The 72,089-nt window shown below is 32.2% G+C and overlaps 2 protein-coding genes and 1 pseudogene across 2 annotated transcripts; all 3 read left to right on the top strand.

Annotated features, from left to right (window-relative positions):
- Positions 1-1,922: 1,922 nt before the first annotated feature.
- On the top strand, positions 1,923-2,560 carry LOC128035904 (protein TIC 214-like; annotated as a pseudogene).
- Positions 2,561-16,394: 13,834 nt separating this feature from the next.
- Positions 16,395-21,280, top strand: LOC105782744 (probable alkaline/neutral invertase D). Its single transcript, XM_012607694.2, has 5 exons — positions 16,395-16,563; positions 17,155-17,585; positions 17,957-18,388; positions 19,674-20,232; positions 20,701-21,280. Exons 2-5 carry the CDS (start codon positions 17,199-17,201, stop codon positions 20,994-20,996), a joined length of 1,674 nt encoding a protein of 557 aa, XP_012463148.1. The 5' UTR covers positions 16,395-16,563; positions 17,155-17,198; the 3' UTR covers positions 20,997-21,280.
- Positions 21,281-49,445: 28,165 nt separating this feature from the next.
- On the top strand, positions 49,446-62,372 carry LOC105782293 (DEAD-box ATP-dependent RNA helicase FANCM). The gene is made up of 23 exons (XM_012606958.2): positions 49,446-49,664; positions 49,764-50,040; positions 51,394-51,537; positions 52,589-52,671; positions 52,784-52,898; positions 53,054-53,145; positions 53,270-53,324; positions 53,403-53,524; positions 53,605-53,718; positions 54,334-54,527; positions 55,060-55,190; positions 56,630-56,690; positions 56,782-56,852; positions 57,419-57,468; positions 57,546-57,711; positions 58,407-58,534; positions 58,625-58,960; positions 59,044-59,110; positions 59,456-60,037; positions 60,108-60,587; positions 60,729-60,780; positions 61,031-61,177; positions 61,633-62,372. Exons 1-23 carry the CDS (start codon positions 49,605-49,607, stop codon positions 62,219-62,221), a joined length of 4,116 nt encoding a protein of 1,371 aa, XP_012462412.2. The 5' UTR covers positions 49,446-49,604; the 3' UTR covers positions 62,222-62,372.
- The last annotated feature ends 9,717 nt before the right edge of the window (positions 62,373-72,089 follow it).

Genomic DNA, 72,089 nt, shown 5'->3' with positions numbered 1-72,089 from the left:
TGGAGGGGAAGGCTAACTTATTGTCGAGTTTATCCTTACTCAGAAGATTCCCCTTCACCTCCTCGAACAAGAGATGATCTCTCCCACAAATTAGAGTTTCCCTGAAAGTTTTATAAGAAGATGGAAAAAAGCATAACTACAACATAGCTTGATCCTCGTCACTAATCTCTGCTTTGAGATTCTTTAAGTCATTAAGAAGGGTAACAAACTCACTAATATGAGTTCTGATGGACTCACCTTCGACCATTCTGAACATGTAGAGATGTTTTAATACTAACTTGTTAGCCAGAGATTTCGTCATATATAAGACTTCTAGTTTCTTCCATAATGCAGACGTTGTTTTCTCCATCAAAACCTCATGTAACACATTATTCGTGAGGCATAATTGAATAGTGGATAGAGTCTTTTCATCAAGCTCTTCCCGTTCTGACTAATCCATATCTGCAGGCTTCTTCCCTGTAACGACCTTTTTCAGACTATCCTAAATTAGTATTGTCATCATCTGAACTTGCCACAAACTGAAATTTACAATTCCGTCAAACTTCTCAATATCTAACCTTGACATTGCCATCTCTGAACGGGTTGATTGTGAAAATCAAACTAGCTCTTATACCAATTTCTAGGAGATAAACCCAATTAAACAACGAACAAAGTGAAAAAAAAATAAGAATCGAAAAGATCAGCATACAAATTTTATGTGGAAAAACTCCTTAAAAGAGGCTAAAAACCACAAGCAAAAGGAGATTTCAGTATACTAAATGAGAGTACAAAATATGGAGAGAATTAAAGGAAAACCTGAAGCCTCATAAGAAAAAACCCTTCGAAACAGAGAACAAAATTCTCTCAATATAAATATTTTTGTTGTGTAAAACTTAGAGTAACTAAGGCATATTTAGAGGCTGAAATTCGTAGCATATATGACTACAATAGCTCTAGATTAATTAGAGTTTAAGCAGGAAACTAAAAATAGAGTTTAACTAGGAGAAGAAAAGGCAAAAAAAATTTTGGTCAAAATAAGAGGCATTCTCCCACAAATATTATGTTATATTTTTTTTAGTAAGTTGTTTATTCTTCTTCTTCTTCTTCTTCCACAAATATTATTATTATTATTATTATTATATTATTATTATTATTATTATTATTATTGTTATTAAGTGTGTTTATTAATTTAATTTAAATATATTTCATATTTAATTAATTTAATGTAAATATCTTTCATACTTATCCTAAATTATTATAATTGATGCACATTGTTTTGCCTTTTCTTTAATTTAATATTATAATTTACTTTCTAATATAATTCAAAATTTTATAGTATTTTCAAATTTTTTATTTATAAAAAATCATTTATTTTAAATATTACTTACATTAAACATGTTACATACAATATATTATTTATTTTAATTTATAAAAAATAAATGTGTTGATTCACCTATGTAATCTAGTTAATTGTTTAAATACTTTTATTTACTAAATTGATGTCGAGTTCTAATTAAAACTCAGTTAGACACTTAAATAATAACATTTTCTTTGAATAATAAAATACTTGTCATTAATAGGAACCATGAATAAGAGATAAATAAACATGACATATAATACAAACAATAAATAAAACAATATAAATTGATTCACAAATATCATTGTCTACAACAAAAAAAAAATCAAATAGAATAAAAAGACAAACTAACAGTAATCACAACACAATAAGGATTAAGTAACAAACCAGAGATGCAATGCCTTGATCAACCGTCGATAATTTCACTCTAACTGCCATCATTAAATTGACCTAAGAATAAATTTTAATCAACAAAAAATTTACAGCCAAAAGCCCCAAGAAACTTAGGTTCTAGTCTATCTTTTTCTATTTCTATATATGTATATGGGAAGTTCAAAATCATCATATAATAATCCAGAAATAGAAAAGAAAAAAAGGGAGGTTAATGATGATTTTAAAATATTTTATACCAGGGAATCTAATATCCTTATACATGACGATGATCAATTCGGTCGTTATGGTCGGACTCCATTATGGATTTCTGACCACACTATCCATAGGTCCCTCTTATATCTTCCTTCTACGAGCTCGAGTTATGGAAGAAGGAGAAGAAGGAACCGAGAAGAGAGTATCAGCAACAACTGGGTTTATTGCAGGCCAGCTCATGATGTTCATACCAATCTACTATGTACATTTGCATTTAGCATTGGGTAAATCTCATACAATAACTGTCCTAGCTCTACCTATCTTTTGTTTCATTTCTTCTGGAACAATCACAAAGACTTTTTTGATCATAGACGTCCTACCAGAAATTCAATGCGTAATCTTAGCATTCAATGTGTATTCCTGAATAATCACATTATTCAATTATTCAACCAATTAACTTTACCAAGTTCAATGTTAGCCAGATTAGTCAACATCTATATGTTTCGATGCAACAACAATATGTTATTTGTAACAAGTAGTTTTGTTGTTTGATTAAGTGGTCATATTTTATTGATGAAATGGGTTGGGTTGGTATTAGTCTGGATACAACAAAATAATTTAATTAGGTCTAATGTACTTATTCGATTTAATAAGTATCTTGTATCATAATTTAGAAATTCTATGGCTCAAATCTTTAGTATTCTGTTATTTATTACCTGTGTTTACTATTTAGGCAAAATATCGTCACCCATTCTAACTAAGAAACTAAAAGGAATTTCCAAAACGGAAGAAGTGGGGGAAAGTGAGGAAGAAAGAAACATAGAAATAGAAACTCTTTCCGAATGGGGAGGGGCTAACCAGAAACAGGGGACCAAGAAAATACTTCTTCTCTTTTTTTCGGAGGAAGAGGTGGATCCGAGCAAAATCGACGAAACAAAAAAGCTACGAGTAACTGGAAAGAATAAAAATAAAGGGCGAACTCCACTTTCGTTTTAAAGAGACATACTCTAAAAATAGACCGGTTTATGAAACTTCTTATCTGGATGGGAATCAAGAAAGTTCAAAGTTAGAAATATTTTAAAAAAAAGATAAATATTTATTATAGATTGAAAAATCTCTTGTGACACTTCTTTTTTATTCTAAACGATGGAATCAACCTTTGCGCTATATAAAAAATGATCGGGCTGAAAATGTTATAAAAAATGAAATGTCACAATGTTTTTTTTTTTATAAACATGAGTGGTGCACAAAAAGCCAAGACACAAATGGTCTACTCTCCTCATCATCATCTTAGAGTCCAATTTTGTTAACATCATTACGGTGCTTTAACTTTACAAGATCCTCTAGGAACAATTCCCAATAGATTTGAAAGTGTCTTTGCCTTGGAAAATCTTATGAATAAGCCAAAATAAGACTAGAAACATAGAAACTAAAAACTAAAATCAAAACTAAAATCACATATGCTTTAAAAGAAATAGAGTGGACAAGAACCACCACTATTTCTAAAGAAAACAGAGTGAACTAAAAATTAAGACCACAACTACTTTCAGAAAGAGTATAGTAGACTATTATTTGTTTACAAGCTTTCATACAGCAGTGCTTAACGGAATTAAGTCTCTACAAAAATCATCATCAAAACGATTAAAATGGAGATTAGAAAGAAAAAAATAGGTGAGCGAAAATGGAGATAATAACTTTTTAATGATAATATAAGATATTTTCACTCAAAAAAAATTGGAGTTTCCAAAAAAGTTCTTCACCTTATGGCAAATTAAGTTCCATTTTCTTGTATTTCATTGAACTATACATTATGAAGTATTTGGTTTACTTGAAACTTATGTAATAATTTATTTATTATATAATTATCTCATGAGTTTAAAATAATAAAGTATTTTGCACTTTTTTAATTTAAGGTGAATGATAGCTTTCCTCTTGAATTTTATTATTTCAAAAATATATTTGATGTCTCAAGTTTGAGACCAAAACTAAAAGCTATGAGCAAGGCTTTAAGAGAATATATGTTACCTTTTCAGTTTATGATTTTAGTAGAATATGGTTGATAGAAATTTGATTGCGTTAAAATTAAAAAAAAGGTTATATTATCAAATTTAGTTTACTCAATTAAGTGAGACTAGAAATGCATGGTCATACTCAAATAAGTTGATATGAGATATCATACTTATTTGTTTATTGTAGTCTACTCGAGATATCAAGAAACATGATATTGGATTATACAAGTGTGACTGTTCCATGACTTGTATCCAATCTAGTTATAAATGACAAAAGGATGTAAAACATGAAAGGTTTATCACAAAAAGGTAATGTCGAATTACGACGTCTTGTAACTTAGGTAGTAATGATGCATTGCTAAATGCCACTCATTGCTTATATTATTAGAAATGTTCTAGTATTACTCCTAACGTTACAAGAACTTATAAGGTCACACCCTATGGTTAAAATGAACAAAATCGAAACACAGTTGGTATTGTGTTTAGCTGTCACATGAATGAAATAGTTAAATATTAAAAAAATTAAATGTACAAGCTTGTTGTACACAAATAGAGAACATAGTTAAAATTAATATATGAATTTGATTCATATAAAATTTTAACAGAATATAGTTTACCAAATTAATATAATAAATTATTATAATTATGATTTCGATCAAACATTGAAACATGGAAGTTATAATTCTTTTTTGGAGAGAATATAACGTTTTCAATACTTTCCATATGTTATAATTCTTTTTGGTAAGAATATAAAGTGTTTAATGCTTTCCATATGTTCTCTATAAGATTGATTTCGTTTTCAATATTTGCATACCAAAATCCCGAATTAGGGTGAGTGTGTTTTAAAAAGAAATTGAGAAAAAAGGTCTAGCAGTCATTTTGGGAGATTATTTTCTAAAATAGTTCCAAAAGAGTTTTGTCGTTTGTTTTAATACCGAGTGGACTACGTAGAGGCCGAAACGTTTTCGTTGTGGCGTGGAACCAATATCGAATCAACAACATTCATTCATTATTTTTAGTTAAGAAGATATATCTTCAACTTTATTTCAACCCGTTTCGTTCCTCGTACATGGATCCATGGTTGTGGATCGCCAGAATAATTTTTACGCTGCGCCATGGAGCATACCGGCGGTTCTAACATGCTATGCATGAAAATAAGTAATTTGATTTTTTGTGATTTGATAGTCTTTTCCAATAATTAGTGGGTTGAAAGTTAATACGGATGGAGCTCTTAAAAGGACATTTGGAATCACAATGCCAAGGAAAGCCATTAGAAAGCATCTTGGCAGATGGATATTGTCACACTCAGTCTTCATTAAAGACTCTAATTTAAAGGAACATAAGGAGTTAATTGAATAAAATAGTGAGTTGGCAAACTTTACCAAAAATTTCTAAAAGTTTGTGACTGCTGGGCAATTAGTTAAGTTTTAATTCTAGTTTGGTTAAAATGGAATCGACTGTTTCCATAGTGGGAGACACAATAATTATTGATGGATGGCTGATTAAGATTTGGAGACCGTGCAAGAAGAATTATATATTTGGGTGAGAATGGATATTCCTATAAAAGGAATTATTTTCAATTTTGTTTATAATTTCTTTCTCATCTACATTGTCTTTTTCGGGTGTTCCGAATATGAAGAAGTTAAGGATAGCGTTGTATGGGGCAGAGATCATGGGATTTGAAGTCTAAGAGTAGAGAATTTGATGAATTGGTAAGCCTTCTTACCTTTTATGTACTCTTAGATTAGAGGATGAGAGAGGGTAAGGATTTCCTAATAAGTTTATATATATTAGGTTATGGGTTTTAAGGTTTGAACACCTTCGATTTAACCATTATATGGTTGTCATGCTTAGCTGCTAAGACAATGAAGGCTCTGGCAATTGGAAAAGCTAAGTTGGCGAGAATGTAGGAGTTCAGGTGAGTTTTTGTACTCTGCCTCTAGGTGATTGTTGATATTGTATTGTTTGAATGGTCTGTGTTAGTGTTTGTTCTGAGTTGTCAGAACCTGCTATTGTGTTAGTGTTTGTTCTAAGTTTTCAGAACCTGCTGTTGTGTATGAAATGATGAACAAGCATGTTAAGTATGCATAATATCGTGTGAGTATGTATGCTGGTTGTTTGATTACATAAAAGATGAAAATATGTTTGTTGAGAAAATGATATGTTTTGTGTCTGTGAAATGGGTATGGTGTACTTTATGTTATTATTCTGAATGTACGGTTGTATGTTATGCGTGAGCATGAATATTGGAGTACGAAGGAAATGTATTGGCGGATTGGTTGGAGTAAGAAATGGGCGTTATGGAGGAATGGGCGGATAGATTGGGAAATAGAATTTCTGTTAGCTCTTTCGTAATTCTGTTTGGCATATGTTGTAACTGAGATAGATGGGGGTCTAGCCTTACAGGTGAACACTTCGGTGTTCGCATTAACAAGGAGGATTTAAAGAAGGAAGGATAGACAACAACGGGAATGATGTGTAAGACCATAGTTGGGTCATGGCATCAATTGGAGGCTCTAAGCCTATAAAAGTGTAAGATCATAGCTGGGCTATGGTAACATATGAAGTCCTTCATGACAATAAACATGGCACCATATAGTGTAAGACCATAGCTGGGCCATGGCACCGGTTGGAGGCTCTAAGCTTATAAGAGTGTAAGATCATAGTTGGGTTATGGTAACATATGAAATTTGTCAAGACAATAAACATGGCACCATATAGTGTAAGACCGTAGTTGGGCTATGGCAACATATAAAGTCCACTAGGATAGTAAACATGGCACCATATAGAGTAAGACCATTGTTGGGCAATGGCAACATACAAAGTCCGCCAGGACAGTAAACATGGCACCACGTAGTGTAAGACCATAGTTGGGTTATGTTAACATATAAAGTCCACCAAGACAGTGAGCCAAAAAGCCTGCTAAGGCATAAAAATGGGGAAGTCACTGACAGACTCGCACGATGAACAATCATATATGATGATTATGGCGTGATGAAAACACGACAAGCGTGCTAAAAAGAAGGTCTGCCAAATTACGAAGATATGAAAAAATGGTAAAAATGTCTTAAACGCGAGTATGCATGAAAGGAAGGATTATTTCCCTCAAATTATCGGTAAACAAGTATTCTTCACTAAAAGTTAGTCAGTATCGACGTATAAACCACCATTGGGTGAAAGGTAATGAAATAGTCCTTCAGGATTAAATTCGAAGTGTATTAACAAGAGAGACTGCAAGAAAAAATGGAATCCTGCCAAGGACTCTCTCGAAAAGAAATTCGCTAAGGATTTATCTTAGGAAAGAAAGTTCATGGGGGAATTTTCCCAAAGAAACGAGCGTCAGTTGGGACTACATAGCGTGAAAAAATCCTCTAGGATTATCAAAGGAGAAAGTTCGCCAATGGCAATTTAGTAAGAGACAGTTCGTCGAGTACTAACCACTAATTGAAGTATCTCTGTAGAGTGGGTTGAAATGGGAAAGTCCTATGGGTCTATCTTGCAAGCATGAGTTTACTAAGGAAGAAGGGTGTATACAAATCAGCCAAGTCTCATATTCAAAACTGCAAAAGATGATGTTAGATTGGGTCTTCCATGAGGGAGGGTCTATTCCGGTGATTAAGTCAAAGAAGTTAATTGCCGGGGGTAAAATGTTAATCATACGCATAGTTTTATTGTGGAATGAACGGATCAAGGTAGGGATTCGTCGATAGGGCAAAGATGATTACAAGTCCATTAGTAGCAAAAGTAGAACTGAACCATATGCACGCATATATGGTTATCTTAAAGAGGTCAAATACCAGGAAAGTTAAAATGGGAATTCGAGATGAAGCAGGACAGGATCAAGTTTCATAAGGAATTGTTACTTAGAAAAGCATAGTTACGATTGAATCTGAGGGTGGGTCAGCCAATGATGAAAATCAGAAAAAGCAATCTGTCAACCACGCTAAAAAATCTATGAAGTACCTAACGGCGCGCAGGGAGTTTAAATTTAGTACATTTACTCCTTTTTCCTTGAATTATAGAGTGTTTACAATACATTGTTACTCAGAATCTCACTAAGTTTATGCTAAACTTACGAATATGCTACCTTGTATGTAGGAACAAGGGTTTTCGGGACCTTAGAAAGGGACAAGCCAGACTACACCAGATTTACACGTTGAGCGTTGAAGCTGTTTCATGTGTATAGAGGGGCACCCTCAGAGGCTATACCTCTGGGGTTGAATAAGTGTATATACACGGGCCTAGTAAGGCAAAATAAATGTAAAAACCTTAGTACTTGTATGATAGAGAATACATTTGAAGTTAAATTCGAAACATGTTGTTATCTAAGAAATTAGTATAAAGTTGTATGGTAATCATGGGTTTACATTTTGGTGTTGTCTATAAATAAATCCAGTTGAAAGGTTGTTAAGTAATACGGTTTATTTGTGACATTTGGTACTCAGACCCAATGATCAGGTCGGGTATACGGTGTTACAGATACGAGGTTTTGCAAGGATTTTGATATCATATTCAGTGTTAAAAGCTAAGTTTTAGGGAGTATTTCAAGTCTGAGATATTAGTGTACATGGACTAGTCTTGGAAAGATAATCTTTTAGCTGTGAATATTTTGTGTAACATGAAGGAATAACATAATTTTAATGCAATTATCAGAGTTATAAAGAACCTGCTAATGTTACGGGTCTTGGATCAAAGCCTGTGGCGAATGCACACAGAGTGTCCCACGGAGGCCAGTTGATTAAATAGGGGCTTATTTGACCCATTTGAATTGGCCCGATTCATGGAACATATGTAGAAACCCATCTACTTGAAGTCTTGATAGCTCAGTGGAATAATCCAGTAAAACTAGAGTTATCATGTTGAATATTGTAAATTCTAAGGGATAATAATATATAAAGTTTAAATCCCTTAAGACTCTCATCTTGGTGAATATTTTAACTCAATTTGTACTGTAGGATCTGAGGGAGCTCAACTATAAATAGAGGTCTCCCTCTTCATTTGTAATCATTTCATTCATAGTTATTGAATATATTTGAGAGCATTTACTTAAATACCTTGTGTGCATTGTTTTCTTGTGTGTTTTTTTTTCAGTTCTTTCGTTGCTCCTTCGCTTTGACAATTTAAGTTTGCTTCCACTTTATTTTAATGCCTTAGAGAATTTTCCTTGTGAATTCTCACTTTTCGAGAGTTAGGTTGACTTAGGTGAATTTGAAGTAAATAAATCACCAAAGGACACACGGTTTGCCAGAGTAAAATTCTAGTCCTGTGACACTAGCACGTGACTAGGAGGTAAGAATTTGGCATGCATATAGAGAGGCAACAAAGTAGTTGATTCAATGGCTAACCATGCAACTAGTATTCCTTTAGGGGTCCAAGTTTATAATAGTCCACCACCCGAGACATTAAAATAAATTTATGATGATGAGCGCAGGGTAGCTTATTCGAGATTCACTTTCATGTAAATTTTATGTTTTAATTCACTATTAATAAAAAAAATCTAATTTTATCTTTAACACCATAATAATTTTTTCACCTTTTATCACGAGAAATATAGAAAGTGAATAAATTTTAGCATACTAAATACGTTAACTATGTTTCATTTGATTAGATTTGTCGAATATGATCACTTTTAATAATTCGAAACATGCTGGTTGAGTCTTAGCTCGATTGGCATAAACATTGTTGTTAATGCAGGAGGACCTGGGTTCAAGTGCACTGATGTGTATTGTCATCCTATTTATGGGCTGGGGAGGGGATATGGATAATTTTAGGCATTGTTTCGAAAAGAGCAGATATGATCAGAACCTACGATATGATTGTTAAAAAAATCGAAACATTAGTCGCATTTGCTAGCTAAAAAAAGTTTTGTTTAAAGGAGAAGTCTGACTAAAAATTAAATTATGCTAAACTAAGGCCTTGTTTAATGTTACTTTTCCAAATCAAAATCATCCTTTTAATCCATTATAAAATGTTAAATAACTATCCTTAGATTCAAACTAAGGGTCTGTTTGATTGCCAGTAAAATATTTTCCGTAAAATGATTTCGGGAAAATGTTTTACTTTTCTGTAAAATGATTTACTGGAAAATATTTTACGGTGTTTGATTGAATCATGTAAAATATTTTCTACTTGTTTGGCGATTTCTGAAATATTTTTCAAAAATTGTTTTACATATATTGATATATATTAATAAATTTTATATTTTAAATTATTTTTACATATATTGCAATGATTTATTTATAATAATACTCAATTATTAAGCTACAATATTAATCGTTATAAATTAAAATTAATATCAAATAAATTATTTATAATTGTGTTAAAAAAACAAGTATTGAATAATTAAAAAAACAAGTTACTGGAAAATCAATAAACAGAAGCAATTTTCTACCGGAAATGAAGGAATGAATGAATGAGGCGATAGAGAGGAGAGCACGGAAAATGTCTTACGGAAATTGAAAGGGTAAGACATTTTCCCTAAAATGTAACCCATTTTCCCTTGTTTTGGAGTTCATTTTCCAAATGGAAAATGTTTTCCGCCAATCAAACGCTGGAAAAGTTGGAAATGATTTTCCGGAAAATCAACTCCTTGAATCAAACAGACCCTAAATTATAAATTTTCTCTTCATTTAGAATAATAACAATAGGTTACTATAAAGGATTTTTTATTATAATATAGCACATTTAAGATTTGATAAAATAGTTAAACAGCAACTCATTGATTACTAACCCAAACTCATGCATTAGGTTGGACTCAATACGTTTTATCTCAGGATCCATTATGAAATACAACTTTGGGCCCAACAATTATACCCTTTTTCTTTAAATAGATATAAAATTGTGATATAAGCCTTTGAATTTGGAGGAGTGAGGTGCTTGCCAAGGGTTGGGGTTTCTTTTGTGGACCACCTTTGACTTGAACCCGAATTCAAAGATGGCTGCAAACTGTTTGTGATCACTAGGGGATTTTTAGTTTGTTTTGTAGCTAACAAAATCCCTTCGTCTCTCTCATATTTCTATTCAATTCAAATGGCTAAAATATTAAAAAGAGCCTCCAAACTTTACCCTTTTTTTTTATTACTCACCATCTTGATTGCTATAACAATAATACCAATTGAATTAAAACTCTATTATGTATTTTTTATTAAGGATTCGTTCAAGTGTATATAGGAGCGTAAGCACTTGTGTAAATAAAGGAATAAAATTAAACGACTTGTTTAATATTTTAACTAAGGCCTCTTGTAAAAAAAAAGTCTCTTGAAAATTTAACAATTAGTTGAGCCCTTAATTGAAAACATCACTCAATTGAGCCGTGGCCGAATTTAAGCAATTAATTAATCCCTCAAATCCAAGCTTTCTATGGAAGCCTTCTGACACTGTTAACTTCGTCATGTAGCACGTTAAGGTTGTGCTACGTGACGAAATTTGATAATTTTTGTTATATGTATTTAAAAAATTCTAAAAAGAAAATAAAAAATAAATTTTTTTTTTCTTAAATAGAATTTTTTTAAAAATTATAAAAATATAGAATTTCCAATGATTCTAAAAATGGAAAAAGTATAAATTTAGAAAAAAAAATGGAAACTTTTTTGTATCGAGGTTGAATTGATTATTTTTTGGGATTTTTTTAGCAGAAGAGAATAGAGCTGAAAAAGGGTAAAATGAGGTGGTGACCAAACATCAAACATGGCTGGTGACGTCCTCAAACTCATACGCACCACGCCACAGGTATTGCTTGCCAATTCAACTTTGAGTAACAACCTTTAATATCAACTTATATATTTCACCTAACAAAAGTCAACTTATAAATATATATTTTAAGGAGAAGCAATTTGAATTAAAATTTTATTTTTTTTCAAATAAAAGTGCATTCAAATTTACATATTTTTATATTAAAATTTTAAATATAATTTAAAGTTAGGTTTATAGGGCAGACATGCTAAGAGGAAAAGATACCACCTAAACCACCTGCTTTGCTTCTCCCTACCACTACCCAGAAAATTATAGGTGTATTTTTATTAAAAAGGTTAGCATTAATTAAGCAAAGCAAAGGGATAAGAACTCCACTTCATTTTGTTGACATTTCAAATTCACAGGTCTCTCAATTCCCTATAAAGAGGGAAATATTGCTTACAAGTTACATCATTATTTTAATTACGGATATTGTGGGACATTCAAAACTATCACCCTTTTCTATTACTTATTCTAGATTTGTGGTCTGATTGGATCTGGATTTACCCAATATCTCTTTATTTTTCAATTTATCCTACCCTTTACTTTTTTTCTTTTTAAACCATATTTATCTCTAAAACCATTGATGTGGAGACGTTCTTGGACTAATGCAAATAGTTTTCTTGTTTAGGCATTATAATTCTAGTTTTTGATAAAAATAATTTTTTATAAATTTGAATGGTTAAATAAGATATTTATTATATTATTAAATTGACAATAAGATAACATTTAAACCGCATGCGATGTCTTGATGATCAAAAGTATTTACTGCTCTAGATGTGATCTAAATTTAAGTTGTACTAGTCGCGTCTTTACCGTGTTATTGTAATTAAAAAATAACATTTTAAAATTATTATTAAATTAAACTTTTACCTAACAAAAAAATTAAACTTTCACCTTAGTTTAAATTATTAAATATTAAATTATACTTTTTGTTATATATCATAGAATCTTAAATCTGTCACTATTCATGCCAACATTCAACCATTTTCACAATACTAAAATATTCAAGCTTCATTATTTAGACTTAAATACCGTTTTATTTTTATTAATATAATATATTAATTATATTCAATAATATTATTTGATATTAATATCATGAATTAAAAATACTTGAAATCAAACTAATTAATCTCTAATCTATTGTATTAAAAAGGGTTGGATATTGTAATATTAAAATAATAAATAGCAACTCTTTTGTTAATATCCTAATTAATAAACATGAGATTGGTCACAAAATCTCTAGTTTTAGGCAACCAAGATTTGGTTTCAGTTTCCATAAAATATAATTAATAATTATAAATTGAGTTTAATATTTGACTCACATTGTTGGTATCAATTAATAAGTCAAGAATGTAATTTCAATATTCAGTACGAAAATCAATAAATAATAGAAGCAGCCATGACTTGACCAAAGCTCCGGAAAATCCTTTTTTTTTAAAAATATTAAGAGATTGTATAGAAATCAGCTCAAAAATATTTCTTGTATCAAAAATAAAAATAAAAATAGACACAACATAAATCTTATACTACTTGATTGACTCAACCATCCTTTCTAAATTTTGAATTTTGTTTCTTTTGGAAGTTTTGCTTTAGGTTAAAGTATGTTATTAGTACAACTTTTAATTATATAAATTAAATAATAAAATATATATGTGCAATTTCACAGTTTCAACTAGATTACACGTTGTTTCATATTTTTAAATAAAATAAAACAATTAAGTGAGATTTTTACATAAATTCACAAATGTGTTAATTTGATGTTTTTAGTGAAAGATAAAACAAGAAACAAGTTGCGAAAAGGCCAACAACCTCAGTCCTCACAATAATGAAGGTGATTAATGTTTGTTTCACGTGCTTCGTGAATTATATATCTGACACATTTTGCATTGAAAAAGAAGCAACCTTACCTAAAAATAAATTAAAATATGTTGCACGAGTTGTTATTTTAATCTCTATAAAGACTTAAATTATACTAATATTATGAAACTCGAGAAATTGGAAGGACCAAATTAATTGCAATGCTAGCTTTAATGGACTTTTATCTCTATGAGTGAAGCTAATGGGATGGACTAATATTATGTTTAAATATTAGTGTAAATTAAAATATATTTACTCTTTTTTATTTTGAAAATGGATAATATCATATACTTTGACTAAAGGTGTTCAAAACACATTAACCAGTACATGTCATTTTCATTGGAATTTTGTTTAATTTAAAATGTAAGATTAAATCATGTTTTTAAACCCAACAAATTAAAAAGAAATAAAACGGTTTTTAACCAATAATCTTCGGCTTTTCTAATCAAACAAAATGAAATTAATTTCAACTGCTTCCTTCTTAATCTTCACCTTTTATTTCTCTAGTTTTCTTTAAGGTTTTGACTTTGATCACGAGTGAGAGAGAAGACAAGAGTGGAAGACAAAATCCAGTTTTCTATATCAAAAAATTGAGATTAGATTTCTTACAACAATTGTTCCTATTGATATTTTTAATAAAAATTTTATAATTATTTTTTTATAAATTTTATGTTTTTAAAATGATTTAGTTGATTTTTAAATTTATTACTAAGACCTTTTAGACCATTTAGCTTTATTAGTTTAAAAATTTCTAATTTTCTTCCGATAAAAGAGTATGTGTCAAATTGAATAAAGGTGTAAAAGTTGAGAGCTAATTTTTTTTATACTTTATATATAAGAAACACTAAAACAAACATTTATCTATGCAATTTTAACACTCATCTAACTTTAAAGGACCAATTTATCCATTTTCAATAAAAATACTAAAATGCAATCTAAAATATAGTGTCCGAGGTTTTGTAATACTTTAATCATATTTTTACTTTTGCTAATGTGCATAATATGTTACAAGTCATCGAATAAGTTGAATTCAAATATTCTAATATCTGATTTAAATAGTTTGTAGAATTAATAAACATTTTTTATAATCAATCATATACAGTATAAAATTAATATTTATTATTTTAAATTAATCAAAAATTATTAAATTTAATCTTGAGCTCAAACATAATCAAATTTATATATTTATGTAAATATGAATATTTGTGTACAGTGAATCAATACCCTAAATAGCAACTTAGCTTCTCTGTATGTTGTAGATAAAATTTAATTATTTAAAGAATTAATATATTATATAAGTATCTATAGTAATATTTTTAAAACACAATCATTGATTTACTTTATTGATTAGTACCAACATTTAAAAACATTATTACAAAAGGTAACATTTATCATAATCTTTACTGCTATATATAAAAGGAAGACATTACTTCAACTATTCGAAATGCCTCCTGAAGGGCTTGAGCATAACTCTAACAAGTTTACTGTAATGTTTTTTATTAGAAGTAGATCATTAAAGTCTTCCTTCACATGACACCTGTCCATTTTTTCCTTTTTACCCTTTCTTGACATAATAATAAAATGGTGAAATTACACTTCTAATCTCTCTATTTTTATTTATATAACAATGACCAGATTTCAATTTTGATCCCTATACTTCACTTAAATTTGAAATTTAATATTTTTACTTTAATTTTAACATAATTTGGTACCTCAACTTTTATAATGTCATTAGTTATCCTAAATACTTTAAAATGTTTACGTGAATATTTAAGAATTGTTAACATTGTTAAAATTCTCTATTAAATTCACGTCCATTACAGAATACCAAGTGAGTATTTCTTTTCAATTTCAAAATACCATGCCAACAAATTTAATCGAAACATTTTAATGGTGTTAACAAATAGACATAAAATTTTAAATTCGAAAAGTAGTGGGACTAAATTCTTAAAAATAAAGATATCACGACTTAATTCCAATATATGAATAGTACAATATCTTAGAGCATATTGCAACATTTAATTTAGTCAAAATAAATATTTAACCAAACCCGAAGTGTGGGTGGCAACCATACTAGTTATAGTAATATTTTAGAAATTGTTATTATAAAATGGTTTAATGCATACTTTAATCCCTAAAGACCGCTTTTTTCACTTTAATCTTTAAATATGTTTTAGCCCACTTTAGACCCTAATGTTTTCGATCATTCACCGGTTTAGTCATTTGGTCATTAAAAAAACCAGCTAGGATATTTAGCAATAAACATCTTTAAATATTTTAAAATAAAAAATTTACAAGAATATTAAAAATTATAAAAATTATGAAACATTATAAAAATTAATAAATTTTAATAGTTTTATAATTTATTAATAATTTATAATAATTTTATTATTTTTATAATATATATTTTACAATTTTAATGTTTTTATGATTTTTAATTTATATATATTGTTATTTTTCTAGTTACGATATGATGTCATCATATAATACGTGACAATTTATAATTTATTTGATATATTAATCCATTTTTTTTAACTTCTAAAGAACTGAACCGATGAATGGTTAAAAATACTAGGGACTAAAGTGAAAAAAGCTTTAAAGATCAAAGTGAGAAAAACAACATATTGTAGGGAGTAAAGCGTGCAATCAGCCTTAAAAAAAAGGGGTTGGTCATTGAACTGTTCTGTTCCAGTTGAAATCGGACGGTAAGAAGTCCGTGTCCAAACTGCGTCGTTTATTTCCACTTGGATTGCATTTTACACGTGCTTTTACCGGCAATTATCGGTAAACTTTACCCACTTTATTATTACAAAAGAGCGAGAGTTATTGACTTACTGTTTATTGGGTTTTTCTTTTTTTCATTTTTCCCCCAGCTCTTTTTCTTCTCAAACTCTATAAGTATCAGATACTCATGAAAAATGCAGACTTCCCTTCTTCGTCTTCCCATCTCTCTCTATTTCCCCTTTCCTACCATTTTCCGGCGCAATCGCCGGCTATTTTCCGGAGAATTCATTTTAGGGTCTTTTTTTTTGCTTTCTAGAGGTTTGCTTTTTATTTTTTTAAAGCTCATTTTTTTTGGGGGGGGGGGGATGTTATGTTTTATTTTTTTTGCCTTTCATGTTGACTGAGTTTCAGATCTGGGTTTTTCTTTCTAGGTGGATTGATTTGCAGTATTTCATTTTTCATGCTCTTTTGTTGTTTTCTTCTTGGTTGTCATCTTCATGTTTCTTTCCTTAATATTTTTTAAAAATCCTGATGAAATTTTCATACTCATTTGCTTTTCTTATATTCAAATATAATGCAGTTAAAACAAACAAAAAAAGAAAGATTTTGTGCGCATCATCTCCTAATCCGTATATTATATATAAAATGGTGATGGTTGGGGGTTGGTTGTTGGAAAAGAATCCTTATATATATATATCTTTCAACCATATTGGTAATGTAATGAACAAAAGTTTTGATTTTCTTTTCACTCTTTTGTTGAATGGGATTTTTGTTTCATCAACTCTATAAATACATTTCAGATTTTGAGTTTCTATATTAAGCATTTATCTTTGATATTCTCAAGGGGTTTATGCTTTGTTTGTCCAAAAAAGTTGGGTTCTAATCCTTTGTTGGTTTCTTGAACTGTAGATCTCTTCCTCTGAAACTGGTTTTTGTTGATTGAAGAGAAAGAAATGGATGGGGCTAAAGAGACGGGACTTAGAAATGTGAGCTCAACTTGCTCAATCTCGGAGTCAGATGATTATGATCTGTCACGCCTCCTTGATAAGCCAAGGCTTAACATCGAGAGACAAAGATCATTTGATGAGAGATCACTGGGTGAGCTCTCTATTGGTCTCACAAGAGGAGCTCATGACAACTATGAGACCACGCACTCGCCTGGTTGGAGGTCTGGTTTCAATACTCCGGCCTCATCGGCTAGAAACTCCTTTGAACCCCACCCCATGGTGGCTGATGCATGGGAAGCTCTCAGGAGGTCTTTGGTGTATTTCAAAGGCCAACCAGTTGGTACCATTGCCGCATATGACCATGCTTCCGAGGAAGTTTTGAACTATGATCAGGTGAATTTCTTTGTTCATCTTGAAATTATTATTGCGTTATATATGTAGGAGATTGTAAACTATGACCCTGACATTTATTATGCCTTATATTGGGGTGTTACTTCTTCAATCTAGAATTTTTGAACCTGAATACAATAAGGTACAGCAAACTATAATACCTTGATCCAAGTGAAACATGAACAAGAATTAAACTTTAATATGCATAGAGGATTCTGATTTCTAAAACGAAGTTTGGTGAGGAAGAATGGGAAGATTAATTGAACTTTCTTTTTTTTGATAAAGTTCAAAGATATTTGTTCCATTACCATTTTGTCAGTTAAAATGTTGAAATTGTCTAAGACTGTTTTGTTCCGGTGTGATAATTTGTTCAGGTTTTTGTTCGAGACTTTGTACCCAGTGCTCTAGCTTTTCTGATGAATGGAGAGCCTGAGATAGTTAAGAACTTTCTCGTGAAGACCCTTCATCTTCAAGGGTGGGAAAAAAGGATAGATAGATTCAAGCTAGGGGAAGGTGCAATGCCTGCTAGCTTCAAAGTTCTTCATGATCCTGTGCGCAAATCAGACACAATTATTGCAGATTTTGGAGAGAGTGCCATTGGTAGAGTTGCTCCAGTTGACTCTGGATTCTGGTGGATCATTCTGCTCCGTGCATATACCAAATCTACTGGGGACTTATCTCTAGCTGAGACACCTGAATGTCAGAAAGGGATGAGGCTCATACTTACTCTTTGTCTTTCAGAAGGATTTGATACATTCCCAACCCTACTTTGTGCTGATGGATGCTCTATGATTGATCGAAGAATGGTAAGCTATCTGTCTATTCTTAATGTTTCTTTCTTTTGTGCGTGTATGTGTGCTTTCCTGTTCATATGTGTAATGTTCCTTACCAATCTTATGGGTGAGACGTGCAGTGCATGTGAGGAAATAAAGGTAGCAAAAGATTATGAAAATTGAAATTTTGATATAATACATATAATTCATGGAAAAAAATAGTGTAGCAGATAGTTCTTTTATTGTTATAGCTGAGTGGCAGAGAGAGAGTGGAGTAGCATAACCAATAGATATCTGGTTCCTTGGTTTTAATTTAATAGCATGCTGGTTCTGCCAACATGTTGATGCGGTTTACTGCAATGATCCAACTGCAGTTAATTATTTGTTTGTTTAGGCCAATCTACTCTTGGTTTTGTACTATTATCATATTGATATATGTGATGGAGAAAACGTCATTGCTTACCAATGATATATTTTCTCAAATGCTGTTTTGGCCTTGAGTGAGAGTATGGTAATAATATTATCCTGTCTAAATAAAACAGTTACTTAAGAATCTTAGCAGATACGATCAGAGATCTTGCTGTTCTGAATATAAGTAAGTTCTGGTGCTCTAGTTCCAGGTTCGTGTCTATTTTGATTAAATATGTATGAAAAGTTATATGGTTCTGTCTTGAGCTTTTACCATAGGGTCATTGCAAATATATGATCCACCTACTGATGGGACCATAACTAGCTAATAACAGAGAAAACATGGTCTGCATCAACTTATCCTTCTCCCTCTATAAAGGCGAACCAAATATATCCCTATTCTGTTATTACTAGAACCGTAGGATCTAGTTAATTTGTCCTTTTTATTAATGAATCTGATGTCGTTTTAAGTGGTAAAAGCAATGCAGATTTGATTCTTTAATAAGGCTGAATTATCTGTTTCAGAAATGAAAGCCATTTCACCAAATGGTTCTTTTGGATGAGCAGATTCATTCATATGTTAATTGTAAGTGAATTATTAGTGAAGGTCCACCTTAGTTCTCGTTGATGGAGGAAATATTTGGTAAACTATGTGTATTTATTCTGCAATGTGTGAGAACACACTTGTTCTTTTTGTATTCTATTGTGGCAATCCAACCTATGAGGTATTGTTTGTTTGACCAAATTGTTTTAACAGTTTTGCCATGAAAGGCAGCTCACAAGTATGAGTGTTCCACTTAATTCATATATATCTATATGTTTTTTATCGCCACTATCTCTTCATCTCTAGGACTGAGGAGACTTAAGTACATGTTTTAGTAATGGTGTGAACTTTCTTCGGCATTGCCAGGGTATTTATGGTTGTCCTATTGAAATTCAAGCACTTTTCTTTATGGCATTGAGGTGTGCTTTATCAATGTTGAAACATGATGCTGAAGGCAAAGAATGCATTGAAAGAATTGTGAAGCGTTTGCATGCTTTGAGTTATCACATGCGGAGTTACTTCTGGCTTGACTTCCAACAACTAAATGATATTTATAGATATAAAACTGAGGAGTATTCTCACACTGCAGTAAACAAGTTCAATGTTATTCCTGATTCCATCCCGGACTGGGTGTTTGATTTTATGCCAACACGAGGTGGCTACTTTATTGGCAATGTTAGTCCTGCGAGGATGGATTTCCGATGGTTTTGTTTAGGTAATTGTATAGCAATTCTATCTTCTCTTGCAACTCCGGAGCAATCAATGGCTATAATGGACCTTATTGAGGCCCGTTGGGATGAGCTTGTTGGAGAAATGCCTCTAAAAATAGCTTATCCTGCGATAGAAAGTCATGAATGGCGAATTGTAACTGGTTGTGACCCTAAGAACACAAGATGGAGTTATCACAATGGAGGATCTTGGCCAGGTAAGGCTAATGCTTTCTAGTCTATCTTTACTTCAGTGCTTTTTATCTTACAAGAAACAAAATTAATTCTTGTTCTCTCTATCAGAACATATTCTATTATTGTTTGTTCACGTTACACAAAAACAGCCACATATCTGCCTTATTTGCTTGGGTACTTGAAATGAAAAAATGCTCACCAGGAGGTCGGACCTGGCTATTCTGCTTTCAAAGACCCCCGAATTTATGCTGTCTTTTTGTCAGTATAATCCATCCTCGATGACATAGCTGCTTTAGAAGAACTTGGTTGTTTTGTGAAACCACATTCATAGATATTTGGGGACATAATGGATGCTTAAATGTTAATGCTTCAGAAGCAAGCCCCTTTAATCTATAATCTATAAAAGAGTGGTTGTTGAGAAAATTTTGAACTGATGAACATGAATATTATTGTTCATTGTAACTGCAATTTCCCACTATTTTCGTGTGCAGTGCTTTTGTGGTTGCTGACAGCTGCTTGCATCAAAACGGGAAGGCCACAAATTGCAAGACGCGCAATAGACCTTGCTGAGACACGCTTGTTGAAAGATGGGTGGCCAGAATATTATGACGGCAAACTTGGGAGATATGTCGGTAAACAGGCTAGGAAGTATCAGACATGGTCAATAGCAGGATATTTAGTGGCAAAAATGATGATGGAGGATCCGTCGCACTTGGGGATGATTTCTTTGGAGGAGGACAAACAGATGAAACCATTGATAAAGAGATCATCTTCTTGGACTTGCTAAAAAAAGGAAAAAAAAACCAGAATTGGGAAATGGAAAGAGACCAACTTCAGAATTTTCATTGTACCGGTACCAGTCTTTCTTCTTCTTTTACGTTATGTTTCCAAGTCAAGAAAATAGTGACAAAAAAGAAAAGAAAAGAAGATTTTGCAGCCATGGCTGATGGCTCATGCATTGTTTATTTCCATTACAAGTATACATTAAAAGGAAGTTAAGTTTCCTGGTAACAGATGCCATATCTATACCCTATTTGACTTGTCTGAAAATAATTATTATTTCTTGTTTCCCATCATGCATGCAATTTCACTATTTCTTAATGCCTTTATTCATTGGAACTGCCATGAACAAAATCAAGTAAAGATTGTTCAAGCAAGCTAGGCTTACACCAAGTCCTATGGAAGTGGAATCTATCCATTCTAGGAAGCATGGTAAATTACCCCCACTGCTCCATTTCAGTGTCTTTAAGCTTCTCTTTGGATCTCACGCATAAAGGTTAGGGCGGACATGTTGACTTGTATGATGAGTGTTTGGACCCTGGACGAGGTCATAAATTAGAATATCCATCAATGGGGAAACTAGCAGAATACGAGGTGGTAGATAAAGACAAGGGTAGAGAAAAGTGACTTTCATAGGCTTACCTAACAGAAATGGGTAAGTGTCACCAGCTACCACATCCATTGGAGGATCAGATTACACGACTGGGGGTTGGGACCATGCAAATGGAATCCAAGCCTGTAGTAGTTTCAACCCATTCATTTCCTAGGACAACATTTTGATTTTGCTTCCGTACCACTTTACGTTTCGCCCTACAGGTGGTCCTGCTTTCAATTTTCCTGTCCTTTTTTAGCTGGCACAAGCATGCAAATTCTAACAATACTTCTGTGCACAACATTCTAACTCTAGATATGATTTAGGTTAAATTATATCATTAGTCAATAAATTATGAGTAAGTTTTTGTTTTGATCACTTAATTAAAAAAAATAAAAATTTGGTCATTGAATTATACAAAAGTTTTCATTTAAGTCATTGGGCTGGATCGATGCTTATATGACTTTCTCTGTTTACATTATTTGCACCAATTGAAAGCTCTCTATCCCCTTTTCTTTTATAATTCTTTTATTTTCCCATGAAACAGCTTAAAACATCACGAATTTGCAAACTAATATTCAAGCAGTCTTTTCTTTGATCTCTGGCATTGATCATCAGATTGATTTGGATCTAAGATATGTTATCGTACTCGTTGATGGGTACTGATCCATTATACTGATAATCTAATTGTTGCTTGGAGCTCCCTGGCAGAACTTTTTAAAGAAAAAACTCAACAACCTGTGACTTAAATAAAAACTTGGCATAATGACTTATCTAGCCCTTCAACTTTACAAAAAAAAAGTCATTTTAGCCCTCCATTTTTAACTGTTAAACTTGTGTATTTTTATCAAATTACCCCAAAATAGATGGAAAAATTTACGTTTTTTAACTTTGCTAATGTGACATACATATGGATTGCCACATAGATAACACATCAACATTTAATTAATTTTTTAAAATTTAAAAATTCAAAAAATAAAATAAAAATCATTAAAATTATTTAAAAGTATAAAAAAATATAAAAAAATAATTCTTAAAATACTTTTAGTTTAATAAATTAAATAAATGCTGACATGTCATCCACGTGGCAATTCATGTGTATGCTAAATCAGCAAAGTTAAAAAACGTAAACTTTTCTATCCATTTTGGGGTGATTTGACAAAAAAATATAAGTTCAAAGGCTAAAAGAGTCGAACAATTAAATAGATGGCTAAAATGACTTTTTTTGTAAAGTTGCAGGCCAAAAAAATCATTATGCTTAAATTTTTTTGAATAGTTTAATGACTTAAGTAAAAGCTTTTGAATAATTAAATGATCAAAACGAAAACTATCCCATAGTTTAATGGCTAAAGTTGTATTTTACCCTATGATTTATAAATAAAAAAAGATTTATAATGATAAATTTTTATCATTATATTAGCAATTGATTAATTTCTTATTCCGTGTGATTTATAGATTGACTATATGTATTATATTAAATTTATTTGCATTTAAAAAATATTTTTGTACAAATAATATGAAATAAAGTTTTCTAAACAGTGTATAAAATATTGTATAATATATACTATATAAATAGTATATATTACCTTGCTCCGTAACTCAGTATTAAATAAATCGTTGCTTTATTATATATATATATGATGGTAAATTTACTTATTGAAATTGGATTCTTAATTATGAAGCTAATTACTGATTTATCTAACATTAAATAAATATGATTTAAAATTTGAACATTACATTTATTATATATATATATATATATTTAAGAGATTCTTTTAATATGAAATTTCATGCTCAAATGTGATTTCAAAAGGTATAAAGTATATTCTAAAAATATTTTAGGATTACTTTCTTTTAAATAATTTGATTTGCATAATTTTTAAATCATAAATTAATTAATATTTGCAAATTGTTTTAATAACTGCACCATCATCCATTATACATAGTTATTATAATAATATAAAATGAACATTTTAAAAATAATATGATTTGTGGATTAACATTAAATAAAAATAACAAACAATTCATATAAATAATAATAAAAATTCAAAATGATATGATCTCGTAATTAACTTATGGCTCCTTAAAATTGTTGTATTGTCTTGTGGAATAAAAATAAAACATAATATTATAAGATAAATATGATATTGGAAACTGAATAAAACAATTTTAAAATAAATTTTTTAAGTAACTGTTAAAAGAATCTTAGAACATACCTTCTTTATGTTGAAAAATATAGAACGACTGACGAAGTATCCCACTTCCTGAATCATTTTCATATTTATGCGATTGAAAATTTATAGAATCTTAGATGGTATCTAGTTTATCAGTGAAGATCATATTACTTAAGGAAATATATTTGGAGAATTAGATCGGACTATATCAAGTCTATCTTATCCCTTAGATCAAGGAAGTTGGAACGGATTGAAACGTTGAAGTATTAGCTGTCAACAGTACTTGTTTACCTTATTTGTTATTATACATTAAATTTAGCTAATTTAGTTGTTGTTTAATAGATATTGTGATAAATCTTTATTATGTTAGCAAGTCTCAACATCTCTAGATAATTGAGGGACTTTTGTAGGTTCATGTACTGATTATTGAGAGTACTTAATTTGTTCAAGTGAGAAATATTATTGTGTGAGTGCATTTGATTGCAAAACCTGTCTTGTGATTTTACAAGCTAAGTTCATAGGGGTGAATTTAGTGGTGAGAGTTATAGTCTTCAAAGTTCAAAGGTACAAGAGTGAGGAAATACCCATTGGGGTGTGATAGATTTAAGTTCATTTATTGTAAGTGTTTGAAAACAGTGTAGTGAATATTTCTCAATGAGTTAAGTTCTGCAGACATAAAAAAAAACGGGCAATATAAAAATATCTCTATGTCCCTTATTATTGTTCTATGTTTCGTAGCGCTTGGAGCAATGCCACCTTTCCAATCACTTCTGCTAAGCATCGAACTTGTTACTTAGCAATTATTCCAGGTCAACACTCTATTTTATGTTTTGATGGCATGTGCAAAGATTCTATTTATAAGTGTAGAGAGATGAAGTAAAGGAAGTTGATTAATTTCCAAGTTATTTTCTAACCTATAACTGAATTCAGAACAAATTTTCTAATTATTTTGTCTTAAATGCTATATATATATTTTTTGAATTTATAATTTTATATTTATTTAACTATTCATTAATTACTATTATATGACTTTAGTCAATTGAAATTTAAAGAAATTCTAAATGAACTAAAAAAACATAAAAGAATAATGTAATAATAAATATTAGACTTTATTTATTAAACATCCCAAAATTATTTCTGTTAAGTAATATTTTACTTATGTCCTTGTTGATAAGAATGTTGGGGTATTTATATATGTTGCCATTGGTACTATTACAACTCATAATAGGGACCACCTACTTTGTCTTGGCTCTATTGCTTCTGGCGTTGACATTCCCTACTCCTGGTACTGACATTCTGCGAGCTTCAGGCTTGTTGGACATGTGTCTACGGAGCACGTGGCCTTTCCTGCTTTTGGGGCTGATACCCTGGGTGGGCTCCATATTTGCTGGACACGTGTCATGTGTTGGGAAATGTGCCCATATTGTAGTAAACATGTAATTGTTTTTAATTTGAATGATGAATAAATAAATAAAGTTAATTTCACATTTCATTATTATGTCTTTTGTATTTTCTATCTTTTATATTTTACATGTATAACGAAATTGTAACAAGTAAATATTAGCTCACTAATTGTCTAAAGTTCAAACTAAAGATAAGTGGCATTATAAAGAACATTTACATTGTGGGAAAGACAATTTACTTTAGTAGATAATCTAAATGAGTCTGTAATCCCGTAAAAGAATCAAAGTGAGCATTTGATTCAAATACTGAGAAGGATTATTATGTCATCTACAATTCCAATTGGGGAGATGACTAGTCTTGGCTATCGGAGCAGTTGGCACCACGAGTAGAGACATAGATGTATTCATTGGTAGAATGATACCTTGGACTGGACACAAGATGAATTAATTCTGAATCCGTTTTTGTATTAATTCACTTGTAACGTTCATGGTGTGATTTACCTAAATCCTGAGTTAGTCATTGACCGTACGTATGCAACTCATGTGCTTTGATATAAGTGGAGGCTTATGCTCTAAAGATGATCGAGCTTATAGCCGATATGTTGGGTACATGACTTGTATATGTAATGACTTTACTAGCAATAGTGGAATTCATAGCTCAATTGAAGAGTTAATGATATTCTCTCATTGGCATTATACGGATTGATAAATTTGGAACGTGGCCACGGGTTGCTCGTTCTCGAACGAGCAATTTATCACAATCATTTGTTGACAGTGATCATATTAATTATTAAAAAGATACAATGGTGACAATGAGATAAAATAGGATTGTATTGAGTGAACGGATTTAACTTAAAGGAATCAAGGATATCATATGAGGGTAACACACACATGACGATGTCATTAGACAAATTAGTTGGATGAATTGCTTTCGTAAAGAGGACACAATAAAGAGTTTTCAATCATGGTGCTTCTTGTGGACAGACTCCATAATTAAGTAATTACGAATTATCGGAACGATGCTTTTAGACATAATTGCAATCATTAGAGCCTAATTGTATATGTCTGATTGGTCCCTCTGCTAGCTCAACAAAAGCTCGATTGGACTGTATTTGAATTAGAAGAAAATTCTATGACTTTGGGAATAATTTAATTAAGTCGATTTATTCAATGTGGAATTAAATTAGGTGGTCGTAAGAATTGTTCAACTAGAGAATTTGATTAAATAATTTTCTTCAAAAATTAATTTGGAAAATCTAAGTGATTTTTGGAAAAAATAATTTTGATCAAGTAAAATTAAATTCATCAAATCAATTAAAATTAATATGATATTTTTGAAAGTTAATTTTCAAGTTAGACAATTGGCCCAATGGGTAATTAAACTTGAAAATTAGACCTGAGATCGTAAATTGGGCCTGGGAGCCCGAAATTGAGACTCAAAAATTGGTCCAACCAATGGCTAGACCGGACCGTTCGGCTCGTCATTGACCTGGACCGAACCGACAGTAGCCGAGTTGGCTCAGGGTGCCATGAGGGTGTCGCACCTACATCACCGAACACGGCGGTGCTGACAGATGCGACGGCCACATCCCGGTGGCCGGTGGCGGTTGGTCTTCGATAGTTGAGGAGTGGAAGAGTTACACTTATACTGGAACTCTACCAGAGAATTTGATTTCAGATTAACTATTCTAAAAATAATATTATTTTAATAGTTTAATATTAAATTAAATTTAATACTTATCTTAATAGTATTTTATTAATTTAATATTAAAGTGACTATCTTAATATTAAATTAAATTTAATATTTATATTGTAGATAAACATTCTATTATTTTAATAAGATTTAATATTAAATTTAATCTAATATTTATCTTGATAAATATTTAATCGGGACAATTTGGTATTAGAGTCAAGGAGGAGTAGTTATTTCTAAGTTTTGAAAATATTCAATTTGTTTTCAAGTTTTCCGAGTTCCGATTTAACTATCTTTATTAATGTATTATTATTTTTGCTGAGTATTGATACACAGTCCAGTTAGCCATGGATTAGGCGAGTTAAGGAGAAAGTTTCCCTGTTAGCAACTATAGTATTCCCAAGATCTTAATAGTAGAACCCCATTGTAGGAAATAAGAAAACAAAGAATGTTTCTCTTCCTTAGAAGAACCAATTCTTCTACAAGCTTTACTTCCAATCAATCCCAAGAGTCCGACCAAACCTCAAACAACACTATTAATGAACAAGAAGAATATTATGAAATGTTCCCCAAAGATTTAATAATTGGACACTTCCAAGAGTTCCAACAAACCAAGTTCACAAGAAAACAACTTTTGAAAATTTAAATGCTTTTTTTTACGTTATAAAAACAAAAGAAAGGAGTTTACATATTCAAAAAGAATATGAAAAAATCCAATTATTAGATAAAGTCGTCATTAATAAACTTAAAGAACAAAAATATAAATATGTCCATTTTGGATTAGTCCAAGTTGGTGTCAAATCTCTTAGTGTTGAAGCCACTAAAAAAACCTCAATTTTAATTGTCTTAAGAGACCAAAGATACATCATGTTTAATGACTCATTATTAGGAACTATAGAAACAAGCATATGTACTAGCCCAATACATTTTAATTGTTACCCAAATTTTGTGGTTTCTTTAACCGATAAAAATATTTTACAATATTTGACCCTTCAAATTCATACCCATAATAAAAAATGCTTCTTAGATCTAAAGTACTAACTTTAGTCTATCGACTCTACTTCAAAGCTATGTATTCTGTAGTCAATACCAAGACTTTACTTCAAAGCCCAAAAGGAGAAACCCTCTTAATAGAAATAGATACCTTAAAATCTCATACCACAATCCCAAGAACAATACAATGGCATGAAATCAACCTTCCTAATAAGTGGAAATTTGAAGGTGCTGCAGAACCTGTGACATCAACTCCAATTAGAAACACTTCACTAAGTGAAATTTCCCAATACCAGGATGGCACAGTTGAATTGATATTCAACAGACCACAGAGAATGCCTCCAAGACATTCCTTTGAAATAGGAAGTACCAGTACAACTTTTAGGAGGTTAAATTTAGAAAAAGAATTAAATCCAGAAACACAAACGACATATTTTAGGACAGCTAGAGCCTCTGTCTCTTCTATCCCAACAACATCTAGAACTAATTTACAAGGAATAGATAATTCCTCAAATATAGCTCAACCTATCTATGCCAGACAGGAAGAGAGTTCCCAAAATTCACCTAATATGTCACCAACATATTCATCAATGACTAATAGTGCAAGACAAGGAGAAAATTTAGAAATATTTGTTCTAGAAAAATCTTTTGAGATCAATAAAGAGTGGTGTAGAAAACACTTCTATTCCAACAAAAATAAACAAAAAAGAGAAGATTTCTTTAAAATTTATAATAATAAAAAAGAAAGTATTCTTCAGGAATATTATGAATTTATGAAGACCCATAAAATTCATATAAAATTCTTTGAATGGTTTGAAGAATACTATTCAGAATCTATTAATACAATAAAACATAATACTAGATGGCAGATCAATAAAGGATAAGTTGAATCTCAACACCCCCTTTAATGGAGATCCAATATCTTCACAAAAATACTGGAATAAAAGCAAGTCCTTTAAGAATGAGAGCTCCGGATGCAGGAAAACAAATCTCGTCAAAAGATATTAAAATGATAGTAGAACAAAACAGCTATACAAATATCAGTCTTCATGCAATAGGAAAACAATTAGATTATATTGAAAATTTGGTAGAAAGTCAACTGATAAAAAAAGAACTAAAAAAAGAACTAGCTGAAAACAGCTCTAAAGAACCAATATTTACACCTTATGAAATTCTAAAACTTTTCCAAAAACCCTAAAATGATTTCTTAATAGAAATCTAAAATAGACTTGATGCTTTGGAAAGTTACAAGTCTGATTTAGTTCCACCTGATACCACAATGTAAGCCCAACATTCATTAAATACATTACACCAATCTTCTCAATCTGACTCTGACTAGTCAGGTGAACAACAAATTAACAAAATGGCTTGGAAAAAACCAAACAGATTATATTATCCAAAAATCATTGCACTTGATCTTAATATAGAAGAAAAACCCATTTTCCAAAATAAATACAATACCAATACAATTTATTAATGGAGTATAGATTGACTGTCTGAATATAATATTCTCAGTTTATTACAACAAGAGACAATGGTTTCAAATGTTTATAAAATCCAAAATCAAAATGGATTAATTAGTGATCATGTTATAGTCAATCTTTTAGTTGCTGGATTTACTGGTCAATTAAAAGGATGGTGGGACCATGCACTCACTAAGATCCAACAAGAAGAAATCTTAAAAGCAATAAAAAAAGATGACCAATGAAAGATTATTTTTGATAAACAAGGAAGAGAAATTCAAGATGCAATAGCAATTTTGATTTTCTCAATCTCTAAACACTTTATTGGAGATCCTTTACATATTAAAGTTAGAAATTTAGAATTATTATCAAATTTAAAATGCAAAAAATTAACTGATTTTAAATGGTATAAAGATGTCTTTATGACCAAAGTTATGCAAAGATCTGATAACCAACAACCATTTTGGAAAGAAAAGTTTCTAGCAGGACTTCCTACTTTATTAGGAGAAAAGGTTAGAAATCAAATTAGAGAAAATTACGGGGGAATTATTCCATATAAAAAACTTAAATATGGTGAACTAATTAGTTTCACCCAAAAGAAGGATTAAAAATTTGTCAAGATTTAAAATTACAAAAACAACTTAAGAAAGAAAGATATGTAGAAAGGAATTAGGATCATCCTACCACAAATTTGACATTAGAAATGAACCTTCTTCTTCACAAACATGTTGCCTCAAAAAACTAAAAATAGGAGAAATAATATTTCATAATATTATAAAAACCCAAGTACGAGAAAATACAAAAAGAAAAGAAATAACAGAAAACAAAATAGATAAAACAATAAAATGTTATAGATGTGGAAAACCATGACACATTTTAAAATATTGCAAAATTAAAAGAAAGATTAATAATTTAAATCTAGATGAAGAAATAGAACAAAAATAAATGAGATTCTCTTAGAAACAACTTCCTCTGAAAATGATACATCTATTAAAACAGATGAATTACAAATAGACGAATTACATACAACATCCTAATCCTCGACAATGAAAATGAACCTTCAATTAATATGTTAACTAAAGACCAAGAATTAAGTAATTGAAATTATTGATAAAATTCAAGACCCGAACTTAAAAGAGAATATCGAAAAAATAAAACCCAAATAAAGTACAAATTCTAATTACAACTAGAAATAAAACAAATCAAATTGGAACTTTCTCAACTTAAAATGGAACAACAAGAAATGAAAAAACAAATGCAAAGCTTAAAACATGAAATCCTAGAAAATAGCTCTTCATAAACTGAACCCGAGCCTGAAGAAAATACACAGGAATATATGATGGTTCTCACTGAAGTATCTATTCAAAGATATTTAATAAAAATAAATATTATTATAAATAATAAATTTCAATTAGAAACAATAGCCCTTTTTGATACAGGAGCAGTGTAACACCTCGAACCTGTGTTTGTCACCGGATTAGAGTTACGAGGCATTACCGATCAAAACCCAACTCAGAACTGTCTTTCATTTTATAATTTATTCATAAATTAGACTAATTCAATCACGAAATTTCATTATTATTATTTTTTCGATCAAATTCAAATAGCATTCATTCACTCACTTGATAAGTCATCTCATATATATATATATATATATATATATATATATATATATATATATATATATAGCACATAATCAATTAAAATCAAACATGCATCATTAATCAAATTACATATACCAACCATGTTTCAAAATTCAACCATATCATTATCATTTACCTAATCAAAATTTGATATCATTCAAATTCTTAAAACATTTCAAACATATTTGGTTATATATATATCATAAACCAAACATATATCAAAACATCTATTCGTACACATTTATTTCATTTCAATTTACTAATTATACTACATATTACAACATAGGTAATCTACCCTGTTTGTACAGCTCTTATACATCAAATTGGACAGCATTTATACACCAAAATTGGACAGCATTTATACACTAATTTGGGCAGCATATATATATCAAATTGAACAACATTTTTTTTACACCAAAATTTGACAGCAAATATACACCAAATTGGGCAGCATATATATATCAAATTGGACAGCATTTTTACACCAAAATTGGACAGCATATAGACACCAAATTGGGCAGCATTTTTACACCAAAAATTGGACAGCATATAGACAGCAAATTGAACAACATATAGACACCAAATTGGGCAGCATTTTTACACCAAAATTGGACAGCATATAGACACCAAATTGGGCAGCATATAGACACCAAATTGGGCAGCATTTTTACACCAAAATTGGACTTGAATCGAATCATAACAATCCACATTTGCAAATCCTACCACAAATATATATACATCATGAAGCATAAATTTTTCCAACATGAACATATACCATGACCGAACATACAAAAAAAAAAAACATAAACATCATTTCTAGCCATTTTTCGCATGGCTTTATATTTACAATTTCAAAATTCAACCAAAATAAGTACTAGCCTATACATGCCATATGTTCAAAAGTTTAACTTTTATAGATACCGATAAACGAACGATAGTGTGATTGACTTTGCTGACGATCCCCGAGCCCGTAATTAACTTCCAAAATCTATAAAACCAAGGAAAACACATATACACAATAAGCTATCACAGCTTAGTAAGTCATAAGGAATTAAACAATTTAATGACGTTAATAATTCAATAACAAAACCGAATAATGCAAACATATTCATATGTACATATTCGAGCTTGCAAAATTTAAATATCAATTATGTAACTATGAACCAATTTCAACTTGACCGAATATACTTATAAATAAAACGCATACTTTTTTCACTTTCAAATCATATACCGACTCTTTACCAAATGTACTCAATCATATATAGATGCATATAATTCACAATTACTATATCACATATACTTACCCTTTTGGCCGAATATAGACTTTCATATACTTATATACTTTCATTTCCTCATATAAAATTTTCTTATCACAATTGAAGTAATCAACTTACCTTCATATCATGTATTATTCAACCATTGCATACTTGTACTATCATGTACTAAATAATTGGTCGAGGCCATAATGAAGTTGCACAATTAGTGCTCTTTCTCATCTAACCAAATTGCTCTCGGTATCGCACACTTAGTGCCCGTTATTCAACATCATCATTTTAATTTTGCACACTTAGTGCCGTTCATATAGCCGTAGCTATTCCATACTCGCACACTTAGTGCTAAATATCGATAAATCACATTCACGTCTATTTCTACTTTCCGAACTAAAACACATTCAGCTATCTATATATATATTTGCATATTTCCATTTCAGCATATATAACTAACATTTATTCAGAAATTTTAACATCTAATTGCTTATAAACTTACATCGGATGTCGTCGATTGTTAAATCGGCTACTCGACCACTTTTGTCTTTCCCCGATCCAAATTCTATTTCTTTAATTCTTGATCTAAACATATTCAAATTAAGCTTATTTAAACATCATTCTATTCAATTTAGCCTAAAAACACATGAATGGGCAATTTACAATTTTGCCCCTAACATTTCACACTTTTTACAATTTAATCCTTTTTGTTCAAAACACAAGATACACAAAATTTAACTACACTCCTAATAGCCGAATATTCCTAGTGTCCATACAAGTCTATATTTTTCATTTATTTAGCATTTTAGCCCTTTGAAAAATTTATTTTCACAAATTAACCCTAATTACTCAATTTCACCAAAAATTCAAAACAATACATGTTAATCTAACAAATATATTTCATATTTCACCTACTAGCATCATAAAACTCAAGCATTCATCAATGGCACATTTCAAAATTATCTACAATTCACAAAATTAAGACATGAGTTTTGAAGAGCACGAAGCAACGATCTCAAAAACGTAAAAATTATCAAAAACCCAACAAAATACATACCTAAATCAAAGAATACAAGTGCCGAATCTAGCTTTCCTCTTTTCTTTCTTTTCATTTGAAGTTTTGGCTATTTTATGAACATTTGTATGGTTCTTTTTATTTTGTGTTTTATTTTATTATCATTATACTAACATTATTATTATTTTACTAAGTTAACCTTTACTAATATACATATATAACATATAATATAAGGTCATTCTTGACCATTACCATCCACTAACTTATATAGTGGACTAATTGCATCATAGAACCTCCAAATTATAAAGACAACAACAATTAGGCTCTTTCATAATTAACCACTAATTTTTATTATACGCGATTAAGCTCTATTCTCAAATTAGGCACTCAAACAATAAAATAAATTCACGAAACTTTCACACATGTAAGTTCACACATAATAAACACAGAAAATAATATTTAAATATTTTTCAGACTTAGATTTGTGATCCCGAAACCACTACGTTCGATTAGGGTCGAAATTGGGCTGTTACAAGCAGACCAAAACTCTATTAGAGAAGGAATAATTCCAACAAAACATCAGAATCTTTTAAAGCTGCAAACGGTAAAAAACTAAAAATTACATACAAAATTTCCAATGCAAAAATCTGCAACAAAGGTATAAAATATCAAACATGTTTTCTAATGGTAAAAGATATTACCCAATATGTCATATTAGGAACCCCATTCATATCCCTACTCAAACCATATAAAGTAACAAATAATTCAATCTCCACCAAAGTTTTAAACACTAAAGTAGATTTTCCTTTTGTAGAAAAATCCAAAATAAGAAATCTCAACTTATTAAAATCTTTATCCATCCACAATGGGCAAATCAATTGTAACGCCCCAAAAATCTAAGTATATAATTTTTGCATGTTTTGATACAAATTGCTTGTTTGCTTTAATGACTAAGTGATTTGGGTGTGTTTGGGAGTGTTTGAGAAGCCTGGGTTCAAATCTTGGCTCTTGCAGAATTTTTAGTTTTGCTCTTGTATAAAACTGGACTTCGACTTATAGGCCTTATAAATAATAGTGTCGGTTTTATGACACAAAAAGAGCCTGTGGTTTAGTGGCAAGGTGGTGTGTTGTGTAATTTTGAGGTTTGAGGTTCAAGTCCTAGGTTGTGCAATGAAGTATTTATTTTGCTACTTGAGCTGTGTAGGTAGTGGAGTTGGACTGAAACACAGCTAAGGGGGAGTTTGAATAGGATTTGAATGGAGTTGTTGAGGGTTGAGGAGGAATTGGTGGAGTAAATCAAGGAGGGATAAGGGGAGAGATTTTAGGAGAAAATTAAGGAATTTGATTAGGGGGAATGTGTGCGTTTGGGGTAATTCAAGCCTTGAGAATTTGACTCGGGGAAAAGGTTGTTGTTTTCGGCATTTGGAAGAACTTTTTGGAGTAGTATTTGCCGAATTTGGTCTCTAGGTACTAAAGATATTCATTTTCACCTATTAGCTTTTGGGTGCCAAATTTTGCTAAGTTTTGGGAAGTACCTCTCGGGTTTGTCCTTTTTTACTTTTTTTTCCTCTTCCCCCTTCTCCTCTTATTGTCGAATCCTCCATTCTCTCTCTTTCTCTCTTCTCTTCTCTACTGGCCCAACCTTTTTTTTCTCTTCTTTTTCTTTGGCCGAATATCCTTCTCTTTCTATCATTGATTTCTACCTCCTATTATTTCTTTTGTGATTGAGAGCTATCTCCCTTTATTGTCTGTAGTTCAACCGTTTATCACTCTTCTCTAACGGTTCAAACTCCTCGAGGATTGAAGGAGTATCAAGTAATACCAAGTCGTCGAAACCTTTCTCTCTTCTCTCGATCTAAGGCAGGTATATGGGTTAGCATTCTAGGTGTAAGCCGAATGCTTGCTATATTTCTGTAAGTTATCATGAAGTGGATTTAAACTACATGATTAAACAATTTTGTTTAATAAATCCATTTGCAATGCAAATATTTGTTAAGAAGATTGTAGTCAACCTTCGTCAGTCGTATAAGTGGGCTAAGCCACTTTTGACAGTCGAGGCAAGTATTAATTTAGTTTTGGTTAATGATGTAAAAGAAGCAGATTAACCATATTGTTTAGCGACTAATGGAAAACTTGTATGAATGTAGATTTTGGATGCTCATGGATCTTGGTGCGTTTTCACAATCAGGTGTGTAGACACCCCGCTATAACTGTTAGATGACAAAAGTCGAAAAGCTGAAAGTACGACATTTGAGACCACATGAGCTTGCGATCTCTCATATGGTAAATCGAATCCTCAAATCATGGGCGATAGACTGTAGAGGCCCCCATGAGCAATTCCATGAGCGTAGGCCGTAATGGGCCACGTTAGGCCGAAATGGGCCACGTTAGGCCGAAATGGGCTCGTGGGCCCCTCACAGATGAAAACCAAGATTTATGGCAAATGCTGAACTGGGCTGCATAGAACTCATAGCCATGACAAATTCTGGGCTGAATGGGCCGCACTAGCGTGTGGGCCCACTTGGGCCGAGTAATGGGCATTGGACCTATTTACACTGTTATGACCATTTAGGTTACCTGAGTCGCTCGAGGCGACTGCGGACCTTTCGAGCGATCAATAAATAACCGAAATACTCCCATAGGGTAAAATGACCGAAATACCCCCATAGGGTAAAATGATTGTTATACCTCTAGGAGATGAAATGACTGTTATGGCCTTATGATATGTATGACATTTTGCATACACGTATGATTTATGACATGACATACTACATGGGGTTGGGATACTGTAATGGAAAAAGTATACTGTACCAGTGACTCTGCCACATATACTGTTACTGGCAGCTTTGCTGCGTTATTATTACTGGCAACTTTGCTGCGTTACTATTACTGACAGCTTTGCTGCGATATTGGTATGTTGGCTAGGTGGGTCGATTTTATCCCCACATGGTGTGTTGGTGGTACGGAGTGGTGTGTTGGCTGGATTGGGATGGGTTGCATTATTACACTATTACTGTGTTGGGCTAAGGCCCACACTGTACTGATATTGAATAGGGCTCAGGCCCAGACTGTTACTGCGTGGAGTATACTGTTTGAATGATAGGGGATTACACACTGAGTTTTTGTAAACTCACATTCTCATTTTAATCGTAAAGGTAATCCTCAGCCTTAAGCGGTTTGGTGCTGCGAGGGACTCGGAGGTGGCCACACAACTGTAGCTGTAGTACACTTTGCTTTTATTTAAATTTATTTTATATGTTGGGTTTTGTTTATGTAATAAGGCCTTTAAGTTTGTTTAAGTTTTTAATTGGCTTTTGCTTACTTACTTTAAACTGCTAGTTTAGGGGAAGACGAATTTTTAAAATAGTTACTGCTTTCAAAGACATGAGTTTTAAATAAAAGGATTTTAAAAGCTTCCGCGATTTTAGATCAACTTATTATAACAAAAGTAAACAACAAGGAAAATGTTTTAGCTAGATGATTGTTAAATAATAATTAAGGGGTTTTTAAAACTTAGAAACGAATGTTCCTCTAACAAGTTCAATTTTCGAAAGGCACTTCAATGTGACGCGCCAGATTCAACCATAACGTCTAGGACGGGTTTGAGGTGTTACATCAATAATTTAATTAATCATAAATAGAAATAAACCTCTTTTTTTGAAAGAAGAATATGTTTTAAAAAATTGATTGAACAATTAGAAAAAAGAGAAGTCCAAAAAAGGATAAATCAAATCAAAGAAGAAATAGAATCATCAATTTTTTCTGACATTCCTAATGCTTTTTGGAATAGGAAAATACATGAAGTAACATTGCCATATGAAAATTACTTTGATGAAAGACAAATACCAACAGAAGCAAGGCCAATACAAATGAACAAAGAAATGGAAGAATTTTGTAAAAAAGAAATACAAGATCTTCTTAATAAAAAATTAATTAGGAAAAGTAGTTCTCCTTGAAGTTGTTCAGCATTTTATGTAATAAAAATGCAGAACTCGAAAGAGGGACGTCAAGATTAGTAATTAATTATAAACCTCTCAATCAGGCCCTAAAATGGATTAGGTACCCAATACTAAATAAAAAATATTTGTTACAAAAACTCTACAATGCAAATATTTTCTCAAAATTTGACATGAAATCAGGATTTTGGCTAATCCAAATAAAAGAAGAAGAAGGATAAAAAACATCATTTACTGTACCATTTGGACAATATGAATGGTATGTCATGCCTTTTGGATTAAAAAATGCTCCATCCAAATTTCAAAGAATAATTAATGATATTTTTTCTACCAATATTCTCAATTCACAATAGTATATATTGATGATGTATTAGTGTTTTCCGATAATTTAGAAAAACAATTAAAACATTTACCCATCTTTGTAAAAGTTATAAAAATAATGGATTAGTAGTTTCTAAATCCAAGATAAGTTTGTTCCAAACCAAAGTAAGGTTTCTAGGTCATTACATTACCCAAGGAACCATTACCCCAATAGAAAGGTCCATAGAAGTTGCCAACAAATTCGCAAACCAAATCCTTGATAAAGTCCAATTGCAAAGATTCTTAAGAAGCCTCAACTATGTACTACACTTTTATCCAGGTCTTAGCAAATTATGTAAGCCCTTATACGATAGACTCAAAAAGAATTCACAACCTTGGACAGATGACCACACCAATATTATCACCCAGATTAAAAAAACAAATTACTAAGCTTCCTTGTTTATATTTAGCTGATCTGAATGCCCCCCAAAGATAGTAGAAACAGATGCTTCTTAAATAGGGTACGGTGGGATCCTAAAACAAGTTAAGGGAGGAAAAGAGCAAGTAGTCCAATTTACCTTTAGACACTGGAATCCAACTCAGCAAAATTATAGTACTATTAAAAAAGAAATTTTATCAATTGTTTTATGCATTACTAAATTCCAGAGTGATTTATTAAATAAAAAATTCCTTTTATGAATTGATTGCAAATCAACAAAAGAAGTTTTACAAAAAGATGTTCAAAATATTGCCTCAAAACAGATTTTCGCAAGATGGCAGGCAATTTTGAGCATATTAGATTTTGATATTGAATACATTAAAGGAGAAACTAATTCTTTACCTAATTTTATCACCAGAGAGTTTCTTCAAAAATGCCACTCAAACTTCGAGACAAAGAAAAAGGAAAAATAGTAGAATCATCCAAAACTCAAATTTCCTCAAAACCAATTAAGTCATGGTATGAAATTTGCCATGAAGAAGAAAATGAGAGATCATCATCCTCATCAAAATCCTCTAAAAATACATTCGTTTAGGATGCACAAGATCCAAATGAAATTGGTTCTCAAATCAAAAAATAGATTGAGTCCCTTTCTCAATCTCTAGAAGTGGCATTAGCCTTTTCTCAAACGAAAAAAGAAACTCCGCTCAAGCAAATTGCTAGTGAAGCAACAAAGATTTCAATAAATAAAGAGATTGTTTTACAAAAACAAAATTCTCTCAAAAAAATTTTAAAAGAAACATCTCTCCATGATGTTTTTCCAAAATAAGTAGCAGTGTCTTCACAGACTGCTACATAAAAATCTTTATAATATTTTCAAAACGAATGTTTTGAAAAAATTCTTATTATGGAGGAAGAATTTTCAGAAAAACCTCCACATATTCTTGCAAAATAACTTTTCAATGGATGACATTTCAAGCCATTGGATTCTCAAAAACCCCAGCAGTATTATAAAAAACATACTGGTTCAAACTGGATCAGTTCAAACACTACACAGACCTAAAAGATCCAAATTTTATCACCCATTCAATAACCCAAATACTAAAAATTTTTCAACCAAGGGATTGGGGTGAAAACCCAAATTCTTTAAAGAAATTTCCAGCCAAATTTACCACAAAAATTGACCACCACCCATATTTCACATATTGGGATTACCAAATGGCCTGGTACAACGCCTTCTTAACCTATGAGACATTCTTGGCTCATATATTTCAAATATGGTACCTAATTCAAATTCCTAAATTGGTTCAAAGAATGATGGAATTGGTATGGACCATCATCTTTCGAGATCCTACCAGAAAAAATTCAAAACTTATGACCCAAATTCTTTGACAAATTTCAACCCGAACTAGACCAAAAGCACATCTACAGAACAATCCACTTTTTCTCAAAACTGTGTATTTTTGGATTGTTTCTTGGAATTACTCCAAGAAACTTCAGAACTAAATGGTGGGAGAAATTTAATGATGAAAAATTTGATTCAAAATATTTGGATAATTTTTTCAACAAGAATCCAAGATTATGTAGGTCCGCAACCCTGGATCAAACCACAGTAAAATTTCTTCAAGCAAAATCGACAGGTAGTGCAATGTTAGCTTAAGCTAAGACCAAGAAGGAATACAGAAAACTCATGGAGGAAATGCTCAACTCAATGGATTCTGGATTAGAAGACGAGAAACCTTTAACATCTTCAATCAAAACAGTGGATCTTGTAGATGATACCATCTCAGTAACCATTACAAGGACCAAGAAAAAATGATGCAAAAGTAAGAAATGAATAAAGATGAACAGGAAAAATTCATGATTGAACAAGAAATATTCTTTAGCGTGAACAGTAAATATTTTCTAGTATGACTAGTAGAAATCTCTGACAGAAATAGTAAGATTCTTTGGCATGAACAGTGTAATACCCAATTTATGCCCGGCCCATATATATTGTAAAAACCAAATAAATTGAATAACTGTCCCATAAAATAGTCCATTTACAAACTGATAACCCAAATCAATTAACCTAGCCCACTAAGACCCACTAACTTAACCCTAGCCCAATTACAGAGGCCCAACAATTAGCCTAAACCAAAGTCAGAAACCCTAACAAGCCTCAGCCGCCGCAGCAGAAGCCCGACTCCTCCTTCCACACGCGCCTCCGCACATATGTCGCCCTCCACGTCACCGTACGGCCTTCGTACACCTGCAGAAAACCAACACACAAAGAGCGCAAGCAAACAAACAAACAAAAAGGGGAGCAAAAAGAAAAGAATAGAAAAGATGATGTACTTTTTTCTCTTTGATTCTGTATTTTCGGCTTTATAAAGCCATAAAACCGAATTTGTAAGGGGTTACGCACAAAAAAAAACACATACTGAATACAAAAGAATACGAAAGGTGATTCAAACTCTCGCTTGGTTTTCTTGTTTTCGTCTGTTAATCCTTTTTTGTGTTTCGAGTGATTGATTGCTCAACAAAAGTTAAGAAAAAACGGTAAAAAGGAAGAGAAGAAACGTACCTTGTGGCCGGACCTCCGCTCTCTCCGTATTCATCGGAGTTTGGGAGAGGTTCGAGGGCTCTCGAGGGCGACGATTTGTTGAAGCGACGGAAGCTTTAGAGTTTTTAGGTTTTCTTAAAATGAAGAAGGTTTTAAGTTTTTTTTTTAGCTCCTGAGCAGAATAAAACGCCGTCGTTTAAAGCCAATATGATGGCTTTGAAACGGCGTCGTTTTGAAGACCAAACCCGCGCGGTGACCCGACCCGGGGAAGGATCCTCGCGTTATGTGTTAAATGGCTTATTTGCGCCATTGGTCCCTCGCTGTTATTGCGCGCTACAATCCAGTTCTTTTATTTCTTTTTAAATTTAACCTCTTATTTCATTTTTGTTTCACTTTAGTCCCTCTCATAATGCAACGTTTCGAGGTGTTGGGATTATTTCCCTTTTAGACCCTCGTGTCATTCGCGCGTTGTAATTTAGTCCTTGTTATTTATTTTAATTCTATTTTTTTTAATTTTATTTTAATCGCATTTTGACCTACATTTTATTAAATATTTCTTTTGTTCCTGCTAATTCCATTTTAATTACGATTTAATCCTTTTATTAGTCAGTTTATTAATTTATTTATTGTCATTACTATTATTATCATTAGCACTATTGTGGTTCTCTTTTACCTATTTTATATATGCTTCGTTTTATTTTTTATTTATCTTTATTTCGTGTCACCTTATTTATTTATTCATTTATTTTTCTTTGTAACTAGTCCTTATTTTAAATATATGTTGTATGTAATTTATATTTTATATGGCATGCTTTAAATTATTTCATAATCCTGTTTTATTTGCCATTATTTATCCGTTTTAAACTTTTAATATATGTTAATATATATACATCACGTTACATATGCTATTTTAAAATTTTTTATTTTCAAATTATTTTATTTAAATTTATTTTACATATTACTTATTTTAAAATTAACCTATACTATTCACTATTGTAATTATCATCATATTGGGTTATATTTCAATTTTCCTATTTATGTATACATTACTTTATTATTTACTATTATCTTTAAACTAGTTTTATTATACATATATGTATGTACGTAATGTATATATTCTTTAATTTTAAACTTTATATTTTTTATATATACCTATTGATACATATAGATGCTTTACTTATTTTAAATATCCACATATATTTAGTGTATTTCACTTTTTGCATATTAGTATATATTATTACCTACATGAAGTATTACACTCTAACTTACTGAGTGCGATAATTTATTTCTTTGAAATAAACGAGTCTTATCATCCAATTCATTTTACTCAATTTTTCTTTTCGAAGGATCGTATTTTAAAATCTTTTCAAAATTTCGACACTAAGACATTAAACAATCGATTCGGTACCAATTTTGGGCGTTACGAGGGTGCTAACCCTTCCTCGTGCGTAACCGACTCCCGAACCTGTTTTCTCAAATTTCGCAGACCAAAATCATTTTTAAGGTGAGCCGATCACACCTCAATAAAGGATCGGTGGCGACTCCCAATTTTCATTTTCAAAATCGATACCCATTTTTCAAATTTCAAAAAAGTGGTTTCGACAAATAGTAAATATTCTTTGGCATGAATAGTGAATATTATCTATAGTTTGTATTTTTGTAATCAGATAATATATTCTCTGAAAAGTAGTAATTATGTAATGATGTAAGGGATTGAATGTCCCGTTTCAACTTTCAAATGATGTAAAGAGACAACAACCCTCTATAAAAGGCTATCAAATTTAGAATGAAAGGCACGACTCGAAATACTCAATACAGAGATCAAAAACTCATGTCTCCAAATTTTTAAGTTTTAAAATTTTAAGTTTTCAAGTTATTTTCCTTTTCAAAAATTTTAATTAAACACTCTTTCAAATTTCAATTTCAATTTCAATTTCCAAATTACGACTATCACATTACAACTTCCATCCTCAAATCCTCGAGACAATTAATTTCATATTAAAGTTATTAGGTTTAATCATAGTTGAACTCTTTAAAGTTATTTTCCTTTTCAAAAATTTTAATTAAACACTATTTCAAATTTCAATTTCAATTTCCAAATTACGACTATCACATTACAACTTCCATCCTCAGGTCCTCGAGACAATCAATTTAATATTAAAGTGATTAAGTTTAATCATAGTTGAACTCTTTAAACTCTCCCTATATAAAGAGAGCCTTAGGTCATTATTTGCACACACTTAAATTCAAGAGAAAGTTATAGAGAGAAAATTCTCTGAAGAGATTATTCCAGAAAATTTCTAGAGATATTTTTTTTATTTACAACTTGAACAAAAAGTTTAAAGAAATTGCAAAATTACCCCACTTGTAATTTTTGTGAAAAATATTCAGATTTGAAGCGAGTCCACACTCGGCAGACGTGAGTTTAAAGATAGCGGAGAAGACTACTCGATCGAAGTGCTCATCCTAGACTAATCGAAAAGGTACAATTTTGATTAATTGTTCATCACTTTAGATATCATAACCAAGATCTTGTTTTGGAAAAAAAATTAAAACTCTGGTTTTTCCCTAAATTTATTTTCTGTTGTGTTATCCAAACCCGTTTTCCCAATATCATGGTGGCCTTCAAGGCATGTGGTCCTATCTATAAGTCCCTTGGATGTATTTGAACTAATATTGTAGCCTTCTCTGGATTCCTACACGACCTAAGTCTGCGACCCTATTTTGTGAGTTGTTCCAGTGGACCCCCTCAGCGGGGGCCACTTAGCGAACTGTATTCGTTAGTTCTCCTTGCGAACTATACCTGCGAACTCGCCTTGCTGCGGGACCCGTCTGATTCATAGGTTGGAGGCCTAAATCCTGTCTAGGATTTGGGTCGATGGTTACCAATGTATAACAATCTAGTCCCCCTCCTAGTGTGCCTAAGGAGTGTTACAAAGTGACGCTTCTTAGGTCCATTAATTCAAACTTAACTAAAACTTGTTGGGTACGTTACGAGTTGTATTGCATAATAATTGTTCTGCTTCATGCATGGGTGAGTTGTACGTATCTGACCATTAAAAGTTGAACCGTTTCCGTTTGCTCGTATCTAGATAATTGATTTTCCTTAGTTACACGAATTGTCGAAGAGCGAGAGAGGAAATCCCTCTTTAAAAGGGGAGAACCTCTAGAGCCCTAAATCCTTCACACTTAGCATTCTCAACGAATGAAATAAAAGTAACCTTAGAAACATTCTTGCTTTGGTTTTAAGATTTCTATTTTTCTTTTTCTCTTCTTTTTTTTTCTTTTATCAATAGTATGGTGAAGATAAGGGGAATTGGTAACCGCATCATCTCATTCTGTGCGCCTTGGGAGCGATCGATTTTGATCTTAGTGACAGAGAAAACCTACGGCTGTACTACCAGATCGGAGGAATTAGAACTGGTTCTGGCTATTCAGAGGATAAAAATCCCTTACTTTGCATATGAATTCTCCATTCTGGATGGGTCACATCAGCTATGTGAGACCACCAAAGACAGTTTTCTTCTTCTGCTTCACACACTGGAGGCTAGGTTTCACTTGCCACTATATCCCTTCTTCTGCAACCTTCTAAAGGACTACTGCCTTGCTCCCAACTAGCTTTCAAGCTTGTCCTGGTGGCTGGCTATAGCCAACTTTCTCGATTGCAACTAACGTGGTGTGGTACCAATGCTTACAGTTTTCCAGCATTTGTATCAACTAACATGGGGGATTTGATGGGGTTCTACTACTTCTTCAATTGTAGGAATGTGTGAACAATCATTCAAAACCACTGCAAGAACCTTCGCCTGAACCGGAGGAAGTACGTCTGAGTTCACAACATACTTGGCGAAGACTTCGGGCTCTCCATAAGATGGTCCCCTCCTAATGAAGACATGCGCGCATTTCAGGCGAAGTCTTTCCTTGGATGAAGCTACTTTAAAATTTTAAAGGCTTCAGGTTGGTCATATGTTGACTCTAGAGACCCTCATTACAGTGAAGAATGACTTCAGATTTTGTTTGGAGGGTTTTAACCCTAATAGATGGAGGTTTGGTGACAATTAGGAGGTCGTTCAGTCAATTTGTGAGTTATCTGAGGGGGGTACTTGGTCTTATGGCTCCTGCGATCAGTTAAGTCAAATTTTACTGGTTATGAGAAGGGGCCTACGAACTTCTTTTATAACTTTTGCTAGATGAATCTTCGTCCATTTGCTCTTCTTGAGTTCACACAGTGGGTGGTAGGGGGATAGTAATTTGTTAACTGCTCGCACTGATCACAGGGTTGTTGTTGGTACAAGAAACGATCAGGGCTCTAGGAGTAGTTCAAGTGAAACTGAAAACATCTTGTTCGAAATCAATGAGGTGATGTATATTGATGCTTTGATAAGTAGTGGTAGTAAGAAACGCAAGATTACTGTTGGGGCTGTATGTATTGATCCTCCTAGAGAGAAAGAGGAGGACAATATGCAGTTAGAACATTGTAGTAAGAGAAAGACAAATCCTGTTAACCCTGTTGCTGCAGTCATTCAGGCGTCATCTTCTCTTGTGGCGGGCTTGGCATTTGCCACTCAGGCTAGTTCACGGATTATAGTTGATAAAGATACTCCTCCTCCTGTTCTTCGGGGTTCTCCTTCTGTGCCCGTTTTCGAGGAAACGCCAACCGAAATTAGTGGGGGTTTATTTCCATGGCACGATAATTTGAGTGCGTAAGAGTTCTCTTTATCCCTGTGCTTCTTACTATCTGAGGTTAGCACTATTGGGTTGAAGTATGTGAAGATCTGATTGTATCCCGAAAAAGTGTCGATAAAACTCATGAGTCGGTGGCATGCAGAGGCGTCAACTAAACGATCGATTGAGGGTAAGGGAAAGCTGTCCTTGGGGCACACCTTGTTGACGTTTATGAGGTCGATGTACATCCTCCACTTACCACTTGCCTTCTTTACCATTACCACATTTGAGATCTACTCTGGGTATTCCACCTCTCTGATTGACTAGATTGTTATACATTAGTAACCACCAACCCGAATCCTGGAAAAGATTTAGGCCTCCGACCCACGGATTGGACGAGTCTCACAGTAAGGCGAGTTCACAAAGAGAGCTCACAGATATAGTTCGCTGAGGGGGTTTGTGGGAACAGCTCACAAGATAGGGTTGCAGACCTAGCTCGCAGGAATCAAGAGAAGGCCATGGTATCAGTTCGCATACGTCACAAGATAGAACCACATTCCCTGAAGGCCACCATGACACGTGTCCAGCAAGTACGAAGCCCACCCAGGTATCAGCCCTAGGAGCAGAAAAGACCGCGTGCTCCGTAGACACGTGCCCAACAGGTTTGGAACTCGCAAAATGTCAGTACCAGGAGCAGAGAATGTTAGCACCGGAGGCAATAAAGGTAAAACAATGTAGGTGGTCCCTGTTATGAGCTGTAATAGTACTAGTGGCAACATGTATAAATATCCCAACATTCTTATCAATAAGGACATAAACAAAACATTACTCAACAATTTCCGTACATATTAATGGTCCAAAGTTTGGAAACTGAAGCTTCTAAGGCGCAATGAATACAATTGATGGGTGTTGAATTAAAAAAAATTCTCACACTTAAATAGAATGTAAAACAGTAATATAAGAGTAAGGGTCAATCCTATAGGGTTTGAGGTATTTAAAACTATTGTTTGTTTTAATCAGGATATACAACAAGCAACTTTCGTGCCCACAACACATATTGAACTATATGAAAAATAAAAATGGATAAATATGAAAATAGTAAAATTAAAATAAACAAATAAATATGCGCTAATAAATAGAACGAAATTAAAATTGGTAAATTGATGAGACAACATTCTAACTTCAGACACAATTTTGATTCCGGCTTTGAACTGATCTTGAACAATAGATCTTTCTCCTCCAATCGATAAGTTAGTTATAGTGATCAAGGAACAACCTTAGACCACCAGTCCTTCCGTGTGTAAATTAATTGCAGGAATAATCTAACAACTAACCCTTACCAAGTGAATAACCTTGAAATCAATTTCCACGATTTAGTACATCGACAACCTTATGAACTAGAAGGACTCAACTCGAATCAACAACCTCAACTGAGCGGGTCGTTTAAACTTAATTATTAATTCCTTTGATAGATCCAATCACTCACTCAATTGGTCACACCTACTTGTTCTTGGATAGATCGATTACGACAATTATGGGTTATATAAATTCTTCCAACTATATGTCGCAGAACACCGAATCAACATGCCCTTTTTTACTTGATACTATGACGACTTTGTGAGACAACTAAGTCTATCTCTTAAACAGGAGAAATAGTGAAAAATAAAATGAAAATAGAAAACATTGAAGAAAATGTGTTTGATTGTAATTTTTAAAAATGAAAATGTGTGAAAATTAAAAAACAATAAAAATTGTTTTCACTAAAAATACTTTTAAAATTAAAATGATGAAAATAAGAGTTTTTAACTTTGATGAATTGTTCCTAATTCAAAGTTCAAACCCATACGGATAAATAACTTTTAAGAAAATTTGGGTTATTGGAATTTTACAAAATAAAAAATAATTACAAAAGAAAAATAATGACATTAAAAATAAATATTATATAAAATATTCAATTTGGGTTTCATTTGATTTGTAAAATTTATAATTTTTAATAAAATAAAGTTTTAAATATATATTAAAATTTAGAAAATGTTTTTGAAATTTATATGGTGAAATCTTTGTATTAAAAATAAAATAGTTGAGAATTTTGAAAATCACATTTTAGGTGGAATTAAAAAAAAGGAAATTCAACCACTTAAAAATTCATCTTAAAAATCCTCCTATATTTTCTATTTTCCCATTATTTTACCCAAACAATTAAAGGGAGATTTAACTATCGAGAAGGTAAGGTAAATTAGTTTATGGGTAAATTATACTGCAGGCCACTCTAATATAATTTTATCTCTACTTTGATCACTCTAAATTTTTTGTCAATTTAGTCATTTTAATTAAAATAATTGTTTGAATTGGTTATTGTCGTTAAAAATTTCATTAATCCACTAATGGATTGGTAATGTGACATTTATTATTATTGTCGAAAACATTTTTTGAAAACAAAAATTTAGTTGTCGACTTTAAAAAACAAAGAAAATTGGAGTCGCCACCGATCCTTGATTGAGGTGTGATCGGCTCACCTTAAAAACAATTTTGGTCTACGAAATTTGAGAAACTTGAATTTCGGTCGGATCGGGGCATGTGGTGATTAGTACCGTAACGATGTTTGGTTGGTCGGTTGGTTTCCAAGTTAACTGAGGAATGATTTTAATCAATTAGAATCTTTTAACAGTAAAAACCAGTAGAAAAATGAAACAAAAAGCAGTAAAAAACAGAATAAATAGATCACCTTCGACAATTGTTTTCTTTTTCCTTTCGTATTTCAGTATTCTCTCAATACAATATTGGTCTCCCCCCTTTACAAAATAAAACGGCTTTATATAGCCCGAAAAAGAAAAAGAAATCGAATATAATTGCTATTTTTTTACTGTTTCTTCTCTTTCGGACTCTTTGAGTTCGTGCTTGCAAGTGTTTGTGGAGCGAACGGCGCGCGTGGAGAGGGTCGTCTCCGAGTCTTGCGGCGACTGGGCACTTTGCTGGAGGCGGGGAGGCTGCTGCTAGGGTTTCCTACGTTTCCTTTTCCATTAATTTCGGGCCTGAGTTAGGAATTAGCTATTGGGCCCGTTATTGGGCTTGTAACAAAATTGGACTGAAACATTAGCCTTTGTTTTTGTTTGGTTTTTATTTATTTAACGGGCCGGGCAGAAATTGGGCCCTACAATTATTATTATAGACTAAAGTTAAGGACATTTCTATAATTGGCCAAAATCACCTTTTATTTATTTGCAACATAAAAACTGTTTTTATGCTCACCACGGGCTATGCCTTGTTCCCCATTCTCTGTGGCTCATTACTTCGTCGTTCCTGCTCCATAAGTCTGGCAACGGAACATTATTTTAACTTTGCGCACTGTTTTCGACTTTTTGAGGCATTTGGGCTTTATCGGGTCTGATTGTTGAAGCATCCATTTTTCATTTAAAAGAAACTGGAATATGGCAGAAAATTTCATAGTTGCATTGATGTACAGACGCATAAATTCTACAAAATTAGAAAGAAACATTGATGTACAAATGGTGAAGGAGCTATTGTTTGTTTATAAAGGATCTCATGAAATTAATGTACATTTGCCTGTGAAATGAAATCAAACAACGGAAGTCTACTTTGAATTATCAGAGATTATTACTTCAATAATTTCAACACAAAAGGAAATTTCATAGCTAATTAAAGAACAAGGAAAATGTTATGTATGTAAGTCTCAACTTATTTTCCCCTTTTCAGCACTTTCATTTTTCCTGATGCCGACAACCACAAAGTTCAGTGGTAGAGCAAACAATAGACAAAAGCTGTGTTCCTAACCAAAAAAACAGACACAAGTTTGTAGTTTAACTTGTGTTATTGTTATCTACACATTGTGATCTCTCATGCATACAAATATTACATAAGAAGTGGACCAAAATTAAGCCTTCCCACATGTAAAATATATGTCTTTATTTATAAAACTTTCTGTTAAGACTCAAGAATGGACTCTGAACATTGGAAAGTGTAAAACAACTTAGAAAAGAACGCATCTTTTTCTACTATAAACCAAAGAATTTGACTTCGAGACTATGGGAAATTTCACATCTATTGTCTTGCATACAATTATTTTAGTTAATTATAGAAATATTTTTAGTTTTAGTTAAAAATAAAAAAATATTATGTAATTTTTTTTAACAATAATGATTAATTCAAGTAATTATCTTAATTAAAGTGACTAAATTAATAAAAAATTAAAAAATTAAAATTAGAACAGCCCTATTTTAAAGTCACATAGGATGTGCTTTACCTTAGTTTATTATTATTTGTTTAAAGGTCCAGAGGCGTGAGCAAATGGGTCGGGCCAAGAGACTGTAGCGTGTGCAGAACTTCTTCTGTTCGGGCGAAACCCGAAAAGCCCTTCAAAGTTTTGCCGCCAAAGCCGAAGCCGAACTCTTCATCTTCTTTTTGATTTCTGAGTTCTCCAAGGGTTTAAGCAGAGCCTCATTGTAGTGGCAATGGCCTCAAACATTCCTCTCCATATCATCGATGACGACGGCGACGGCGACGGCCAAGACGTAATCTAATTGTTACTCTCTTTCAGTCTTGCAGTTGTATTAGTAATTTTTGTATATTTCATTTTGGTGGGTATTGATTTGTTTTAATTTTTAACTTAGGAGTTTGATTGGGAAGCAGCGGTTAGAGAAATTGACAAGGCATGTGAAACCAGAAATTCTTCTTCTTCTTCTTCCCATTTTGCTGCTCATCCTCCTTTACCCCATATTTCTAAGAAAAACTCTTCAAGGCAATCCACGCTCGACAGATTTATTGGGAAGCTGGGACCCCGGCCTCCTGATAATCATCGGACGGTTGATGTTGAGGCTGAGGCTGAGGCTGAGGAGGTGTCATTCGTTCAGATTGATGCTGAGGCAGCTAAAACTTGGATCTACCCAGGTTTTTATTTATTACTTCCCTCCCCCCCGTTGCAGCTTCCGTAACACGCTTGTTTCCTTCCTTGCTCTATTGTTTTTTATGTGTGTGTTGGGTAACTGGGTCTTTTGACAACCAAATTTTGATTCTTTTGGGTGGTTGTTGCTGAACCATTTGGTAAACTAGGTATCAGATTAGACAGTTTTTATCATTAGTTCCTTACATATGATACACCTATGTATATATAAATATAATTTATATATTTCTTTGGTGCTTTAGAAAGTATTGCTAGTCAGGAATCTACTAAAATATGAATGATTTTATTGCATCTCGATGAAGTAACTTGGCTAGCATACTTTTTCCCCCCTGTTTCCAATTGTTTGGGTAAATATTAACACTTTTAGTATCAATTCCTTAAATCTACTATGTATTACCACATATGTTAGTTTGATGTTGGTGCACTTGCAATCGCATAGGGGGATATGTGGTGACTTGTCAACTCTTTTGCACAAAAGAAATCCATATTCATCTGTACTGATTGCTGAAGCAATTTATAAGATTTCTTTAAAGACTGATCTAAGTCTAACTATTATTAATTCAGTATTGCTATAATGGTCCTAGTGGGTTGTGTCCTGTTTGCCGGATTAATGATAGTGTTGAAATAACAAGTATATAATGAGGATAAAGGGTTGAGTTTCCCAGCATTCCAAACTCCAAAACTCGGACTCCAGTAATCAATACCCAAGTATATGCGTACTATATTTTCTGTGCTTTGGTACTGCTTCATGTATGGTACAACTCCTACGAGTCAAATTCTATTGTAAGCCACCTTTAGGAAACATAAAAAATAGTAATTGCCCATTTTTTTCTCATTTACTATTTGGTCAAATAGGTAGGTTGATGTTAGCAATGCCAGTTACTTTGTTGCTAGAAAAAGGGTACAGACAATAGAAAATTTTTCTTTTTTTCTTTTCCTTTATTATTGCATTACTTCTTAAATTTTCTAGTTGTTATGCTTCCCATGGTCCTTTAAGAGGCACTTCAAACTTCGTTGGAAAGGACCAAGTTTCGTTTGTGTGTTGAACTGAATAAGGTTTACCTCTTCATAAAGAATGTTTTTTCTTTTTATATTTACATCAATCCTCTGTTCTGTTTGATCAACTAGAAAGCTTTAGCGGAAACAAGATAGTGTATATCTTTTAATCACTAATAATTTGAAAAAAAAAAAATCAAAATTTAAAGTATTTTTCTACTTCCCTTTTTTGAAGATATTTTTGATTTTCTAAATGCCCTAATTTTGAAGTGTCTTTCGAGACTCTGTTTTTTAGCATTCATTAAGAATTCTTAGTTACCATCTCTCCTTTATTGTTAGTGCAGTTAATGTCCCTCTTCGTGACTATCAATTTGCCATAACCAAGACAGCACTATTTTCAAATACGTTGGTGGCATTGCCAACAGGCCTTGGAAAAACACTTATTGCGGCAGTTATAATTTATAACTATTTCAGATGGTTTCCTGAAGGTAAAAGTTTTTTTCATGAGCATTCCTATAGCTCTATTACTCAAATCTTTCATGATTCATTTATGCTTTAGTGGTTGAATAATTTTTGAGGCTGATATCTATCTCTTAGATAAATAGAGTAACAAGCTCCTTGTCTGTTGCAAAACGTGTTATTGGATGTTGTATGAATTCTTCAATAGCACATTGCATTGTAGCCAATTTTGTTTTTTTCTCTTTCACTTCTTCTATGTCAAACTGGTTGTCGGCACCTCTTGAAATCTCCACCTGGGCTCAAATTTGTTCTTGTTGTGGTCTAGCATAAATTGCATATGAGAATTTCGATTGCACATTGCATCCCAACATATTCATTTTTCTTTTTGGGTTTCTTCTTGTAGCTTTCTCACGTCCAACCATGCCTAAAAGCAAAACCTACCACAAATCGTAGGATCAAGTTGGCTCTGATACCAAGTTAGTGTGGTTTAGAGAAAAACAACAGTAAATGAATAGAATTAAGGCTGAAAAAAGGAGTAAGATCATTTATAATCCTAGCCATCTATCCTTTTGTCTACCAATTAACAAAGAAGACTGAAATAATAAAATAACATAATAGTAGTAGCTCCTATGTCATTAGGTTTTTATATTCTTATTTCTTATAAATTCTCATAAAAAGAACAGTAGAGGTTCCCAATGTTTGGTTGGCTCTCCTTTCTTTTTTATCATGCACAACTGTTGGCGATTTTACATGTAACTGGTTTCTGATAGCTGTAGACACATTTCTAGTACAAAATTTTCTCTGGTCTAGTATGGGCTTGTGAATTATTTGTTTTCTCGATCCCTTTTTACAATGCAAAAGAAAATTCATCTTTTTTTCATTTTTTTTTTGCTTCATCACTATATGGTTGATGTTCCATTTTAATGATAGTTAAGAATGGATAACTAGTTAAATTAGAAATTTAGGTTCCTATTTCCTATATATTATCTAATGTAAATGTATAACTTTTATTCAATTAGTTTTACAAATGTAACTTGATATGTCCTTGAACTATGATGGCTATTTTATTTTCTTTGACAGGGAAGATAGTCTTTGCTGCTCCTTCTCGACCACTTGTCATGCAGCAAATAGAGGCATGCCATAATATTGTTGGAATTCCACAAGTAAGACAACATTTCTTTTCTCCCTTATGAATGCAAGGAATTTGTCTTTTTTTCTTTTGCAGTTTCACAATTATTACATGTTTTGAGAAGATTTGGATCAATCTGATTGCAGGAATGGACAATTGATATGACAGGTCAGATATGTCCATCAAAAAGAGCGAACTTTTGGAAGACTAAAAGAGTTTTCTTTGTTACCCCACAAGTTTTGGAGAAAGACATTCAATCTGGTGATTCTCTAAAGTAATTTTCACTGCATGTTATTGATGGATGGAAGACAGCTGACTGGCTGACTTATGATTTTTTTTTTACTTCTACCATTCTGCTTAAGGTCCTTCTCATACGTTCTTTTGCTGGATTTTTCTCATCAAGTAACTTGTTGCAGGCACATGTTTGTCAAAGTACCTTGTGTGTTTGGTGATTGATGAGGCTCATCGAGCAATGGGAAATTATTCCTATTGTGTGGCAGTTCGCGAGGTAGTTTCCACATTTCTTTTAGTCTTTCAAACTTTTATTTTTCCCTTTTATTTTGAGCATGCTGTTGGCGGCAACATTTATGGAGCAAGTTATTAAAGGTGCTAGTGTTACCCTAAATTTGTAGTTAATGTCAATGCCAGTGCAGCTGAGAATATTAGCTTTGACTGCAACACCAGGATGTAAGTTACAATTGTCTTCTCATTGTGTTTTGAAATTGTCATGTAACCTTAATGCTTACATTGGTTGCCATTATTCAGCGAAGCAGCCTGCTATCCAGCAAATAATTGACAACTTATATATATCAACCCTTGAGTATCGCAATGAACATGACCATGATGTTAGTCCATATATTCACAATAGAAAGATAGAATTGATTGAGGTATCCACAAGTTTTTCTCTTTTGAAATTTGTTGTTTGTTATTTCTAATCAAAGTAACATATTCCTTGCAATATTTCCAGGTTCCACTGGGGCAAGATGCTTCTGATGTGAATAATAAATTGTTAGAAATAATTCGTCCTTATGTGGCCAAGCTTCATGCAAATGGACTTATTCAGAACAGGGACTATCAGACTGTATGGTTCTACATATGTTATAATTCTTGGTTCTTTCTGAAAATTCATCATTTCTGCATCTTAGCTTATTCAGCTTTTAAGTCTAAGCCTTTTCATGGGTGTACTTGTTGCCTGTTAGAACTTTAGAATCTTTTGGCGTGCTGCTAAATGGGAAAAAAAGGCAATAACTGCATTGCTATGAAAATTTAATCTAATATAAAAAAGTTCATTATTCACTTTATGTGGTAGCATTTCTTAAGAAACAATTTGGGAGAAGAAGCAAGGCAAAATAGTTGATGCTAAATAATTTCTTAAAACATCTATGGTTCTCAGATTTGAAAGTATCTTTCTAGGACTTGAGTATTACAAGAATATGGTTGGATTCTTTTTATTGCATTGCTCGGATATAATTTTGAGAATTTTCTGCAATTTCTATTCTTTCCTAAATTTAAAAGCTCATTGTCTATATCTATTAATTAATTCTCAGGAATGCTAGAACAACGAGGTTGATTTTTTGAACCTTATATGGTTGTAATTTATAAACTTCAAAAGTTACATTGAAATGACTCTGATTTTCAATTACCACAGTGGGGTGGTCCTGTTGTTCTTACTTACATTTCCATTTCCATTTGATAGTTAAGCCCGGTCGATTTACTTAGTTCAAGGGATAAATTTCGTCAAGCTCCTCCCCTAGATCTTCCACACGTTAAGCATGGAGAAGTTGAAGCATATTTTGCAGTTCTTATTACACTTTACCACATTAGGAAGCTACTTTCAAGCCATGGAATAAGACCAGCATATGAGATGCTGGAGGAAAAGTTGCGACAAGGGTATGTGTTTGACCACTTTTGTTTCACAATGTGAAGAATTATTGTGCATATTTTACTCACAGCCACAGGGGATCAGTCTTGAACTTTTTATACTGTATTCTATTTAGTAAAATGCTTCTGAAGTTAGGAAAAACTAGTATTCGATACTAAATGAATGTCATCTGTTTCTTTTTGAAACAAAAATTACTTTCTGATTAGTATTTGTAATCTTTTTAAGATAACTACAGGTATGTAGGAGTTGCAGGCAGATGATATGAACTGTATTTTAAGAATTAACCTTTTAGTGTTTCTTTTATTTATTCTTATAAATTGAAATGCCAGAAGCAACATTAGTGACCGGTAGATAGCAGAAATCTAATGGTGATTTGTTATATTTCTGCTAATTGCTATTGGAGTTGAACCATGGAGGCACAGATGACTGGATGCGAATAGACAACCGCAAGCACATGTGATATATGATTGAATCTACTATTATGTCCACTATTTTTTATGTTAACCTGAATGTCTTCAAAGTTTTAAGATGTTGTTGCAGGCCCTTTTCAAGACTGATGAGTAAAAATGAAGATCTAATGAATGCAAAGCTTTTAATGCAACGGAGTTTGTCTCATGGTGCACCAAGTCCAAAATTGTCGAAACTGTTAGAAGTATTGATTAACCATTTCCGTATGTCATCTTCAATTTAAATAATAATCCTGCATGTGGTGGTTTTTATCTGCCTCTCCTTCTGAATAGAAGCTACTAAGACAGGGATGCTAGAAACTAGAATTTTGAATGACTGATAATTTGGAGTCCTTTTATGTACATAGTCTTTTATGTATAGTGAAGCTTTGCAAAACAAATTGTAGTTTGTTGTGGCTTGCAAGACTTGTAAGATCTTTTATACTTGTCAAATTGATCATAAATACTTAAGCTTTGACTCATTTTGATACTTGATGGTTCACATAAATGTTTTATTTTTTGTTATCTCAACTCTGTGATAGGAAATGAGCAGTAGAAAAGGAGGTGAAAGGTTTAGGTAGGTCAGTCATTAGAAGTCTGCCTGCTTTTGGTTTATGGTTGGCTAGTATTATCTAGGTATTTACGGTAGGTATAAATTAGAGTTAAATTGAATTGAGATCCTAGCTAAAGGAGGGTAATGGGATCTAAGGATAAGTTTTCCGGAATTTTTTCAACATTAGAAAGAATCTTTTGGGCTTTGTCCTTCTGCCACTAACGATTAACCAGGAAAACCATAGAAAGAGACACAAGTCAATGGAGAGGAGTGCCAGGCATCTGTGCCTCCAGTCCATAAACCTAAATAGGCATAGTTTCTTTTTCTTTTTTTTATCAAGAAAATTAAGACAAACAAAGATCGTAGACTGCTTTTAACCTACAAAGATGAGGATTCTGGATTGGAAACCAAGTGGCAGACAAGTGAATAACCATCTTGGACTCTGAAAACAAATTCGAAGTTTGAGAATAATCTAAACTTAGCCCTATGATGTAGATGTGCAGAAACTGTAAATCTGAATTGCTAATACTGAAATTGCATATACGAAAGAAACAAATTTTGTCTCCCATAACTGGTAAGAAACTATAGCCTGTTAACCTTGTGATTTTGAAGGTCAGATCTTGTATTTTCTTTTTGGTACGTAGTTCTTGCATTTGTTGCAAAGAGCATCTTCTAGCTTTAAGAATATAGAATTATTAAGCACCTAGTTTAAAGTCTTTGGTTCTCAGTCTTGCTACCAACTACCGGATCAACTTGTCATGATGAAGGGAAATCTAGCACTTTTTGGTTGATTCCTGTTTCAAGTAGCTTTATAATTATCTTTGCCATTTGATAGTTACCCTATTAGGAATTTCAGAATGGAGAAATATGTACTAATGCATTCAGCCTCCTATATCCCTTCTACTATAATGGTTAGGGTTTTTGAAGATTTTACTGTTGATTGTATAAATTGACTTTTGCATGTGGATGAGATTTATCACCTATATTTGGTCCATAAAAAGTTTTTTTTTCTGACTGAAGCTTTTTAATCATATATCTAGCACACAATTTAAGTTCTCTCTCTCCCTCTCTCTTTTAATTATTATTATATATTTTACTGTATATGTTGCAGAAACAAGGGATCCACAAAACTCCAGGGTGATTATCTTCTCAAATTTTAGAGGAAGTGTTAGGTGGAAAACAATTTTCATATTCTTCTTGTTTGTGACACTTTCAATGTCTAATATCTTACCATTCCTTGATATTAACTAAAATTGCTTTCAGGGACATAATGAATGCATTAGAAAGTATTCGAGATTTAGTCAAAGCAACTGAATTTATTGGTCAAAGCTCAGGTTTGCTGTTCTGTTAACCTTTTCCAATTGAATATGCTTATCCACAAGAAACATTATTGTTTAAGTATAAATTTAACATTTCAAGAAGCATTGGAAGCATTTAGCACAAGATGCAAATTTTTTTATGTAATGCTTGAATCCATGTTAAATGGTATTGGTTAATTTTGAGGTTTGTTTCAGCCTAATATTAAACTCATTCTCTCCACTTGCTGCAAATTGTTCTATGTTGGATGTTGTATTGTAATTATCATGGCCGACGTTATTTGTTGCTAGCCTAAGCTCAGGTTTTTTGTTCTGTTAACCTTCTTGAATTGAGTATGCTTATTGTTTAAGTATAAATCCTACATTTTAGAATCACTGGAAGCATTTAGTTCAGGGTGCAAAATTTTTTATGTAATGGCTGAATTGATGTTAAATGGTATTTGTTAATTTTGAGGTTTGTTTCAACATTAAATTCAAGTCATTCAGTGTTCATTGAATCAATGTGTAATATCTTCAAGTGTAATATTGGTTTTATGTTGGACACCTTAAAGCTCGAACTAGATGCTAACCATAGTCTTTTACAGGGAAAGCATTGAAAGGCCAGTCTCAAAAAGTTCAACAGGCAGTTCTGGAGGTAATTATGTTAGCTTTAGTAATTTTTTTGGCTGTTTTTCTCATTTAGATTAATTGGCTTATCATGTTCGATGACAGAAATTTCGAGCTGGTGGCTACAATGTTATTGTTGCCACATCAATTGGAGAAGAAGGCCTGGATATCATGGAAGTCGATCTTGTAATATGTTTTGATGCAAATGTTTCACCTTTGAGGATGATACAACGGATGGGGAGAACTGGAAGGAAGCATGATGGACGAGTTGATATCCTTTTTTGTTTTATGATGCATGTTAAAAAGTGGGTGGTTTATGAGTGTTAAGCAGTGTTTTCTCACATTTGTTTGGTATTGGGTTTCTTATAGCTTTATATTGAAGTTAGGCACTTTTATTTTACCTATTGCCAATTGGTTTAGGTTGGATGCTTAACATAATATCAGAGCCTAGGTCTAATTATGCTTAACTTAACTCTTGGTGAGGTTGTTTATGTGTAAGCCCTGTGTGCTATATCTGAGGGGAAATGTTAAGTACTATTATCCCACAACTTGTAAGCATTGAGTTTTCTGTGGTCTTATATAAAAGTTGAGACATTCCATCTATTATTAATTGGTTTTGGGTAGGATGCTTAGTATGATATTAGAGCGCAAGTTCTGTTATGTTGTTCTTCTTGCCTAACCTAAGTGAGTTTGACGACCCTTGGGGAGGTTTTCCACATGTAGGCCCTTCAGCTACACGTGAGGGGAAGTGTTAAGTGATGTTATTCCATATCTCTTAAAATACTGGGTTTCTTGTGGTCTTATACTAAATTTGGGTTCATCAACCTACTGCCATTTGGTTTTCATGATGCAGCAAAAAAAACCTCTTTCTACTTTGCGATTTTATGGCTCTAATCCTCCTCTGCTAGTTTCCCCAATATGAGAATGTGAATGCTTATAATTCAGGTGTTTCCTTACAAATCACACTAGTTCTAGCTTGTCAAGGGTCAGAGTTGAAGGGTTACATGCGAAAGCAAGCCAGCAGCCGGTCTATAAATAAGCATATGCGAAATGGTGGAATGAATAGCTTCAGTTTCCATTCCAGTCCGAGGATGGTGAGATCTATCTAAAATCAGTTGGTCATGTTTCTTGTTGCTCCAACTGTTATCTTATGACCCTTTTATACTTTTACCTTCCATCTCTAGATTCCTCACATTTTCAAACCAGAAGTCCAATTTGTAGAGCTCTCAATTGAACAATTTGTTCCTCGTGGAAAGAAATTGAAAGATGATCATGTTATGGAGACACCTCCTTTTAGAGAAAAACTAACTCTTGCAGAGACTGATTTAATTGCCAAGTATTTCCATCCTACCAGTGAGAGCACTTGGAGACCTTCTCTTATTGCCTTCCCTAGCGTCCAAGCATTTCCCTCCAAAGTATGTAAAGTAATGCATTCTTGTAGAACAGAGATGCTGATCGATTCCATGCAACATTTGCATGGCTTAACCTTTCCAGGAGGCAATGGGAATTTCTTTGTTGAGGTTCACACTTGAACTTTGTTCTCAAAATGTTTTCATTTCAATTTAACTTCAATCTTGCTTATATATTTATCTAATGGATTCAGGATGAAGTCTCTTCAGCTGATCACTCTGTAGCTGGCATTGTTGAACAACATGACAGTCCTACCAAAGGTAATATCATCTAGCAGCTTGAAAGGCTTTCTTGACAAATTTGTCTGTTAGAATTTAGGTAATATCATCTACCATTTTTCATGTAAAGGCCATAAATGATAAATCAAGGTTAAAACCCATGTAGTCTTCCTCCATATTTGATTCTATAGTTAGAACATCCAGATGATAATGGACTATATTTCCAACCAGTTGTCATTTAGATAACTTCTTGGTATTAATATCAATCAACCTTTTCTCTTTGCCTTACATGTTGGTTGCTTGTCTGTTCTAATCCACTTTTATGACAGCTACACCAGTTATCAATAATTTCATCAGCTAAAGTTTTACGGTTAACCATTATTCCAGATTTTCCAGCTTTGGATAATTCTCAAGCTGCCAATTCTCAGTTAGGACTAACGAATTCTGCAGAATCACCTTTGAGGACTTCAAGAATGAAGGAGAAGCATGGTAGAGATTCTGGATGCGGAAGTCCCCAAGCACATTCCTTCGTATTTGATTCTGATTTTGTATCTGTTGATGCTTGTGGAAAGGTCCTAATTTTGTCTGTTCCTTCGCTTTATTGGGAAGATGTAATGCATTCTAAGCATGCTAGTAAAATTACAAATGAGTTGCTAAATTCTTTGAAGCAAGAGGCTAGGAGTGTGAAGACTTTAGATGAAATCATGCAAACTGAAGCTGTTCAAAACATTACTGTGTGTCAGAAAAAAAGTATAGAACTTGATACTTTATCTACACCTAGATTTTGTGAAACTGATTTCGAGAAAGAGAGAATGCTAAATGAAGTCGAAAAGATTCCTGAGACTCCAGATGGCACTTGTGAAATGGCTGATGAAGCTAATATTGATCTCAGAGATACTGAACTTAGTCCCCGTCTAACTAATTTGATCAAATCAGGAGTTGTTCCAGAGTCTCCTATAGCTGATAGTGGTCAGTAGTCCTTACAGGCTAATATGCTCTGAAATTTGTAGAGAAACTAATTCTAGCTTGATAAACATAGATTTTGCAGGGCTTTTAAAGCAGGAAAGAAGAAACGAGTCCTTTATTCCAGACCAAGCATCATCTCCGAAGTTGTGCACTGAACTGATTTTGAGATCTTCAAGTCCAGTGGAAAGTGATAGGGGCAATCTGGAAAATAGCTCCCATGGAAGAAAAGTCTCAATCATGAAAGATGAAATGATACCTAAGATGAACCCTGTTTCTAGTACAAGATGTAGCCCTATTTCTCCACTTGTGGTGGAAGTGAAAAGTCCCTTGGCAAACCTTACAAACAGCTGTGGTAGTAAAAGTTGGCACTTAAGTTCTGGAGAAAAAGCAGAGACAGTTGAGCCAGTACAGGTGTTTAAAAGGTTGCGCAAAGTTGGGAATTGTGGAAAGGATAGGAGCTCAAAAATCATGAAGAAAAGTTCTCTTGTCTCTCTAGCAAACCGTGCCAAATCATTATCTGGTGCCAATCCTATTCAAACAAAGTCTGGTAGAGGTAACCTATGTCGTACATGACATGTTTGTTTCTGCTTTTCCCCAGATTGTAGTTTTATCTTATGCTTTCAAGCAAGTTACAGAATGCCAAGAAAAAGAACTTGTATACGGGTTGTTGCCTGTTTCATATTGTTGTTTTCAGGTAAAAAGAAGCCAGGGAATGGTGTCAGAACGTTCATTGATGAGGAAGCTGAGTAAGTGCCTTTCTCCCCTGTTTTTTATTATCTAGGAAAAAGGAGGGGAACAGTTGCTAATTATTGACCCACCAAAGAAAAGGCTTCCATGCATTAATTTGTTCTTTCACATTATTATACTACGGAATTCCAACTGATAAAAGATGACAATTAAGTTCCATAACGGAAAGCTACTTGAGTGGGCATATTATACGTCTCCCATTATGGTTGGTTAATTAGTATTTCATATATCTATTAATCTTTGCCTCAGGGTGTCGACAGAAGCTGAAGTCTCTACTGAAGAAACTGATGATGAGAGTGATTCATATGATGATAGTTTCATCGATGACAGGATAAACCCTACGGCAGGCAGTACCCAGATTGAATCTGGTAGAGTTGATATGATGGCAGTTTACAGGTTGCTCACATTTTCCTTCTAGTTATTTCTGCAATCATCTTAAACTCCCCATCAGGTTGCTACAGTCAGATGAAGGCCTAAATCTGCATCTTTTATACATTATTAGAGAAAATTATTAGCTATATGAACTGAAATGATATAATAGAAACTGGCATTAGATCCGAATAGATGTAGAAAGCAAGCCACCAAGATTGTTTAAAGTTGACACCAGGTTGAAGGTGATTTCTTTAGTTTTTTCTTCAAACAAATATTATGATTTTCTTTCCTACTTTACACTGTTAGCTAGTTTCCCAATCACGAATCCAGTATTTATTTTCACTTGTAAGAACATTACAAATCTATCCATAAATTTGTAATACCCTTTAAAAGGTCATCTCCTTTTATTCCTCTTGTATTCATTGTTTGGGGTTTTGCCAAGGTCAGGCCTTAATGAACTAATTACTCTGTTATTGTAGGCGTTCTTTGCTAAGCCAATCACCAATGGTGGAGCAAATGACTTGTTCTGCTTTCAGTCCTGACTGTGTAGCTTCCACAAGCAAAGATCCCGGAAGTGGGTGTTCCTCAGACAAGACATTGTATTCTCTCCAGGTACCTCAGCCCGAGTCCATAAATCAGACTGCAGCAAATAATATGGAAGAGAGGATCTCCTCAGTATCCATGCCGCGCAGATCTTATGATTCAGAAGTAGAAAATCAGACTCTGCAAAGCAGAAAGCGAAAGTTGAGTTTCTTCCAGTTGGAGTCTATTCCTGCAATTAACTTGGAGCAAGAATTCCAATCTGAGGTTGGAGGCAAAGAGTTAAGTAATGCTTCTCAGCTGCCTCAAGTGAACAAAGTCACTGGGAATGATAATGACTTTGATGATTATGATGATGATGATCAATTTTATGCAAGTCTAGATCTTGATGCCGTGGAGGCGCAAGCTACCATGCTTCTCAAGAACAAGTCCGAACCATCAATGGAGAAGCAAGAGATAAATGCTCAACCAAACGTGCAGAATGGTGGGCATCAAGGTTCTCCATCATTTGATCTAGGGATATGGTAATTGAAGCAAAATATTTAACAAGTTATTTTGAATGATAATATTATATTTTGGTTCAGGAATAATATTGGAAGCTGGTGTGGAATGTTTGTGCTAAGTGTAAACAATGTAATCTTTTGTATTATAGTTTGTACAGAGTTCTATATTTGTTCAATGGAGACAAGGAATGTATTTATTATGTATAGATAATGATATATATGGCCTTTGAATTAAATTTGTTCCGCAAAAAAAACTTATTAGAACCAATAATAACATGATTTATTTGCGATACAATGTTAACTTTATCATCAAATGAATTAAATTTGAACTATTTTTCTAGCTTTGGGTAAAATGGTTTCCATTTAAAAAAAAAAAAAAAGGTTCTCGGGAACGTCAATATGGAATATAAATCTAGAGTGAAGTTAGAAGTAAAATAGTTATTGGAATAGGAAAATTTGTTATAAGCTAGAAAGAAAAACAAATTGGAAAAAAAGGTCAAAATTTATCATTGTTAACTTTACCTAATTCTAATTTAAAACTAATCATAAGTCTCTTGAAAGTAGTTTAAAACAAGTAAAAATCAACGGAGCAAATGGATGCAATTGAGAAGTTTTAAAAATAAACACAGAATAAATAAAACAACTTGTGGATGAATCCAAGCAGATGGGGGAGTAATGGTAATGGAGGGTTCTTGAAGACAAGGCTGATTGATTCAAGCGAAGCGAGTGGCGTCTTCAATCTTGTGAAGGAGAAATGCAAAGAAGATGGGAAATTGGACTTGTTCATTAAACTCTTTGAAGTTGTCTTTTAAATTTGGATCTTATTTTAATTAAGCTTGTGGCTGCCCAATTCAATTTATTGGCTTGTTTTCTTTCAAATGGATAGCTTTAATTTCAGGTGTTAACCTTGAATATTGGCTCTTAACTTTTTGTAATGAGTAGGTCACTAGTCTAATTTGTTTCTAAGGATGATAGATATCCTCACATTGGTGCTGGGTTCCATGTCAAAGGTAAGATATAATCTTCATCAGTACAACCTTTCCAATATTAATATATAACACTACCTACTGAAATATGTTATACCTGTATGAAAATAATTTGAAAGACCTCTCAAAGCAACCTCCAAATCTCTAACATATCCTTTGCTAAAACCAACACCTATCCTTCTATCACTTCCCAATACAAACTCCTCAAAACAAACCTATTGGACACATTAGATCAACTCGAACACGCCCTTTAATTTGATTCACTGCCACCTTACCATTAGGACCTAAATGATGGGATCCACATTATACCCTATTTCTATTTCATTATAAAAGCCTCTCCACCAAAGAAGTGAAGAATTTATTATTACCAAAAACTTTGGGTGTACTTCGCTAAGCATTGATAATGTTGGAAAAATCAATTTTGAAAACAATGTTTTTAAGCATGGTGGAAGTTTAAATTTTTTTCTTAAAAATTGAGCCTTGTTGTATTTATAGTAATAAACTCTTAATTAAATTAGTACTTGTGCTTTGTGTGAGGTGATTTAAATCGTTTCTTGGCTTTCTACTAAAGTGTCTTCTCTGCTATTCTCAAACTCTGAATTACTTTAAATGTGGGTTCAAACAAATCGAACCAAGTGCACAAAATGAAAACTTTTCTTAACTTTAAGTGGTAAAGTTAATTCTCTCTATAGATAAAAAAAGTTATCAGCTTTTCCGAAAAATAAAATTTATTCTAAAACTAAATTGCTACTATTTTTTGACAAAATAATATTGCTCAATAACTTGTGTAATTAGGTTAGTTTATAGTTTCTATTTATAGAAAAATGATACAAAGTTATTCTTGAACAATGATTAATTAAATAATAATATTTTAATGGAAAATATGATATTATACTAGGATTGTAATATAAAGGGCAATGACAAACCTAAAAGGAGCTAGGGTTTGACGCCTCTCATGCCTTGTGATGAGCTTCTAGGCCCATCTTGTGTATTGGATATAATTATATATGTTATCCAGACTTTTATCTAACATTTATAATTTATTCAACCCAATAACTATTTCTTATTTCTCAAAATATTAATTAATTAAATTATTTTTTCAACCCAATTTTAATTTCGTTAAAGTCATGTCAACTTTACTGTATTAGAATCTATGAGAAAATTAATTCAATTGCCTCATCTAATAAATCTACGATGAATAATTAATTTAATTCTCACTTCAAATTTCAATTATTTAATTAATTTTAAAAATTAAATTAATTTTTAAGTTACATTTGTACTTAGCGAGAACACGCTTTCATTGTGGATAATGATACATGCGACTCATTTCTCTTAATTGTCATTTTCATTCATTAAATAGTTATCAGATCTACATGTAATTTGTTTTGGGTTATCTCGAGCTAGTAGGGGGACCGTTTGGATATATATAATTAGGGCTCAAATAATTAGTAATTAAATTCTGACTCTTTGCCTATTAATTACAATATTATTTAATCATATAGTCATGCCACTATAGTACCACGACTGAATTCTCCCTTATTATATACCATTACAAAAGTTACTCACTGAGTGCTCGTCCAATGAACTTGTCATAAGTATGTTTACCCTTATAGGATATTCTTAATTTCTTTGGGATAAATTTTGTTCTCCTAATATGATCCTATTTGATCTTATGGTATTCATTACATTTTCCTATATGAAAAATTCAATTACTAACACATATTAATTAAATCACGCATTTGATGACAAATGACTCGTGATCACTTTCCTTTTTCAACAATCATGTGATGTCAATGAGAGGATATCATTTACCCTTATAGAGCTATGATGCTACATCATATACAAGTCTTATATCCAACATATCAACTTTCGGTTCCTTATCTATTTAAACTCAAGTTTTTAATATATTGAAGTATACTAGTCACGCATATATAGTCCATCATCCACTTAGAATTAAAGTATATCACACTACGAATGTCACAAGGGAATAAATCCATAAACGGATCTAGGATAAATTCAACTTGGGTCTTATCCGATGTATTGTCAGTCTAGACAATCACATCTATGTCTTTATCATCTAGGAGTCATTCGCTTTGATACCCAAGATAAGGTATCTCTCCCAAATTGGACTTGATAGATGTCAAAATAGTCTTTCAATCGATTTGCTCAATTTCGATTAAACTATAGACGATTTAGATTATCTACTAATATAAGTTGTCTTCTCGCATTATGATCCGGTCACATAATGCAACTCAATATTAATTAGACATTAGATAATCAATGAGCCAATATTTGCTTACACTTTATTTTGTGTGGAAAAACTATTAAGGACAAATACAAATGATATTAATTAGTAATGAAATTTTATTTAAACCAATCTGTTCAAAAAATTACAAGTACTAAATGACGAATACACTACACTTAGGGCACTAGATCTTACCAATCTCCCACTTGCTCTAGCGAAGTGGACAAGTTATATTTCGCATTCTCATATCCTCTACATGTTTCTCAAAAGTCATAGCCACCAGAGTCTTAGTAAACGGATCCACAAGGTTATCCTCAAATGTGATTTTGACTACATCCACTATTCTGTCAACTACCACCTCTCAGATAATGTGATATTTTTGATCAAAATGTTTTGTCCTTTTATGATTTTCTATTTCTTTAGTATTAGCTATTGTCACATTGTTGCCACAATACAGTGTAATAGTTTTTTCCATACCAAGAATGACTTCAAGATTTGTAAGGAACTTTCGAAGCTAGACTACTTCATTTATTGCCTTAGAAGCAGCCACATATTCAGCTTCCATACTGGAGTCATGTTGGTTTCCTCAAACCTCGATAGTTTTGAAAGTTAGAATCTGTATATTTGATAGGAGTTCAATCTCCTCCATAATATACAAATATATAATCCCTCGTCTCTGTAAATACTTGAGCATATACTTAACTACTTGCCAGTGTTTTGGACTTGAATTTGTCAAATATTAACTTACCATCCCTACTACATAACATAACATAGATAAGATTTCTTAGAGTTGAAGTTTTAGGAACATTTATTATATACTTTCTTCCGCTGTCATAAGGTTGTCAAAGAAAGATGAAATCCTGAAACAGAAGGTTGTGATCCCTTCTTTGTGTCAAGTCATCGCAAAACGTTTTAAAAATCTTATCTATGTATGAAACTTGTAAAAAAAACTATCACTTTATTCTTTCGATCCCTAAGTACCATACAAAGACCCAAACTTTATATAAAAACCTCTCCTCGCCCCCAAAGAGGCCAAGGAGTTATTTTTACCAAAAAATCTGTGGGACTTCACCAAAAAATTGAAAAAAAATCGTAGCGGCTTTCGTCATTGAGTTAACTGTATCTGAACCTCTTGAATGACCTTGTTGAACAAAATTTCTTCAATTACGGTAATGTTTGTCAAACAGAATTGAAAAAAAAAAAAAAAGACTTAACTTTTAATGATTATTTATCATTTTTTCCGCAATTGATTGTAATAATTCATCTTACGATAGTTATTGCATTTAATTATAAACATATACTTCAATGATTAACCTGATTTATCATTATTTTCAAACTTAGTAGAACTAATCTTATTCTTAAATATAGAAGTAAAATTTTGTAGGAAAGGATGAGATCTTTTCCTATGAATTTAAGAAATTCCACTTTCAACAAAATCTCACAAATATTTACTCAGTAAATTTTAAATAAAATATAATTATACCATTATTTTTTCTTTTATCTATGTACATTTTATTTAGTTTGGTCACTTCTCTATTTTTATTTACAAAATAATGAAAAATTTAATTACATATTGAAGTCTTTCATAAAAATCGTATTTGACTTTATCTAAAATTAAACATTTTAAATTTATATTTAGAAAGTTATGATGGAAAATAAATTGATTAAAATATAAAATTTTAAAAATAAAAATAAAATAATTTATCATTAAGTTAATGTTATAATTAAAATGGTACACATACAAGTCAACTGTAAACTAACAGCTTCCTTCCACAAGGCTTAATAGGGAATAAAATAAGGGTAGCACAAGATTGTGACTCCAAATCTAACCTACTTGGAAGAAACAACTATTTTTGTCTCTTTGCAAATCTAAAACATACCAGTGCATAACTAGAGCAAACAAAAACACAAGATTTCCCTCTAATAAAGGCAGTCAGAAGAACACATTGATGCACAAGAACAAACGCTGAACTTCACATTTGAATACTGGCCACTGATTCAAAATAAATAAATAAAAAGGGGCACTCAGTTTATGCCCTAGCAAATGTCGCCTGACTTTTTATAAACTTTATTTGAATGGAACAATCAACGAAGTTGAAAATTCGCCAGACAAAACGACCCATAATCTATATTGTACCAATACTCTAACAATGAGGAGTTCCAAGTACAAACGCTTTTACCCAATACCATACATTGAAACACATTATTTCAAGCCATTAATTTTTTTTTTTTTTTGCAATTTTACCAGCATCCAAACTGAAACTTCACCAGCAAGAAGCCCCCGAATTCAATTAAATTCACAAGAAATGGCATACACGTCGGCGCAGGTAAAAAAAAAGGCGAAACTCAAGGGAGACACAGTGGACATTCCCGCCGGCCATACGCCGAAGCATCTTCGCCAAAATTTAACAGCGAAATCGCCTTAAAAGAACTCAGATATGAACCAGAGAAAAGGAAACCCTAGGATTCAGCAATTTTAAATAAAAGAAAGGAAAATATGTGCCGCAGAGGAAACTCTAGCAATCTGAACCATGTGGATACGCAATGAAAAAAGAAACTAACAAAAGAGAAATCAGCCGCCGATCAAATGAAGAAGCACTTGCCTGAAACAGTGAATCGGGAGCGGGTGGAGCCTTGTGGGGTGACTTTGCTGGCAGCTTCTGTTTGCTCTTGTTTTTGGGGATTTTGGGTTGGGAGGGGAAAAAATGGAAAGGAATAGCCAAACGGTGGTCTGGGAAGGAATAGAAATCCCCCAAAAATCAGCCAATTTTTGGCATAGACTCGTAATGGAATAAGCCCGTATATATGGATGATGTATAGTTTTATTCTGGTATATGTCTGAATATATCCTGGTTAGCAATTTGGTCGTATTTTATAATCATTAATTTTAGTTATAGTTATTCGAATATAATTTTTATAATTGCAATTGTGATTGTATGTATAACTTTCAAAAAGAATTTACATTTATTAATTAAAAATACATTATGTTTACCATATGATTATATTAGAATATAATGCAATTTATTATCTAGTTTAGTAATAATTAAAATATTTATATAACTAATTAGATTTTTATCATTTTTATTGGAATTTTTTAAATATAGAGATTGAAGATAAAAAATTGAATAATAATTAATTAAGGGTAAACTCATTTTTATTTAAAATCCATTAAAAAATAAATCTAATTAGAATGTTAGTGGATTTGTAATGACTCGATTTTTGTTAATGTGAAAATGCGATTTTGAAGTTGGATTCTATAAATTGAGTTAATAAAATTACTAATTGAAGAGTTGACATATCTAATATGTGGTTATATTATTGGATTGCCGAGTAGTTAAATTAATATATTAATTAAATTTTAAAAGTGTAATTGTTATTGAATTTTAATCTAGAAATTGCAAGAGGGACTACATAGCAAATGAACCAACGACTAAATGGATATTTGGCCATCACCATTTTATGATCAGTGCTATGGATTAATCATGGCAACTCATTTCCACTTCGATAAGTAAAATTACATCTTACTCATCCATTAAGGGTTAATTAAAGATTAATTACATTACTAATTATCTATATAAATATAATGGGAGTGGGAGAGAGAATGTATCATCTTCTCCATCATCTTTGTGCCGTCCAAACTAGGTGAAAGAGCAAGAAAATTTTCTCAAGTTCTTAGCCAAAACCGATCCATAATTCACCAAGGTAATCAAGCTATTTGTTTGAATTTTTTTTATAAATTTATGATCAATTAAGCTTGATTAATCCAACCCATTTGTTAGGCTTTCAATTTAAGAAGTTTATTTTAAAATACCTTTTAAGGAATTCTTGGTGAGATTAAGGTTTGAATGTTTAAAATTGTTGAATGATAAGCGTAGGTAGTGTTAGGGTCATGTTGAGACATAATAGAAAGTGATGAATAGTTAGTTTTATGACATTAGGGACCAAATTGAATAGAATAAAGTATGATATACCTAGTGCATGAATTTGAAATCAAATTTTAATTCGACAAAGAATATCAAAGATTCAAGCATTTCAGACATCAAATTGATGTGTTTTTATGTGTTATACAGGAATTGATAAGTTTTTTGTAATCAAATTTATCGTACATGGTTAAAGACAATGCCAGAACATTGAGGAATAAAAGGAAGGTGAAGGTCGTAGTCGAGTAGCTCTATTTCAATTTATGCTTTTAACACTTAATTTTAATTCATAGTTTAAATAAATATTAAATTGAGTAAGGTGATATTTAGAGCTTTGTCTCATGAAAGGTAAGGTTTTTATTTATTTATTTATCTATGATTGATATTTAGTGAAATTGTGATTTAATGAATTCTTATAATTATGTATGCCATTAAGTTCATGGTATGATATAATAATGGATTATGTTAAAGTATATTGTGTCCTGTTGAATTAGTGAAAAGTGATGATATGTATGAGATTAATGTCAAGTATGTTTGAATGCAATTGATGTAAGAACTAGTTAAATGCAAGCATGTTAAATGGATATGTGATACACTAGACGATTGATATTTGAGCGCAGGATAATGAAATGCAAATGATGTGAAGATTTCATGTGATTGTTAATCGATATGTAAACTTGTATACATTGAAATGGTAAATACCCTATTAAATAGTCTAAGATAGAGTCCGATATAGTTGGCATGTTATGAGATTCATTTACATTATTGGTGGGAACTTATTGGCACTTTGGTGCGATTTATACTAGCACTTCTGTGCGATTATTATTGTGGAATGTTAGGGGGTCAATGAATATTTGTCTGATCAACACTTTAGTGCTTATTGTGGAGTGTTTAGGGTTTAAATTTGTGTATCCGTTTTAAATTTTTTATATACTTTTAAAGGGTATGGACTAAATTGACAAAAAAAAATTGTAAATGTTGAAGGCTAAAAAAATTTAAAAATTTTAAAAACCGATTGACCCATGAACTGGTATGAATTGGTTGAATCAGGCTAAAAATTTAGTTAATTTGGCAGTTAAAATGTTTTCTTATATAATTTTTAATTTTTAATTTTTATAATTTATTTACTTTGAACCGGTCGGGCCAATTGTTACCAATTGGTCAGGTCAGTTTGAAATTGGTTCAATTACTAGTTCAATCGATTTTTTTAGCTTGGTTCGATATCTCAACTGATTTCTAGTCTAACTAATCTAGTCTGATTTAGATAACATTGAAGTTCAGATTTTTTAAAAATAATTTTATTTTTATTTTTAAAATTTTAATTTTTTCATTATTTTTATTTTTATTTTAAAAATTAAAAATTAAAAAGTTTTATTTAAAAAATAAAACAATCAATTTCTCAAAAGAATTTAATTTTCATTGAATTTCTTTTATTATTCAAAACATACCACTTAGATAAATAAAAATGAGTCTATAATTAATTATTATTTTAATATTACTTTCGTAAAAAGAAAAACTTATTTTTCAAACCATTCCGGAACAAGTTAATTTTATCGAAAATGTTAGATGTTACATGAAGTATGAAGAATAACAGTGCAGTAATCTGAAAGTAAAGCATAAATGATAAAAAAACCAGAAATTCATGAAGTAGAATAAAGAAATATTAATAACAGATAAAGAATTATAGAAAAGAGAAGGAACATGAGAAAAGAGAGAGAGCTTGTGAGTGTAACACTCAATTTAATCATCATTGATAGCATAAGAATGATAAAGCAGCACCTAGGCTACTTATAGGAGTTCAGGTGTTCTAGAATCATCAATAACAAAAAAATAGCAAACGAGCTATAATTGTACCACTCGTTATAACAACAATAACAGACTTAATTTGATAAACCAGAAACCAAATGGGCCGTTAACAGAAATGCTAAACCAGAAATGGGCCAGAACAAGGTAGACGGTTTCTCACAAGCATTTTAACAAACACCTTGCAGTCATAGGCAGCGAGTAAGCTATGCTGTGCTTAACTTAAACATATCATCGAACAATTGAAGGTCATTCTTACTGCCTGATAAAAAATAATGAATACATTTTATTGTATAAGTAAGTGAATTTTTTATTAAACCTTAAAAAAGAGTTTTAAGTACTTTTATGTAGACCTGATCATGGGTTGGGCCACCCGGTCGGCCCGAAGGCCCATCCAAAATGTGGGAGGGTTTAGGCAAAAATATAGGTCCAAAAAATGAGCTTGAACGGAAAAATAAGGCCCACTCAAAAAATGGGCCGAGCCTCAGGGTAGGCATTTTTGGCCCGGGCTCGGCCCGAATTCACTAAAGGACAAAAAAAATTTGCTATTTTTTTTAATGTTATTTTCTTGTTGTTTTCTCGCTATTTTGCTACCATTTTACTATTATGTTGCTACTATTTTGTTGTTATTGTTTGGATATTGTATAAAATTTATTTTATTATTAATTTTGTTATTATTTTAAAGGCATTTGTTAATTTTGTTATTGTTTTAGAGGCATTTGCATTTATCTTAGTGTTATTTAAGTCTACATATTTTTTAAAATTTATTTTTAATTTGTTGAGAAATATTTATTTTGATGTTTTTAATATTTTTGATGTGTTATATATATTTAAAAATCATATAAAAAATTAATATAGGCAGGCCGAGTCGAGCCCAAATTTTATCATTTTTATCTTGGATAGACTTGAGCAAATTTTAGGTCCATTTTTCAGGCTAAC

Source organism: Gossypium raimondii, chromosome 13 (genome assembly GCF_025698545.1).
Source record: "Gossypium raimondii isolate GPD5lz chromosome 13, ASM2569854v1, whole genome shotgun sequence".
NCBI lineage: Eukaryota > Viridiplantae > Streptophyta > Magnoliopsida > Malvales > Malvaceae > Gossypium > Gossypium raimondii.
This window is presented reverse-complemented; position numbering and strand designations above follow the sequence as displayed.

What these genes read in the sequence shown, in the direction of transcription:
- LOC105782744 (XM_012607694.2), top strand. Translation starts at nt 17,199, where the DNA reads ATGGATGGGGCTAAAGAGACGGGACTTAGAAATGTGAGCTCAACTTGC. An exon ending in AAGTTTTGAACTATGATCAG is followed by an intron (nt 17,586 to 17,956) that starts GTGAATTTCTTT and finishes TAATTTGTTCAG; the next exon opens with GTTTTTGTTCGAGACTTTGT. An exon ending in CAATGGAGGATCTTGGCCAG is followed by an intron (nt 20,233 to 20,700) that starts GTAAGGCTAATG and finishes TTTCGTGTGCAG; the next exon opens with TGCTTTTGTGGTTGCTGACA.
- LOC105782293 (XM_012606958.2), top strand. Translation starts at nt 49,605, where the DNA reads ATGGCCTCAAACATTCCTCTCCATATCATCGATGACGACGGCGACGGC. An exon ending in TTCAACAGGCAGTTCTGGAG is followed by an intron (nt 57,469 to 57,545) that starts GTAATTATGTTA and finishes GTTCGATGACAG; the next exon opens with AAATTTCGAGCTGGTGGCTA. An exon ending in GATATGATGGCAGTTTACAG is followed by an intron (nt 61,178 to 61,632) that starts GTTGCTCACATT and finishes CTGTTATTGTAG; the next exon opens with GCGTTCTTTGCTAAGCCAAT.